This window comes from Cibotium barometz, chromosome 56, assembly GCF_041138505.1.
Source record: "Cibotium barometz isolate CiBa-2024 chromosome 56, ASM4113850v1, whole genome shotgun sequence".
Classification (NCBI taxonomy): Eukaryota; Viridiplantae; Streptophyta; class Polypodiopsida; order Cyatheales; family Cibotiaceae; genus Cibotium; species Cibotium barometz.
Window position 1 is genome coordinate 37,461,527 of NC_141101.1, and position 60,948 is coordinate 37,522,474.

Genomic DNA, 60,948 nt, shown 5'->3' on the forward strand with positions numbered 1-60,948 from the left:
GGTCGGTAGCTTATCAAGCTTGCTGCACCTTATCAATTGATTGTGGGAGAACTATATAAGCTAGGAAAAGATAATGTGCTCAGAAGATGCGTTAGAGAAGATAAGCTCATCACCATATTGGAAGAAGCTCATTCAGGGATAGCAAGCGGCCATTTTACTGGAGAAATCATAGCTTGAAAAGTGCTTCAAGCAAGACTATGGTGGCCTATTGTATTCGGAGACACCATAGAATTTGTCAAAAGATGCGAAGAATGTCAGGGTTTCGCTATTCCACAACAAAAGAACAAGATGCCGCTAACCCCTATTATTGTAAGACAACCATTTGAAAAATGGGGGATAGATTTTGTGGGACCTATTAGTCCAACGGCACATCCATCCTAAGCTCGATACGTGATCGTGGCCATGGAATATTTCACAAAATGGGCAGAAGCCAGAGCCTCAAAGAGTGCTAATGCACAAACAGCTGTAAAATTTTTATATGAGCAAATCATCTCGAGGTTCGGCTGCCCATTAGAATTAGTTAGTGATCGCGGCTCACATTTTATCAATGAGGTGATTAATCATTTACTGGATTCTTAGTGATCCATCAAAATCATCACCTTATTATCCACATGCCAATGGTCAAGTAGAGAGTACAAACAAGATTTTATATGTACTATCTTGACAAAAACCTTGGAAGCAAGTCGAACAGACTGGGAACATAAGCTGACAGCAGCCCTACGGGCCTATTAAATATCATATAAGGTAGCGACAGGTTACACTCCCTTTCGTCTAGCTTATGGTGTGGAAGCAGTTATGCCCATATACCTAGTCCCAAGATTGAGGATTGCCATACAAGAGCATCTAATGGAGAATGCATTAGTTGAAAGGCTAATTGACTTAGAGAAGCTTGATGAGACCAGACTGATAGCATCACATGGACTCATGGTTGAAAAACTACGTAGGAAACATTGGTTCGACAAAAACCTTAAGCAAAAAGAATTGGAAACGGGGGATCTTGTCCTCATGTATGGTGTCAGAAGCGCCAGGAAAAAGAAACTCAAATACTGAGGCCTAGGACCATTTTGAGTATCGGACATCACACCTCAAGGGTCTATTCGAATTGAGACAATTGACGGCATCCAGATGGAGGGTTATGTCAATGGAAGTAAATTAAAAAAATACTTTGGACCACTGACCCAAGAGATTCTCTTACAAGAACGTCTCTTAAAATAGCAAAAACAGCTTGCAAAAGAAAAAATCCAACAGACTCAAGAAGAGGCTAAAGCTAGGGAGGCCAAAGCCCAACAATTACGACACAAAAGACTAATACATGTCAACATGGCTTCTGTGACTCTTTTGGACGAAGGGGAACTAAACATTGAGCCAGCACAACTCAAGGTGGGACTTACTACAGCTAAAGGCCATGCAACAAGCATTGCATTAATACATACGGGGTCAAGTCATAACCTGATCTCATATGACACCTGGGTAGCATTAGATAGACCACACCTTGAACCCACTGATGCACAAGTTCGTAGTGTTCACTTGATAACCACAAAAGCTGAAGGATTTTTAAATGTAAACATTTCTATCAAAAATAATTCCTTGGTCGGGAAGGTGTTTGTCATGCCTGCAGGTTCCATGGAAGAAGAAATGATTCTAGGACGATCCTAGATCTGTGTGCAAGTGTATGCAATATCCAATGGGAGGAAAGAACAACATTGTTAAGCACGGGCGAAGAGGTCATATCCATACCCTTATGGGGCCTAGAAAACAAAGGGAAGCATATCATACTTGATACACAAACATTGAGTGCAGTGGCAACACCTCAGAAAACAGAACCATCATCCCTTCTGCGAAGCTTGCCCACACAATACCCAACTTCTAAAGTTACACAGAAGTGGGTGCCTAAGAACCAAAATAAAGAGTAACCAAAGGACACCATAAATGATATAAAGACAACAAGAAGAACCTCCAAACAATTCAAAACTCAAACCAATTGGCAGGACTCCAAGCATCCGAAGAGACCTCGAGGATTCTGTAAGCAATGGGTTCAAAGGGACTTACTGTGAGCACAAGGATACTATCAAGGCAATACGGCAATATGGGTACCCAAACCCCACTTAGACCAATACCACAAACACTTCCAATCATCAAAAAGAGGATGGTAAGAGCGTGCAACATCAACTCCTAACTCAAGCAAGAACCACGCCAACCCTTGTGTGGAGGAAAAAGAAAACTCAACCAAATGGGTTGGGAATTTCCAAAGCAACGAAAGTACCCACTCTGGCTACAAGACTGAACAAGGAACCTAAAGGTAAAAACAAGGAAGTTCAATAAGGAGATGCAGATAGAAGCCCTCCACCCAAGCATAGTGACAACATTGTTCAATAAGGAGATGCAGATAGAAGCCCTCCACAACCAGGCATAGTGACAACATTATTCAATAAGGCGATGCAGATAGAAGCCCTCCACAACCAGGCATAGTGACAACATTGTTCAATTGGGTGGAAGGCACAATAAAAACTCCCACATGGAACTAAAACGACTACATCAACAAATGCCCAAAAGTGCCCAGGTGACCCCTTAGTTCTCATGGCAATAAAACAAAAGGTATCCAATGATTGCACAAATGGGTACGAGGTAAGCAAAGTATCATTCACTCATCATGTGCATGTTTGACTGCTTGAGCATATAGGAAAAAATGAGAAGTATTCGATCTTATGCATTCCACGTGAAAATGCAGAAAAACGTTCACGCTGTGAACAAAATCCAAAACCATTCACGTTGTGAACAAAATTACAAAGGTTCACGTCGTGAAACGGTAATTTTTCATTGGCCAATCACGCGGTGCCATGTGGAATTCTTTATTAAGATAGCCGCTATCCGACGGCTGCGTTATAAATTCAATTTTCTTTCCTCTTTTCGTCATTTTGCATCGTGTGCGTTGTTTGATTGTGTTCAAATCGCTTCAACATGTATCTCCTGAGCTCGCCTTCTCCTTACAACCTTCTAAACTATCCCCTTCGAGGTAGGAGCTTGATCCTCTTCTTTTCTTTTCTTTTTTGTTTTTGTTTTTGTTTTGTTTTATGTTCTTTCAAAGAATCATGACATCTTGAGAATATACACATTAAAAAACAAATGACTTGTAGCCCTTCACATATGCATCATTCAATAAAGTTAACCAAAATAATAATAATCCTCATACACCAAACAATCATAATCAAAAAATTAAAAATACGACCTGCAGTTTCACGAAAGCTGTGTTTTCACGAAACTCCGTTTTCACGCTGCCTGACCTTTTCACGGCCATACACTGTCACGCCTGACCTTTTTACGATCGCACCTTTTCACGGCCACACCTTTTCATGGCCATACACTTTCACGCCTGACCTTTTCACGGCCATACACTTTCATGCCCAACCTTTTCACGGCCACACCTTTTCACAGCCATACACTTTCATGCCTAACCATTTCACGGCCACACCTTTCACGAAACCTTACCTTTTCACGCCCGACCTTTTCATGACCACACCTTTTCACGGCCATACACTTTCATACCCAACCTTTTCATGACTGCACCTATGGCCACACCTTTTCACGGCCATACACCTTTCACGGGAGACTGACCTTTTCACGGCCACACCTTTTCACACCCGACCTTTTCATCACGGGCCACACCTTTTCATAGCCATACACTTTCACGCCTAACCTTTCCATGGCCTATGTTTTCACGCCTGACCTTTTCATCACAACCTGCACATTCACGTACTCACTCCTACCTTGCTCCTCTATGCCATGAGCTAACTATTAACACACCAAAGGATTATTCCTACACTAATGAACTCTTCAATTAAACTAACCTATTTATAATTATTTATTTATTTTAAAGAAAGAAAAAAGAAAAAAGATGATATCAACCCCACCAGTCGTTAGATTGATCCTATGTGCCTAATACAGATGTCAGCCTTGGAGTCCGAAGCCCACAAGACCCCAGCTACAACTCAAGCCAGCAGTGCTACTGGATCCCCAGCTAGTCAGAGAGAAGAAGGACAACACAGCGATCGAAGATGAACTTCTTGGGTCCTTATGCCCAAACCTTCATGGGACCATCATCAAAGGAAGCACACACAGCCCATGGAAAGGTACCACAGCCCAGAATGTCTACAAATACTGGAAGAGGCTGAAGTTAAAGCAAAACTGGACAAAGTCGGTCTAGGTAAGATGGCACGCAGGTACTCCCACGAAGTATCAACATAGAACTCTACGCGGAGTACCTAAAGACCTACGACAAGGGGACCAAAAGAGGACAAATCACCAAAGCAGACAGCACTACGGAGCAACTCCTCATCACAGAGGAACTCGTTAGAGAGGCTCTACAACTTTCAACCGCAATCAGGGTCCACCAACACATCATTGACAAGATGCGTCTGGAGGCCATGCTCAAGAAGAATTCATACAATTCAAATGGTGCCGAGTACAAGAATATCCAAGATGAGACTACAGAGAAAGCTTGCAGGGCCATGTCTTTGATGATGTAAGTAAAGCCAATGGTCAAATACAACAGAGTCATTCTCAACCGGATTGCAAAAGTACATGAGGAGAAAGAGGACAATTGGGCATACTATCTACAGAAGGAGATGGAGAATTACTTGAAAGCCCACCAATCAAAGATATGTAACCCATACCTTCTCACACGGGTTCTCAATCACGTAGCAAAAAGGCCTCTCAAGGAGCCCGAACCAAAGGAGCAAATGCAGTTGGCACTATTACCAGACCAGCCCAAATTAACAACTAAAGCTGTGCAAGAAGGGCAAGCTATCTTGATGGAGACCACAGAGATCATAAAGCAGATCAAGAAAGAGCGCAAGAAGAAAACAAATAAGAAGATGAGGGGAGTGCTTACAGATGTTGCTACTAAGTTCACAAAGACTAGAGGAGGAAGTGGCCACAGAAATCCGCACTTACAAAGATGCACTTTAATAGAATATTCTCAGCCATACCACATAAGAACCCTGACAACAAATCACTCCTCCAACAAGCCCAACACAACTCATATTTATAGACCTATCTCCTCTCAAAGAATCAAGTCTAGCAGACACGCCAACAGAGACAGCTCCAGAACAAGCAACGCTAATACAAGCTGAGGAAAGACAAGATGTGAAAGAGGCCATAGCCCCACTATAGGAACCAGAGACCCCCATGTAAGCAAGTAAAAGACAAAGAACTCTAGAGCCATCAAGTCCAAGCAAGAGGATAAGATTGGAAGATGAAGAAAGACTGCCCCAGCTAGCCTCCCTGGCAGAACATCAAATATCAACAATTCTTACAGGAGACCATGGAAGGACTTGACGAGCTGCTCAACCAACCACAGATTGGGTTGGAGACAGAATCAAGTACAAATGCAATGTGGGAACAAGAACAAAAGGTTTGGCGGTGCCACCTCCTGACAACACATATGCTCCACGACCATAATGCCGCCCTCTGGAAGCACGTAAAAGATGCATCCACACAAGTACAAAGGTTAAAAGCAAACTTGGAAGCAGCTGAGGCTACCCACAAAGATGTCATCATGAAGAGTTTGGATCAAGGCATGGCGCAGAATTCCAGACCTCGCTATTATAGCTAGCGTCAGATTTTTGAAATTGGTGGTGGTGCTGATAGACCAACCAAAGGAGCCCTATGATGGTGGCTATGAAGTAGAACACCTGAAGTTTGACATGAACCAAGGGCCATTGGATAGAAGAATCATGCTTTGCTACCACCGACTCCGATGTCTTCCAGGCTACATGCATATCACTTTCAAAGACATGGTGGATACAGGATTCTGGAGATCACATTCAGCATTCCGACGCACACTCAAGAAGCTCCAATCTAAGAGGAACTTCTACCGACATGAGTTCGGTGACCAGGTCTTAAGACTTCAGTAGTAACAAGTTCTACGGACAAAACCTACATTAGAAAGGGGGAGATGTTAATCCCATTTTAGATTAACAAACATGATCCTCCAATTGAGGACATTAATAAGTGTCATGAAACGGCACTATAAAAGTTGTACATTATGAGATATTGGCCACCCAAGGCCTAGTATTAAGTTTTGGGTGCCCAAGTGTGAATAAGGGCCAGCATTTTCTCATAATGAAAAGACACAATCCCCTTTGTGCTATAGAGAGCTCTCCCTTGTGTCTTGAGAGAGATTGAAGGAGAGAGAGAGAGCATTCTAGCATTGTTCCTCTTTTATGCTTGTGTGATTCATGCTTGTGTAAGAGAGTGTGAGAGAGAGTGATTGCCTTGTGCAATGGCGCGAGTGACTCTACGATGACAGCATGGAGGTGGAGCTTGGAGGTTGGAGCTTAACAAGCGAGCTTGAAGGCCTATGTCAATTCTAAAAAGAGCAAATTTTTTCAAGAAGAAATTGAATATCTAGGACACATTGTTTCTGTTAATGGTATTTAAGTAGACCCCAAAAAGATCAAAAGCATTGCTAATTGGCCTAGACCACGTGATATTCAACGAACTCCGATATTTCCTTGGATTATATAGTTACTATAGGAAGTTCGTTAGAAATTTTGCATACATTGCACATCCTTTGACTGAACTTCTTAAGAAAGCTAAATATTTTGATTGGACTAGTAGAAAGGATCATTTCTTCTCTAAACTTAAGAAAGCGTTGACCCATGCACCAGTTCTTACACTATCAGATTTTCAGCGACCATTCTTTGTTGTAGTTATTGATGCAAGTGGACAAGGCTTTGGTGTCGTTCTTATGCAAGATGGACATCCCATTGCTTATGAAAGTCGTTAACTCAAACCAGAAAGATATTTAACACATTTGACAAAGAATTAGTTGCTGTTGTTCATGCTTTAAGACTTTGGAAACGTTATTTAATGGGATCTGAATTCTTAATCAAGATAGACCAACAAAGCATTCGTCATTTGTTGACCCAGCCATTGATCTCTGTGATAGACATATCAAATGGGCTTCATTTATCCAAAGTTTTCAACCCATGATTCAAAATCAACCAAGCAAAGAAAATGTTGTGGCAGATGCTTTAAGTAGACATCCTACATTGAGTCCTATGAGAGAATCCTATGATAAGGACCCAAATTCTGCTAACGTTTGGAATAAAGTTAGAGACAATAATTGGAACCCTTTTGGTGATTATTCATGCCATGATGGTTATCTTTTCTTCTAAAAGAGATTATGTATTACGCAACCTTTCAGAAAATTCATATTGGAGGAAATGCATCAACCACCATATATGGGTCATCAAGGTGTTTCAGCTACTCTACAATTAGTATCTAGACAATTGTTTTGGCCTTATCTTAAACAAGATGTAGCAAAATTTATGGCTAAATGTTTTGTTTGTCAAAAAATTAAAAGCTACAAAGGCACCCAAGGGCTTCTTACTCCTCTACCAATCCCTAATGATACTTGGGAACAAATATCTATGGACTTGATTACAGGTTTACCTACTACATCGAGTCATAATGATATGATTTGGACTATAGTTGATTGTTTAAGTAAGAAAGCATATTTCTTACCTTTGTAAGAAAACTTTGACTTCTTAGCAAGCCGCGATTATATTTATCAAACAAATCTTTGTACATCACGGATTGCCAAAAGTCATTGTTTCTGACAGAGACTCAAGATTTTGTAGTAACTTTTGGATCACTCTTTTCTCTAACTCAGGCACTAAAGTAGATTTTTCCATAGCTTTCCATTCGGAAATGAATGGACAAATTGAGGTTACTAATAGTACTATCTTGGAACTACTCAAAGCCTATGTTGCCCAACAACCTAATTCATGGGATGAGTACATTCATCTTCTCCAGTTTGCTTACAATAATACTCCTCATTGGACTATTGGTCAAGCACCTTTCAAAATTGTGTATGGAAAACCTTTGCCTATTCCGACAACTAGACTTTCTCATAAAATTAAGCTGCTAATAAATTCACTATTGATTTTAGTAGCATTTCAAATGATGTAAAACATTATATTGCTCATGCCAATAACAATATGTTAAGAAAGCAAACCGTAAATGTAAAGCAATATCTTTTGAAATTGGAGATTATGTCTTTTTAAGAATTGAAAAGTGTCCACTTAAGAGTATTGAAAAATTTCCAACTGTTAAGCTTGCCCCAAGATTTCCAAGATTTATGGACCTTTTAAGGTGATTCACAAAATTAATGATGTTGCATATAAACTTGAATTACCTTCTCATTGGCAGATTCATGACTCATTTCATGTTAGTTTGTTAAAACCTTTCAAGGGAGCACTTCCCACTCATCCTATGTATGAGGAACCACCTCTTATTAAGGGTGAGGAAGAAGTTTTGCTTCCAAATCAGATTACATCAACTCATACTGGAAATCAATATATCAAATATTTAGTGACTTTCCAAAATCATCCTCTCGTGAAGATACAAGATAGATGCCTGAGAAATATTTTCGTGCTTTCCTTGAGATCCTCTGTTCTTTTCAACAAACTTGCAATTAAGGGCACAAACTCAAGCAAGAGGGAATGTTATGGGAATATATTTTAAGCCCTCTTAGATAATTCGGGGACGTTTGGATTATCTTTGCATCAAGCCAATCATATTAATATCATGGGTGATGCCATTATAAATATTAATACGTTTCGTGGATATTGACGTATGTTTGGGGCTTCCAATGTTTGTTTTAGTTAGTTTATATGGAAGGGTGATTCTTAGGTTACTTACCCCTAGCAAACATGTGTGTGGTTATGGTTTGTATACTTATGGAATATTTGTTTACCAATTTATTATTGGTTATTTTTAGGCGAAGAGGATTCCGAAGATTGAGGAGAATTCACACATATTTATTACTTGACACACCATTTTTGTAAACAAGCTTTATATATACATGTGCTAGCTTGTGCACATTTTGATTTATTTGGAAAGTCTTAGTTTATCAAGCATAGATTTGAACTTTAATATTTTATAAAGTGTGATATAATTTAAACCCTAGCCTTAATTTATGGGCACTCTATTTTGAGCATAAGAGAGTGTCGTGCAAGAAAAGTACTTTTTTGTATTTTTTGAGGCTATTTTTTAATTTGGAATAAAGTATCTCGTAAATACTCATGTGTGGTGGGGAAAGGCCACACACATGAGGGGGGATGATTGCACCCAATCTTGGAGTCGTGCTTTGTGAGCTAAGTATTATTTGTTTTTCACTCAAATATTGAATATATTGAACATGTGGTATTTGATGAGTTACTTGATTTGATTTAATCAAATTCTTGCAAGTTTCTTTTAACTCTATTTTCCTAGAAATTAGATCCGTGTCAGAGGGGGACAAAGTCCAGGATCTATGTGAGATATTAAAAAAGAGAGAGGGCCAGCGGGAGGCGGGGTAGTTCTTTCTTACTATTAGGGGGAGAGAGAGAGAGAGAGAGAGAGAGAGAGAGAGAGAGAGAGAGAGAGAGAGAGAGAGAGGGAGGGAGGGAGAGTAGTGTTGATTTATATATATATATATATCTAGAACTGACTATGCCATAAGAATTAAGAGCATGGAATTATGTACGGAGAGAGAGAGAATGTAGGGATGTTAATTTTTGAATATATATATATCACATAACTTGATTTTTTTAAAATAATAATTGCTTTAAAATGGTTGAATTAAAAATAGCCAACTTATTTAAGGGTGTTAATCACCATTCATTTCTTGTGTACTTGGTACATGTTGTGTCATTCTTTTTTGTTTTAATAATTGCTTTAAAACAGTCGAATTAAAAACAACCAACTTATTTAAGGGTGTTAATCACCATTCATTTCTTGTATACTTGGTATATGTTGTGTCATTCTTTATTGTTCTTGTGTACTTCTTTTTTGTTCCTCTTTATAATGAGCTGTACAATCGCATTCCCATCTTCTAAGAAGAATCTAAGTTTCATAAATGGACAAGTTCTCGTGAGTGCAAAGTGTTTACAAGAACAAGTAGCTCCCCCACTCATTCTATGGATTGCAAGCCATAATAAATATTGGGTCCTAAGAGTTGCATGTCCCTCTAGAGAGGCAACCTCTAATTATATGGGGGAGGAGTTCTATATACTTCAGCCAATTACTCCGCAATAGTTGATGCTTCGTTGAACTCAAACCCACAACCAATAGCCATCTTAGACAGCTTGCCCAGAGGACTTTCAACTCAAACAATGTGATAGATTTATGTAACCCCTTTTAAGGTAACAATAAAACCGATGCATTAGGCTCATCCACTATTGTAAGAGGAGATGGTAAGAGCATTTTGGAATACCTTTGGAGCATGAAGAAGGGAAACACATTAACAAAGATTTTGTTGAATGTCAAAGAGGTTATTAAGGCCGTGGCAATATAATAGTGATATTGCATTTGAGTTCCCACCAACCATGGGAACATGTTTAGGAATGGACTCCATGAAGCATAAGTATCATCCCCACTGGTGGTCAAAGTCACAAACCTCTAACATTGCCTTCCCTGGAGTATGTAAGAGAAGCCATTACCTAGGTAGTTTGAAGTGTGTGAATGAACTTTGCCTGCGTTTAATGAACTTTGCCTGCGTTTAATGAACTTTGCCTGCGTTTACAGAACCATAGGGTGTCAAATACATCACATTTTATTGGAAGTGTGTGAATGAACTTTGCCTGCGTTTAATGTTTAATGAACTTTGCCTGCGTTTACAGAACCATAGGGTGTCAAATACATCACATTTTATTGGAAGCATGCTAAAGGCACTGACCACCACTGGAGAGGAGTGCAACAATGCATCTGGAAAGCTCCTTTGCCATTATTGCTCAGTGTCGGTGATGTGCATTGCTACATGCAATTGCTACATCTATTATGTGATGCCCTCCAATGAGATGATGAGTCGATTAATGATACACATCGGTTTCCATCAACACAATGTATGAGCAGGCACATCAAAGGCACTAACGGATAGGACAAGGAAAATGGTGTCCAGAGTCCTAGGGGTAGATCGCAATGTTGGGCCAAGGAAGGTACAAATGTGTGTGGCCAAAGAAATCGTAATGGCAGTGCTAGTGCAAGAAGGTGGTTCCTCGCATTTCATTGGGAACAAGATTTCATCAACATTGCAGAGAAGATGGGACCACTGGTGTGGAAGACTGGTAGGCTAATTTGGTTGGGTAATTATGTTTCTGTAAAAGAGTTATTAAAATCTAGATAAGTAAAGTGTGAAATTTGAACAGTTTAATTTTCAGGTTTCAGAGGTCAGTCACACTGCAGCCTCGCAAGGGCCATCTCAAAGGAGAGCTTTGGCTTAGATGCACTTCTGAAGCTGAAGTGAGAGTGCACTTACAACTTCTTCCATGGAACAAGGTTCTTGGGTCAAGGGTTCTCAAGTGAGAAGTGCTATGTTTTCAAGATTTCCACCATTGGTTCCACTTTAGGGTTGGATTTGGTGAATTGAATGCAACGTACCTGCTCTAGCGACCTGCAACATGCATGGATACAATTCGACCACACCCGACAAACATCAGATTGGGTGACCATAGCTTGTCATGTGTATGATTCAAGGTAGCATATTACCAATATAGAGTATTAAGGTAGTTAGAGATGGTCAATTGTGTTACCTTATAAATGACTAGAGTTTTCACGCAGCATGCAAGATCTTCTAACGATTGTGACATGTGAAATCAAAGAGGAGGCTATGGAGGCCCAATGTCTATTATGGGAATGCATTAATGAAGTGATGGGCAAACCATGGTTGTGAAAGGGTGGATTTCTTTGGTTTCATGTGGCAAACGAGGCTCAGGCTAACTGGAACGCATTTCGACATGTATTCAATGGTGGGAAAAATAACATCCTAACAGATAGGGAAAGGTCTTACCTATTTCATTGGGAGCAGAGCATGGTTGTCCACACAACAAAGTATGTGTGCGTTACGTCTCAAGGAGAGCATAAAGAAATGTGCAAGAAGTGGGTCATGGCTCCTACTAGTGAAATTGCATCAATGAAGGCTCGATTGATACATCAATGGTGGTGCAATGGTCATGTGATGGATATGAATATGTCAACACTTGGTCGAGCTAGTGGGAGGTGCACATAGCACATTATTGGGGTTCAGTCATGACAATAATAGAGAGAAGTAATGATGATCTAAATACCCCAAGAACAAACCTAACAGAAAACAAGCATGGAAGTTGGCTGGTAGGCGAAGTTGGTAGGGGGAGGATATAGACACAATATTTCTCTTTTGTGATGCATGGATTATCAGCAAATGTAATTTTGTAAAGCACAAAAGCAGTCTCTTACTCTCAAGGTAAGCACATAGGGAGAGGACCAAGCTTGGAGAAACTAAAAGAATGGTGCTCTACGAATCCAACCCAAGTGGTCCAATAGTTAATCAGGCAACTAAAGGAACGCCGGTGTAAAAGGGGCGTACCGCTCTCACCGGTGACAAAGAAAGTGCACGTCACAAGAGACCGCCCACTATGGTCATTGATATTGATGATGAGGCAAAACATCAACTAGAGTATAACACACATGTAAGAGAGTGCAAGTATGCTAGGAGGCCATGGAATATCATTTTTAAGGAGCATGATACAAGTAGTACTCCAGAAAGAACAGCAGAAGTCACAAAGTATAGTGTCATTAGCGCAAGGTGAATGAAGCAATGTGGGCAATCCGAAGGACATACATTGGCAGTAAGGTCACATGCAACGGAATGCCTCATGGGGGTAAGAGGTGTGGGCAACACATAGCCGGATCTATGAATGGTCTCATTAGATAATGGATGTTGTTCTGCCCTGACGACATGCTTCATTGCTATATTGTGGACGCCAGCATAGACCCAAAGCCCAATCCACCACCCAAGATATGGTCAGTTGCTATAGGAACTAGCCTCACAGATGAGGAGGTATATTCATTATGGGAAGGTGGATACTAGGTGGAGAGCAAGAATGCAGAAGGCGTTATGCCCACCCCACCGCGTAGCAGTGGGGCTTCAAGGCTCTTTACAACTACAACTTCAAAAGAACCGCCATATGGGTCCACTACTAACATAGAGGCTGGTGGCTCAGCCATGCAAAATGGTATGAGTCAAGTACCACACGTCGATATCAACGGAAGTGGCCAAAAAAATAAAGGCCGTTTTTGAAAATGAAAGCTATGGTGGTAGAACAAGTGCAGAGAGTGGAGCATGAGTATGAAGTTTTCAATATCAAATCGCACGGGGATGATGCACACGTGGGAAAATATGATGTGTATGTGAAAGACAAACCGTGTTGTACATGTCCAAATTTTGTAGATAGAGAAATCCAAGAAAAAGCCATATCTTACATAAGCACTTGTACTTCATTTATTTGCGTGTGCTAGGCTTAAGCCAGAGCGAGAATATGTTTATCCACCAACCTATCCTATCGAACCTCGAACTTTACAATGCCTTGTCTCGTAGGAGAACCTACCCTAATTTAGACAATTGAAAACATGGATAATCAATTAACGTGTAGTATTTTGGGACCTATGTAACCTCTGTGTGGAAGCAACCTCGTTGTAGAGGGCTCGATTGGGCAATATCTTTCTCCCCCCCTCCCTCTCCCCCCTCTTGCTATACGGGTTTTTAAGCAAGTCTGGTATTGTAGAACGTTGTCATGTATTGATGAATGGTATTCACGTTACGAGCATTCATAGGTTTGAAATCCTACAAAAATGACAGGGGAACGGCGAGAACAAGAGAGAAGAGAGAGTGTGAAGGTGCTCCAATACATACTCGCTCTTTTCCAAAAAAAGTTTAAAATATGCCTTTATTATTGTGGTTTAGAAATTCAAAGAAATATGCCTTTATTATTAACATTAAAAAGGATAAAAAATTTGTTTATTGTAAAAGTAGAGTGCACCTCTCCTACTACTATAAATATAGAGGTAAGTAAGCTCCGTTAATCACCATTGCCACCAAGCCTTAGTAGAGTACAGCACCCTAAACCCTCCTTTGTTTTGTTTGTGATGGCCTCATCAAACATTAGCATTGAAGTTGTTGGCTGCATGTATCCAGAGGGAGGCCACCAATGTGGAGGTCAAGCATAAGACCATAGATGGTGCATAAGCGTGGAAAGGTCTCACATCCTTTCCACTTCTTGGTAATGATGATGCCATTTCTCAAGTGAAGGCCAAAGTGGTGGGCTTAATTGCAATATGGCGAGCCCATGGTTTTATTGTTGATGAATCGTCTGAGCGTGTCTTGCTAGAGGAAGTGACACCCCAGATGGTTTTCACATTTCTATATTTGGAAGTTATATGTGAATAAACTTGGTTTTATTTTCAGTTTGAAGCAATAATATCGATGTAGAGGATGCGATGTTATCATAATTTCACTCCCTCTAGCTCTTATTGCCCTCTCCATCTCAAATAATTATGTCATGAAACTCTCTCCAACTATCTTCGCCCCTCTCTCTCTTCATGGAGGGGGGAGGGTATCTTTTTGGAATCCACTCGTTTGATTCCCAAAAAGCGTTTGCTAGAAAATGCTCGCCCCAAAAATTCCCCAGTTACCTTCACGCAACTGAAATCCATACCTCATTTGCTAAATAGTGGGAAATTGACATAAGCTAGGTATCCATTCCAGCCAATTTAGTGGCACCGCAAGAAGATAATGTATCAAATAACTCCACCAAAACAAAGCTCTTGAGATCTGCAACACAGCGTAAAAATAAAGCAAAAGAAGAAGATGATGCTTAAATACTTGCTAAATTGAAAGAGCTTAAAAACACAAAGAAGACGAAGATCTTCGACTTGTTTCTGAATACTTCAAATCCTACATTATAGGAGGTCGCACGGTCCATGAGAAAGCCCAGTGTATTGCGGCTCAAGGACTAAATGCATCATATGACAGCCTTACCGAGGTTAAGGAAATAAACGTAGCTGGTCCAGGTGAAGAACCAAGACCAATATTCATCACCAAAGACCTCACCCCTCAAGAAGAAAAGGATTTACTTACTCTTATACGAGAGTTTGAGGATATATTTGCATGGAAATACACTGACATGAAATGTATTCCCATGGAATTTGTTAAACATACAATTCCTATTGTTGAGAACATAAGACCGGTTCGTCAATGTCCCTACTCGATGAATCCAAAATATGCTCAATTGGTCAAGGAAGAAATTGAAAAATGTATCAAAGCTGGATTCATCTATGAAATTGAGCAGTGGGTATCGCCGCCATTGTTATTGTCCCAAAAAAGAATGAAAAATTGAGGGTTTGTGTAGACCTCAAAAAGGTCAATGCTACTACTATCAAAGATGGATACCCATTACTATACACAGAACATGTGTTGGAAAGGGTTGCAAGAAAAGAACCTTAGCACCAACAAAATCTTGTGTGCTATATTGGCTAAGATAGTAAATGCCAAAAGGAATGATTGGGAACAAAAATTACCATCCACACTTTGGGCTTATAGAACAACATACAAAGTGGCCACTAAAACAACACACCTTTCTGGCTCACTTATGGTCTTGCGGCAGTCATGCCAATGGAATACCTTGTTCCAAGCCTTAAAATCATAGTAAGACATGTATTGCTTGGCCACCCTCTAGTTAATTTACCAGAGTGACATATTGACCTCAAAAGACTGGAGAAACAATGACTCAATGTAGTTTATGGCATGATGGTAGAAAAACTACGACGCAAGCAGTGGTTTGACAACAATCTTTGCGATAAAGAGATATCCGTAGGATATTTGGTCCTCTTTTATAGTGTAAAAAATAGGAAAAGAAAATTGAAATACAGAGGACCGGGACCATTTAGAGTTGTTGATATCACACCATAGGGATTGGTAAGGCTTGCCACCCTTGACTGACTTGAATGAATGGTAGCAAAGTCAAACGCTACTATGGACCCCTAATGCACAATGCATTAATGCAATTGCACAAACAACAAAAAGATAAAAAAGCAACCACACTTGAGAAACAAAAAGCTAGGGTAGAGGCCTTAGCAAACGAAAAAAAAACATAAAAAATCAAAACCCCTAAAAAGAACGGAGATTTTTGTTCACACAGTCAATCTTACAAGTGAGATGGAAACGGAACTTGTTCTCAAACCAGCTCGAATTCCATAGAAGGATAACCTTGCTATGTGGCCCACTCTTATTGATACAGGGTCTAGTCACAACTTGATGTCATGGGAAACATGGGTATAACTTGGTCATCCACAATTAACACAAGAAAATGCCTACATTAAAGGAGTGAATAACAAGAAAATGATTTCCATTGGAAGTCTAAAAGCAAACATAATTGCTGGTTCTAAACCTTTGGTATCTAAATTTTTCATCACACCAACAGGCACTCTGCAAGACTCTCTAATCCTCGGATGGGGATGGATGGCTACTCATGAATGCCAAATCAACTAGCATCCAAACCAAGTGACCTTAGAGTTACCCATGGGAAAAGTCACCCTACCATAAATTATAAATAGAGTAGATATGAGGTTCAAGTGCTATATTGATGTTTTTTTCAAGTGGTATTTAATTAGTTTCCCGCTTTCAGCGGGCACCAAATTATTGACCATGAACATTACTGAAAAAGAAGATAAAGTAGCCACGCTGCCCCTTACCTCCACTCCCCATGCACGTCCTGTCCCCAACCACCACCAGCTCCCTCCCTCCCTTCCTGAGAGTCCGAGCAAGAAAAATCCACCCATGCCCTCCTCCTGCACAAGCGAACCATCTCGTCCTCCTCCACCCACCTTTATCAGCCTCTCCTGCAAGTGACAAAGGTGCACGGCTCATATCCAAGACATGAGCGGTGGATTAGAGGGAAAGTTACAATGCATATCAAGAAAGCAAGAGGGAGACTCAATTCTGCTATGAACAGAGATAGGAAATGTTGGAATTAGTTTTGTTATGAGCAGAAAGAAGAAACCAATATTTTTGTGCATACGAGAGAGAGAGAGAGAGAGAGAGAGAGAGAGAGAGAGAGAGGGGGTTTACATGCAAGTTGAAGTGTGTTCCAAAAATGGGCAGCAAATCTAAGTTTACCATTTATAGAAGATCGAGATATACTTTCACGGAAAAAAACAAAACGGCTAAAACCTTAGAGATGAGGTAAGATTGTAAATATTTTTCACCAAACTAATTAATTAATTGCACCCACCAAAACGTTGTGGGTGCATATATTATGAGGTTCAAATAATTAGGCCGTCTAATATATCATCAATGATGATCGGGATACCATAGAATGTTATGTTTAAATAGTTCAGTATCTTTCTTTGCCCTAGAAGCATTCTCGCGCTTCTGTGTTTCGTTGCATCCATGGCTTCCCTGCAGCTGTTGGGCGCCTCAGCCTATCTGGACATGGGCGCGAAGTCTACGTCTTACGTGGGACTGAAGCTCAGTACCTCTGCAGCTGCCTCCACCAGAAGGGCAGTGGGTGCGTCCGTCAGGCTCCTCTCCGCCCGGGCAGCCACCACCATCGCTCCCAAGGTAGGCCCAATCAACTGACTTCTTCTTTAATTTCGGCGTCCTCACCGGCCGTGTGTTGTGCACAGTTCACCACATTGAAGCCCATGGGCGACCGCGTCCTCGTCAAAAGCCAGTCGACGGAGGAGAAGACGTCAGGAGGCATTTTGTTGCCCACAGCTGCCCAGAGCAAGCCGCAGTGCGGTGAAGTGGTTGCGGTGGGAGATGGAAAAACCTTTGGCGACAAGAAAGTAGAGCCGAGTGTGCAGGTATGCAATTCTGGTCTATCACCATTCCCAAGTAATGGGAAGCTTGGCTTTGGGATGGTTGATACATGAGGAATTCTGGTACCATGTCATGAAGGTGACAGTGCACTGTTATTTGCCTTCTACCATTTGTCCTTGACAACCTGCAGAAAGGGACAAACGTAGTTTATTCCAAGTATGCTGGGACGGAACTTGAGTTCAATGGTGTAAATCACCTTCTGTTGAAGGAGGACGATATCATCGGCTTCCTGGAAACTGATGACATCAAAGATTTGCAACCCCTGAATGATAGAGTACTGATTGAGGTATGTCTCCTGTTGTGATAATACCAATTTAAGCAGTAATGCATGGTGTCTGAAAGTGTAGACATTGGCACTTTTCTAGAGATTGCAATGGCCGTTTACAAGGCCTATGTTGCATGTATGAAGGGAGCGGCTATTTTCAAGTCCCATGGTATCAGCAATAATAGATGTCTGATGTTCTTTGACTCCTGGAGTCGATTCTATGGTCACAAGCACACTATCAAAATATCTATAAGAGAAGTGTGAGATATGATTTTATGTTTGACCAATGATCTACAAGGTGAAGTATTTTGGTTGTTTCCTCACTGATGAAAGTAAAAAATGGATCTTTTAAAACATATACATAGCAGGCTGTTTGCGTGGCACCAGCTGCTGAAGACACAACGTATAGGTTATATTTGTGTCTTGACATGATACGATTATGGGCGTGCTTGTGTGTTAAGGTCCACTTGCATCAAAGGCAAAGAACAGGAAGAGAGCCTATGTGTGGATACGTGTGCTCTTTTGCTTGCTTAATTCAGCTTGGAGGTTAGTTGTTAGAACAGTCTGCAGAGTCTTCTATGTTGGATAATGTGCATCAGCTTATGCTACTTCTACATGATGGTAATGTGGTCATGCTTTTATGTCTTGTGTCCTACAAGAGGCTTTGTGACAGGTATGATTTTTGATACTTTTTGCAGGTTGCTGAAGCAGAAGACAAGACGGCAGGGGGTGTTCTCCTGACTGATACTGCCAAGGAAAAGCCCGTAATTGGAACGGTATTAAAGCAGATCTGCTTCTCATCGCTTTTAGCCTATGTGGCTTATGCTTGTAGCTTGTCAGCTGAATTTCTTTGTGTGTCTGTTGTGGGCAGATCAAAGCGGTAGGGCCAGGATCATATGGTGAGGATGGAACCCAAAAGTCTTTGGAGCTATCCAATGGAAATACAGTAATGTATTCTAAATATGCTGGAAATGAGTTGAAGTCTAAAGATGGAAAACAGTTTGTTGTATTGAAAGCCACTGACATATTAGCAGTGCTACCTTAAGCTAAAGAACAAATCCCAACAGTTACCTGTGTGAGGCTTAAGTGTAGCATGTGCACTCTGTCACTCGGTTTGCTTGGAAAATTCCAGGCACCTGATACTCTAAACCTAAAGTTTGAGAGTTAGATCTTGCACCTTTACATTTTGGTCCCATTTGAGGCTTGGTATTTAGGTGTTCACAATGATGATGGTTTCTGTTGAGCTGATTAGGCAAGAAAAACTCAATCTTACTCACCTTAGATGATGGGTCTATATCTTGCGCCTCGATCTTCCTCCTGTTTAGCCATTGGCGTGTAAGTGTACGCACTGGACTGGGCTGGTCGGGCTCTAAAGGTCTAGTCACAATCTGCTACCCTAAGGGGTGTAGTGTTGTGGGCTCAAAACATGGTTCCGGGACACCGGGCTGCACGAAGGTGGCCCAGCTCCCAAACTCACCATACAACTCGGCTCCATCAGCCTCTCAAGCGTGTTGTCGTGCGCTTTGCCTGGTTGGGTTGCACCAGTCTCACGTTTCCCTGGCTCGGCTCCATGGCCAAGGCAGGCTCGGGTCATTCCATCCAACTCGGTTCCATGATCCCACCGGCCTGGCCACCTCGTCAGGGTGCAAATCTGAACCTGTACCTATACTTGTGATCCCATGCCCCAATTTGCCAGCATTGAACATCAAGTGAGCTCAGAAGCATGTAGTTCAAGCAGAGGTTTTCTTGATTCATGTTGTATTCTCGTCAAGATCTAATGTGCGACGTAAGTTTAAGCTTTACCACAAGACAGGAAGACATGTAAACTGGCATGGCAGTGAGCTTATCATCGATCAGGATGGTTGTGCTAAGCCATTTGCCCTCTTATATGTGCTTTCTCTAGGCATGATCAACCCTAAAGTGGGAAGGGATTATTTGCTAGGACCAGCACCTGCAGTGTGTCCTATGGTGTCTTCCTTTATTCGGAAATTGTGGTCCAGCCTTCAGAGGAGTCCTTTTTAGTTATTGGCTGCTGAGGTGTGATCCAGTAGTCTTACTTGTTCAGTGAAGCTGGCTGGCCCTCATCATGTCAATCACCGCGAAGTGTGGCATATCTGAGGAGGTGTCAAGTTTTGGGAATGGTGAAGGCCTGAAATCATATGAAGAGGTCTTTCAACGTTCAGCACGTCTAGTATTTCCGTGCGTGTTGTCATATTTACGTGCTGGTCTTGGTGAGGTTTTTGTTAGCATTTAATCTCTTCTAACATCCTTGCCTTCAGTCTCGTTGGTTCTTTTTATTTATCAGTAAGATTGATTCAGCTGATTTGTCCAATATTAAATGTGGTTTCATGGAGAGTGAGTGAACAAAGAGAAGACCCTCTAAGAAAGGGGCTTTGGCTGTCAGAGAGCCTTTGGATGAGAGAGAGAGAGAGTGAGGAGCGATAGAAATTTTAAATGTTGTTTCTTGCTTGGAGAGTGAACAAATAAGACTTTCTGTGTAACTTTGGATGTGTGTGTGTGTGTGTGTGTGAGAGCGCGATGGATATTTAGAGAGAGAGGAGCTTTGAAAACTTTGATGACTAGGGAATAACAAGGTACTACTTCAGCAGTTCCAAGTAGGAAGAAGACAAGGGTCGTACTGGAAAGCCTAAAAAAAAACTCCTTTAGCTGACTATATTTCTACATCACACACAATGAAGGATTGTGAATCTCAAAAAAACATTTAATGAGTTAGTACAACCCTTGATGAATCTTATTGATGTAGCTAGATTATTATCCTCTCTATTTAGCCCTACGCACTCGGTACAACCCTTGATGAATCTTATTGATGTAGCTAGATTATTATCCTCTCTATTTAGCCCTACGCACTCATTCATAGCTATGTATTTTGTAAATATCAAGGAGGACCTTTCTTAAAGAGACACAATTGATGTTCGCAATTAGTGTAATCGCTTACTTATGATCGCTTGTTTAAGGTTATCACCTAAGATTGAATTGATAGTAAACGAATTAAATACTTAAGGATAATTCGTTGTCTAGATGTGTAATCAATGCAGTGATTGTGACAAAAAAACATTGATTCCCACAACAAATATTTGATGATGGTGATTCTATTGAAGACACTACTATTGTCTGTTTCATTTTGTCGTTGGAGACCAATTTCTTGAATTTCATGTTAATACTATGTACCAAGCTTATCAATTTGGTTCATGCCAGAGATTATATCTTTGATCAATCTATCATTGATCTTGTGACATGGTCTTGAATTCTCTCACGATCTCCATGAAGAAAAACATAGATAGGCCTAGGCTTTGATTGCATGCAAGACTCCTAATATGCGAACTAACGCATGGATCTATATCCAGATTTTATTCAACCTCCTATGTAAAATCACACATTTTGTTGCTGGTTACTTGGTGTGATATTGACATAGGTGGTGATGGATAGACATGGTGACGAAAGAGATGCATCTACATTTGTAGAATTATTCTCCAACAATTTTCTTTTCTATAAAACAATGTGACATGTGCAAATCATAGTGGATGATATGAAACATGTGATTGGTAGAATTGAAGGCTCTGTTTCTAGAATCCCAGGACTACTCACCCTATCCTCTGTGTGTGTGTGTGTTTGTATGTGTTTTTCTGTTTGGTAGTATTGAAGGCTTTTTTTCTAGAATCTTGGGACTACTCACCCTTCCCTATCCTCTATGTGTGTCTCCCAATGCTTACAAACTCTGTATGTATATGTGTGTCTCCCAATGCTTACAAACTCTTTTCTAGTGTCAAAAGGACGAAAGAGAGTTGGACTTTTGTTTGAGTTTGACTTAGGACTTAGCATACATTAGGGTTTGAGCATGCAAGGATCATGTTTTTCTTACAAGTGTCCCCATGAGGAAATGCTGACTTTTCTAATGGAGCACGAAAAGGTAATTGTGGACACTATAATAGAGACCAAAGGAGGATGTTGTTAGCAGACAAACTCTCTTCTAGGCCAAATAATTGCAAGAGGAGTTTGATACTATATGCCATTGTATTGTCTTCGCTTCATTTTTGTAGTGATGAGTGCATGGTTTATTGCATTGCTGCTATGTGGTTGGTCTTTGCATTGTGCAAGCAAGTAGGCTCTTGCTATCTAAGTGTATGCTCCTATTTGACATGACGAATACGATGGACTGATCCTTCACCCTCTACACCTCCTCTATTTGTGGTGTGCCATTTTGGTCATCTAGACTCTTTAATGTTCATTGCTCCATGGTCAGAAGGTTGTGGAAGGTTAGTATCCTCTATTCTCTTTCTCTACATGTTTGTATATTTGTCTAATATTGCTTTGCTAATACAAAAATGTTTGAGGTCTCCATTACTCTTCGAGTTGATAACGGAGACATTGATCTTTCCTTTTGGGAGCCCCCTGAGAGTTTGTATGCATGGAATGCATGTAAGGGTGGAAGGTCACATCACTTGTATTTTCAAATGATAGGTAGAGTTTGATGGTTGTGGCTAAGCTTGTCAAATGATGAAGGATTTTTGTAAGCCTCTAGGGAGGTTAGTATAGTGTAGGGGCTTAATGTAGCAAGGGTTGTAGGAAAATTATATGAAGGCCTACACAAACTGCATTTTGGGTTTTTTTTGTATAATGAATTGCTTAAAGAAATCAAAAGGGGTCGCCAGCTTTGAAATAAAGTGTGCTCATCACTTGTCAATTTCAAAGTGTGCTCATCACTCGTCAATCTATTTGAGCGTGGCTATGTTTTATAGATACCTGTATCCATGGGTGGTACTACTTTGTTTTGAATGATCCATATGGGGAAGTACTACTCCACAGTCTCTTGAATCATTTCCAAAGAAAAGGAATCTCCATGTAAGACAAGGAATGACATGAACAAGAGAAGAGCTTTAGTAGTTTAGAAGGTAAGACAGGGAATGACATGAACAAGAGAAGAGCTTTAGTAGTTTCGAAGGCCATCAAAGTTTTGCACATTAGTGAGTTTGTGGATATTGATCAAATGGATACCCTATCTTTCACGTATTCTAGAGACCATAATGTTGAGCTATTGTAGAACAACAAAATGAAGTGGATGACAAGGAAGATGATGATGGTCGTTTGGGAAGCCGTTGCAATACAATCAGTGTGGATGATTGTCATGAAGAGGCCTCTTAGTATGAAGATTACTCTCGAAAACATCTCTCTATTTAGGAGAGGAGTGTTGATTTAAAAAGAGCTATTTTGAAGGGTTACAATTCTCACAAACTTGCTAGCACCAAAATTGGTGGATGTGGAAGTGTCCCTTCTAGTAGACGAAGACACCAAAGTGATGCAAAGGTAAGGCAACTCAGAAGAAGCTTTCTTCAACAAAGGAGGCTATAAAAAGTTTATAAAGCATGTAAAAGATTTTCCTAAGAAGTCCTACAACTTGTGTGGGAAACCCGCCCATAAAGCATTGTAGTGATTTTGTTTTCCTAGTCTTTTGGCAATGTTATGCACCTAATGCTTCTACCAGTGTTATAGTGATTTGGAAACTTTGGAGTCTAATTCTCCTGTAATTCTTCCGCTAGTGTTGTAGTGATTTGGAAACTTGCTAAATCACACTACAACGTGATAGGGGTTGTTATGTCCAATTGCTGGATCCTTATCGTGTTGTAGTGATTTGCCAAATCACTACAATGCCGATAGGGGTTGTCGTGTGTCGCATTGTAGTGATTTGGAAACTTTGCTAAATCACTACAACACGATAGGAGTCGTCATGTCCATTCGTTGGACCCTTCTCACGTTGTAGTGATTTTGTTTTCCTAGGGCTCTCCTCCTATTGGTCCAAACTCTCTGATAAGAGAATTTTAATGCTTAGCTATAGATCACAAAACAATTAGCTATTGAACACAAAAAAAAAAGATTACTTTTACTGAATCCTACTGTTTGCCTTCTTAGATCTTATATCATCATTTGTAATGTAGCATTATGTCCTTGTGCATATAAACATGCTGCACAAGAACCTCTATTACACCATTTTGACCTCCTTATAGAGCTCCATGATCCTACCTTTCCAATGCTTGTTAGGATCACCAATGTTTTTTTGTTTGACCTATGCTCCTTGATTACTAGGTCTCTTAAGATCCAATATAACTTCTTGAGCCACTGAGGGATATAGCTACCATCAGAATCCTTCCTATGGAAAAGCTCCACACTTTCAATGTTGCAGATGTGTTTTCTCCTAGAGCTCATCTACAAAGGGAGAACATAAAATTATTACCATTTCAATGGGCTTAACAATCTAAATAACTAAAATAAAACTTTAAAAAAATGTTGTGAACCATACCTTGCACTCAGTTTTCTTTGTAGTTAAGTTGACAAATAACCCTCTAAGTTTTCACAAATGACATCATGGTCAATATGGTTCCATAACAAACAAAATAAAATTACAAAGAAATTATGATTAGCAAACATAGCTTAAAGAAGTTTACCAGACTATTAAGATGGAAGAAAAAAGAGGCTGAGAGAAAGAAACATAATGTATATTTTTGTAAGAGAAGAGGAAGAGAGTAAGAGAAGAGGAAGAGATGACGTAGATATGGCAAAAAAATGAGTAACGCACAAGAGAGGTAGATATTTTTGTAAGAGAAGAGGAAGAGATGACGTAGATATTTTTGTAAGAGAAGAGGAAGAGATGACGTAGATATGGCAAAAAAATGAGTAACGCACAAGAGAGGTAGGAAAATGAAAAGAACAATGTTTAAACTGTGGAGAAAGTGAAAATATTTTTTATTTTTCTTAAACACAACTAAAACTCAAATTTCTTCTAGTCTCTAGACTAGTTTTCAAAATCAGTTTGGCTTCTTTTCCAGAGATTCCTTCTGATATATGTTGTTTTTAAAGTTTGGTAGGTGGTATTCATGCCTGACATTCTTCTATTTTTTGAGTTTTACGCTAATATACTTTATTCCTCTTTTTTGAGCTCAAATTTGTGGGGCCTGCTCTAACAAAAAAGATCCATGTTACATGGATCTAGAATCCAAGTGCTCTCATCGGCTATTATATTTTTTTAATGGGCTCCAAAAGGGCCCATTTGGAGTCCGAATTTCTCCTAATGTGTGGTTTGAGATTTTTCTGGGCAAGCCTAAGGTTGTGTAGGCTATGTGATTACATTTTGCAAGGTAGAAAGGTATGTAGCATGGCCAACCATCATTTTCAACTATACAAAGGGCCCCTTGCTCATGAGAAATCCAATAAATTTTTCTCTTAGAGGAGAGTACTTTTTGCATAGTTTTGAGTGCTGCACTTGCCATTGGTCATATTTTGGCATTACCTAGTTTGTAAGTACTCATTTAGGCTTAAATAAATAATAATTGGGGATTGTACAAGCACCTTGGGATCCTTAAAAAAAACTTGTGGAATTTTATGGAGGAGGAAGCTTCATTTGTCTACACACAAAGTACACCATCTCTCTTAACAAGCTAAATTTCAAGATATAAATAGACACTTTACTCAAAATTTACATTTTCACTTACTCTCTTATATTTTAATGTTATATTCTATGATAAGTTTAAATTATATTATATTAATAGATTCTTAATCTCTACACAACCCCTAAGAACATAAATTTATAAGGTCTAAAATCGACCCTACACCCTTAGGCTAATTTAATTTTACACATAGCCTTATGAAGACCTTAATAAATTGAAGAAACCTTCTTGTTGAATAGACCTATAGAAAAATCAAGGATTAGGATATGTCAACTCAAGACCTAAGAGAAATTAGTATTTAAATAAATTATGAGTAACCTTAGGTTAAATAATTGCTAGAGAGAGAAAATTAAACCAGGAGCTCTAGTTGAGGTGTATCCAAGTTTAGGTTGAAATTTGGATTAGTATATGGATGGTAGAGTTTAACTATAAAAATTAGATTCAAAGTATGAATTAGAAATACTCTCTTTTGCATAGAGAGACAAGATAGAGTTAAAGGCGAAGAGAGAGAAAGGTAATCAAGAGATGAGCATCCAAGTTTATTGGAGGAAGTTAAGGATTGCTAGAATTTAAAAATTAGATTTTCAAGGTGAAAGGGTAAGTTATAATTTTAGAGAGATAATTCTAGAGAGAGAATGAGTACTTGCTTACATGCATTTAATGAGATTGGGTAAAAATTAAAGGTAAGGATGAACAAAGACCCTATGTTTAATTTAAAAAATCCAAATTGTGGAAAGTAAGATAGATTTACATAGATCTCTTCAAGGTTAATAGAGAGAGAAAATCTTGATTAACCCCTAAATCAAGGATATTAGGAGAATCTTATTTATCTAATCAAGTACAAAGCCATACCTTAAGGTTTTGGAAGAGAGATTATTAAAGAAAAATCTTATGTGCATAGATTAAACGATCCTTAGTAAATATATTAAAGTCTTAAGGATAAGAACAAAACTAGGGGAAAGCAAGGACTTAAAGTGCCTAGATTAAAGTGGCAAGGTCCTTAAGCTTATTTACCCGATCAAGTGTAAAACCATATCTTTAAGTTGTGGAAGAGAAATTGTTTAAGAAAAATCTTATGTGCATTAATGATCCTTAATAAGAAAAATCTTATGTGCATTAATGTGTATAAATTAAGTGATCCTTAGTAAATATATTAAGTCTTAATTGAAAAGATAAGACCAAAGCTAGGGGAAAGTAAGAGCTAGAAGTGCCTAAAGATCCTTAAGCTTATGCAAGAATTATCATCCTGTTGATTTGCAACAAAGGAATAAATTCGATCTCAAGAGAAGAAACCAAGGTTGGAATTGATGGAGATACTTTAAGATCTCTAAGAGAAGGAAGAGGACCCTATCTCTATGTGCATAAGGAAGAAGACCCTATCTCTATGTGCATAAGTGTGCACTAAAGAATGAATAACAGATTCTTAGAGATTTTTAACATGAAGGTGAGACCCAGATAAGAGAAATATATTAGATGGCCTTTGAAAAACCCTCCTTGTATGTGAAGGACTTTATTTTTAAAGCTGGAATGAATGATCCTTTTGACTAAGGAATCGGGTGGCCTAATGAGGTCCACGTCTCCCAATAAGGCAATACGTTGTGGCTAGGCCCGGTGTCAACCAAGGTGGGCCATGCAGCTAAGTAGTCTTTTAGGGGAAGCTCTACAAGTGGGTTCCACCACTAGTTCTATTTTGAACGCATCGAATATAATAGGGATGTGATTTTGACACTGTCCAATCATGCAAATATTGTCCCAAGCTTTTGTGGAAGAGTGTCCATGGTTGCTAGAATGTGAATCCAATCCTTAGAGTTGATAGGCTCCAAGAGGGGCTCATATTCTCATCTTCACCATCTAACATCTTGTTTACAAACTCTAGGTATATTAATCAATGTGGTGTGATCTTCTACGTTGCATGCTCGACTGATGGAGTCCATGCATTTATGTCAAACTCATTGGCAAGAATGCCTCGATGAGTCGTCCCTATTTTTAAGTTTATTTTCAAGGAATGTTTACCCTTGCATATAGATATGATTGGTTTCCGAAACGTGAACTATCTGTGTGTCTCTCATGTAAGGCTTTCCGAGGATCATGGTGTATGACTCTCTTCTCTGAAAAACCATCAACATGAAGGTGTGGTGGAAGCTTAGCCCGAAGGTCTTAATCTTTACATTGTGAAGGACTCCCAAAGGTCTAGTGGTGTTCCCGGTCATAGCGGGGCCAAGCTTGACCACAAGTCTTGTGTCTATGAATGGTGGGCTTCCCTAAGCCTCCCAAAAATCCTTCATGATTATGCTGACACACCAACACCACCATCGAAGATTGTGGAGACTCTTGTTCCTTAGGTAACACGACATTCATTTCACCACTTTCAAAGTAGTGCCCTAGCTTGTTCATGGGCATTTTTGGCTATCTTTTTGTCTTCAGTATGGAAGAAGAGAGCTCAATGTGGCATAGCTCATCCTCCTCCTCTTCAAGTTCAGGTTTAGTTATGTGGGCTCTAACATGGGGTTGGGTCACTCATTTTCTTTAGAAGATTTGTGTAGTCAATAGGTGTCTTCGCTTTGGGAAGAGTTGGTTTGAATGGGAGATCACATGTTGTCTCTATGTGAGGGAGGTAGCTTTTTAGAGTTATCATATGAACCACTTTCAATGGTCATGGTGTCATTGCCCTTGACAACAACTGATCGTGCATTGTGTTTTGGCGTGCTCTTTGAGGTCTTTTTCTTTTGAACCTCTAATTCCAGTCCTTTTGCCTTTTTAGGGACTAATGCAGCCTTTTGGCCTTTTAGGCCTGCACCACAGGATCTTGGTGAGCTCCTAGCTTGAGGTCAAAGCTTGAACTTTTTGCTTCTTTGTTGCCTTAGATGTTTCCTTGGGAATTTCCCCTGACTTGGTTTGGAGCCTTGTGATGGAATCAAGGAGAAATGTATGAATAGGTTCACCTTGTACATTTAACAAGTTAAGGCTTGATGCTTTGGCCCCACTGGGCTGATTTTTCACTCTATTGGGACAATCCTTGAAGGCATGTTCAAATCCACACTCGTAACATGTACCTCTGTATGGAATGACATTGGGGTTTGGCATCTGATTCGGGGATATAGTTGGGGTACTTGGTGCAATGATGGCTGTATGAGAACACTCAATAACACATTGTGGGAACTCATAATAGAAACATTGAAGAGGTGACCTACATGCCATATTGTTGAGGTCTCTTACTCTTTGTTGCACCATGGCTTTGGACAGAGAGGTATAGTCTATAGCTAGAGGTTACTTTGGATATCCATATGAATCATATTGCTCATATGACTCATAGCTCTCCTGTCTGGATTCTTGGAGTCGGCTTGCAATCGGGTAATATTATATTGGCATTATGTTCCAAGAGGAACCAGTTGGGGTGATAAGTTTATAGGCAAGGGACACCCTCCCATGTACGTGAATCTATATTCTAATATTTCTTATGGACTGTAAATGGGTGGGAAGTGTGAACCTAAACTCTTTGTTTATTTGTACAAGAGTTATTGCTCATTTTTTGCAAACCAGGTCACTTTGCAATATAATGTTGTAAGAAGTAGAGTGACATAAAAAGTGGCAAGTTATAGTAAAACAATTATGCATCTTCAAGCAAGCAGGCTAAAGATAGATGTGAGCATTTGTTTGTCATACAATACATGTTGAATTTAGTGAGATTTCAAGTGTATCCACCAACAGTGTGGTGATGATGTATGGTATGTGCATTCGGGAGCTTCTAATCACACATGGTGAGAGTGGTTTAGAGATATCAAAAATCTAGAAAAACTAGGTTATGTAGAGATGAGGGATGACACAACTCATCCTATTGCTCACATTAAGAATGTGCCATTGGTTATGCAGGATGGTAAGATGAGGCACTTGGCTGATGTACTTCATGTGCCTAACATTAAAATATTTGGTTTTTGTTGGGTAGATGATTAGTGGAGTTTATAGGTACCTTTTAACCCCGAGGGCTGCTATGTTGAGAACATCAGCAACAAATGTCATTTGGTTGTAAACGTTTGGTTGCAAAGGGTAAAAGAGTGGGTAGAATGCTTACTTTGGATGTAAGCATGCTTGAGGCGAAAAGATGCTATGTTTACACAAGGTACATGTGTTATAGCCGATATAGATATCTGGCACAAACATATTGGTCATGTGAATGAGCAGTAATTGAATTTTGTGTAGAATTCAAAAATTATTTATAGGTTTGCCAAAGTTTAAGGTGGATGGAATGCATAAAGTATGTGAAGCATGTCATTTTAGAAAGCAAACAAAGAATGTATTTCCACATGATAAGAATGTAACTAAGAGAGCACTTGACATGGTGCATTTAAATGTATGAGGGCCAATAAAGATGGCATCAATGGGGCGATGTCATTACTATGTATCTTTCATTGATGATGAAAGACCAGAGGTGAGGGTATATTTCATGAAAGAGAAAAGTAAAGTATTTACTCACTTTTAGAATTTCAGAATGTTGGCTTAAATGCAAACAGGTTCGCAGGTTAAGTGTCTAAGGTTAGATGGAGGGGGGGCGAGTACTTCTCCAATGCGTTTTTCTCCAATGAGTTCAGTGAATGAGTACTTGAGAAAGCATAGAATTCAGAGGAAATTCACATGTAGGTACACTCTGCAACAAAATGGTGTTACTGAGAGGAAGAATAGACACATTGCAGAGGTTGCTCGTGTATTGGTTGAGAAGTGCATGCCTTACTATTATTGAACCGAAGCAATTTGTGACTATAGTTTACATTATGAATAGCAACCCCACAATATAGTGCATGGTGTGACTCCAAAGGAGAAGTATACTAGCAAAAACCAGATTTGTCACACTTGAAAGTGTTTGGATGCATGCATATGTACAAACTCCTGATACACTACGCAGTACGTTAGATCCAAAGGTTGAAAAATGTGAATTCATTAGTTACTCCCTTGAGCAAAAGGGGTACAGATATTATAATCCTATCACATGTGATGAGGGTGAGCAAGGATGTTGTCTTTGATGAGATGAGTAGTTTGGTATGATGTAAAAGACTCAATTGGGGCTGATGCATAGGAGCAAGTGGTTGTGTAGAATATAGGTCGGCAATCACAGTCATTGAGTGGATCGAGAGAGTCCTCTCGTAGTGGTGGGTATGTTGATAGACCATGGAGTGGCAAGCTGCATCAAAAAATCAGTCTTGCATCACATAAAGGCAAAGAGAAGATTGATGAGTCTCTTGGTATGCCTAACATTTCAGCAAGGCATTCATGTGCTAGTGGCTAAGAGCAGAGTCTTGATGAGGAATTTAGGATTCCAGGGATCCATGCAAGGATACAAAGGACATATCCAAGACCACATAGGTCGAGTGGGATTAAAACCCTCTTCAAAGATTAATGTATGATGGTTATATAACTCACCATATGCACACATGGCAAAGGTTGTGCAAGAGGTTGAACCCACATGTTTTGAGGATGTTGTTGGGGCATGTATAATGGGAGAAAGCCACAAATATAAATAAATAGTTGCATTGGATGCAAATAAGACATGGGAATTGGTGCATGTGCATGAGAGTAAAAAGGCTATTGGATGTAAGTGGGTCTACAAAGTGAAGCACAACTCAGATGGAAGCATTAGCATGTACAATGTGAGATTGGTTTTGCCAAAGGTTATGCTCCCAGACTATGATGTGATTTCTCGATCTTTGAGGTACCCGGTCACATCCACTTAGTGGGATTTTGATGATCTTAGCTCCCTACTCTTGGAGGAAGAGTGTGCCCTTGTTTCTCAGGGTAAGATAAAGGTGTCTCTTAACAGTTTTGATTAGGCACTTACGTCAGTTCAAAAGAAAGGTCGGAGTTGTTGCTTCTCTTGTGGGAAGAGCGGATATTCGTCCAAGGATTGTTTGTCCAAGAAGAAGGATGAGACGAAGGGCAAGCCTTCATCTCAGAAAAAGGGCAAAGACACAACACACGACAATGATACAAATTCTTCTAGTACCACTTCTAGGGCTCCCACGGTGCTTCCGGCTCAGGAGGACCCAGATGGTGTACTTCTCTAGTATACATGCAGTTCCCTCCATGTGTTTTCAGCTAGAGGAGGCTTGTGGGTGGAAGGGGGTTGATTGCAATGCCACTTACTAGTGCATGGGAACCATGATTCGGAGTTCCAAGCATTAGGCATCTAGCAAGACATGGTTATCTTTTGTGTAGCAGAGATTATGAACTAGATCTCTTTCGAGTTCATTGTTCGAGGCTTTTGCGACATGATGCGTTTTTCGTTCATTGTTGGGGATTATGGGTGCGGTGTGTCCAACAGCTTATCATCTATTCTTAGAGTTCACTGCACATTTGTGTGGGAATTCGTAGCCAAGCAAAGTTCCTTGCTGTTCGTGGTGGCTTTTTTTTTTGAGGAGGACAAAGGTTGGCGGGTGCTCTCTCCGAGGTGATTCCAGTATTCACGGTGCTAGAGGGTCCATGGTTGCATCTTCATCAACTTATCTTCTTTAGAATCTTGCACACTATGAGCTATAGAGGGGGTGTTAGAATTACTGCATCTCAGTGTATTGTGTATTTATGGGCTCTACTTATTTTTGGGTATTTTGTTCATTTTCTCCTATTTTAGGAGTCGTGGTGGGGAGCAGTTGGCCAGCTTCCACAATGCACTATAAAAGAAGGCCTCCCATTGTACACTTCATGATCCATTCCCTTGCACATTGTTCAACATCTCTTGTTGGCTATTGCCATTGTAAAGCCTATGTGAGGGCAAAAGGATGAAAGTACCAAATGTATGATAGATAAGAGCAAATCAACATAGCATGAAACGAGTCAGTGTATATATGATGAAATCCAGTACAAGAGCTCAGTGTGAGACTTCTGAAAGGAGCAGAGAGGGCTGTTGTCCTATGCTGATGTTGAGGGTGGAGAAGGCCACAATCCAAGGCAGATGGTAGGCTACTATCCCAAAGAAATGAGCAAAGAGGGCTGCCATCCCGATGTTGAGATAAAGGAGTAGAGAGGGCTGTTGTCCTGGTGATGGTGGATGAGGGCGGAGAGGGCCGTGATCCTGAGAGGTAGTAGAAGCTGAGGTAAAAAAACGCTGGAAAACTCTAGGGCTGTTGTCCCACTGATGTGATGTAGATATAAATGCTGATTGTAGACGAAGACTACTGCTACTACAGAGGTGAAGTACAGCTCCTGAGAACAAACGATGCTGATCTAGAGAGGAAGGCTGACAGTAGATGTAGGTATGGAGTAAAACGCAGCCTATAGGATGGAGCACCAGTAGCAGCAGAAGGTAAGAGGTGATGTGCAGCATGTAGATGAAGAAACACCAATAGCAGGAGCATAAAGTAATGATGCGTTGCCTATAGATGAAGAAGCATCGGCTGCAACAAATTTGGAGCTATGATATTCTTGTGTTGTTGCTGAATTATGTTGAGTTTCTTATATATATGTTGAAGGGTTGCTGGTCGGTCAGGGGTGAGCTGTCGGCCAGAAGCAAACACAAATAAATGCTAAAAGACCCTTTTGGCTTGGATAAAATAGCAATTTTGGGCATATTTTCACACACCCCCTCTTGGGCCAAGAGGGGACCATGAGAGAAGATGAAAAAAAAAGGGGTTGAAGAGGAACATGAACAAGAATGTGGCTTTGGTTCGTCGACAGTGTAGATCATGTGCTCTTCGACATGTGTAGAATCTTTTGAGTTTGGGCGGTACTGGATCAATGCCACTATGCAAGAGGTTTTTACATGCATGAATGCCCATTTTTGGGTTTTCATTCATATGCACCCCAAACACAAAAAAAAAAAAGAATGCTATGCAAAGGGAATGTAAGATGGTAAATGCAATGCAGTGGGTTTTCACATGAGCTATGCCCTCATGGGGTTTTCACTGACTCGTGCGCCCGATACAACAATGATAAAAATCTGAAAGGAGAGAAAGGTCCCCCTCTCAATATGTGAAGGGTGATGGTGGAGGACCGATGCCGATCCATTCGCGAGCGAGACGCTCGAGAATGGGCCAGTTGACAGACTTTGTAAGGATATCGGCATGATTGTCCGCTGTAGGAATATACTGGAGCCTGATGGTACCAAGCTCAACCTATTCCCTGGTAAAATGAAAATGGACACCCACATGATTGGTACGGTTAGAAAAAATAGGATTGCTAGCAAGGGAAATCGCACTTTGACTGTCGACGAAGATGGTAGAAGTGGTGTCAATGATAACACACATCTCCGCAAGAAGTTGACGAAGATACATAGCCTCAGTGGTGGCATCATAGAGGGCTCGGTACTCCGCCTCAGTAGAAGAACTTGCAACGTTATCCTGCTGCTTGTTAGACTAAGTGAAAGGGGCAAATCTAAGGGATTACAAATAACCACCATGAGAACGCCGGGAGTCGCCCAATCGGAGTCCGTGTAACCACGTAGGGTGATCCAACGACTACAATGAAGTCCAAACATATAGGTATCTACTAGATAGCGAAAAACCATCATCGCTAAACTCTCCAATGTGGCCCCTTTAGGAGCATTGAAATACTGACTTAAAATTGATATGCAGTAGGAAATGTCAGGTCAAGAATCCATATGAGTTTTCCAATCGCTTGGTGGTAGGCTCGCTCTTCATGTGGAGGTGAGTCCTCTTCCTTTGATAGTTTGATGGTTGGATCCAATGGGGTAGCCACAGGAATAGCACCATCAGGAAAGTAGGAAGCAATCAATTGAAGACAATACTTTTGTGTTGTGACACAAAAATACCATCAGGATGTTGGACCACCTCCATGCGAAGGAAATATGAGAGAAGACCAAGATCAATCATCTCAAAAGTTCATTTCAGCTATGCCATGATATCAGCCACTTTGGCTTGATTTGAACCAGAAATGATGAGATCATCGACATACAGCACTAGGTAGCAAACCATCCCTTGATCTGTGTGGATATAGATATTGGGATCACAGTGAGATGGTTGAAAACCTTGGCTATGTAAAAATTTGTTGATGCGATGATACGATGCTTGGGAGGCTTGCTTAAGCCCATAAAGAGCTTTATGCAAGCAGAAGACTTTGTCCTCATACCCATGGAGCGGGAAACCCAGAGGTTGGTCAACATAGACCTCTTCCCTCTCGAGAATGCCATTTAGGAAGGCACTCTTGATATCCATTTGATAGACTCGCCATGTGTGGTGTGCGGCCAGTTTGAGTAAGAGACGGATTATCGTCATTCAAGCGATAGGTGTGAAGGTCTCGTCAAGTCAATGCCTTCTTTTTGGCGACAACCTTGCACCACAAGCTAGGCTTTGTATTTGTCCAAGGTACCATTGCCTTTAACTTTGGTGTGAAAGATCCATTTAGTTCCAATGACCTTCTTATGACGAGGGCAATCCACAAGGGACCACATGCCATTACAATCAATGCTTTCGAGTTCTTGTTCCATAGCCTATTTTCATGTTGGCTGTGGGATGGCATCTTTCCACGATGTTGGCTCATCATGCGCCGTGTAGTTTGCAGAGAAAACAGAGGCAAATGAGGCACGAGGAGTGAGCCTTGTGGACTGACGAGGACCATCCAAGGGGGTATCATGGGACAGCATACCAGAATCACGCATGGTCTGTTAGTACCAACGGGGTGAAGGGTCCTTGGGTGGCTGTTCGGGAGGAGGAAGGCTCCTCAAGAGGCGGAGTAATAGTTGACTGATTGGGTTCATGTGGCAAGGCCAAAGATTCTTGTTTGGATGGTATGGGTAGCGGAAGGCGAAGTAAATCCTGCTCATCAAAGACAATGTCTCGAGACGAACGAAGATTTTGTTCGATATTTGATCAAAAACTTTGTAAGCCTTTGATTTAGAAGAGTAACCCACAAAAATGAGCAACTCACTCCTTGGCTCAAGCTTGCCCCTCGTGTCATTCAGAGTGTGAGTGTACGCACAACACCCAAAGACATGGAAACGGGAAACAATCGGTTTTTCGCCATAAAATGCCTCAAATGGAGTCTTGTGAGGAACAGTGATCGTGGGGCAACAGTTCAAAAGGTACACCACAGTGTTGACCGATTCTGATGACCAAAGGCGTTCAAGCAGCTCATCTGTGTGCAAAGAGCGTAGAGCATGCCATATCCGTCACAGTTCGGTTCTTGTGCTCGACCACTCCATTTTGTGAGGGGAAGTTGGTGAAAAGATTAGTGATATAATCCCGAGAAGGGGAGAATGTAACTGTCTCCTAAATTTTCGGGAGTATATCACTAATCTTTTTACATGCATGGACATGGGTGTACGGCACCGCAAGCAACCATGGCATGTCTTGGCCATGCTTCCCTAGAGAGTGTCAGTTGCCTCTTGGAGACTCTTGGTGAACACGGCCACTTGAGGGAGTACTAGTTGCATCTTGGAGACCCCAGCCACAAAGGTGCATATGAAAGTGGCTATGGGCATTTGATGGATCTTCGAGAGCCAAATGCCATAGTCTACATGTGAATAGATGGGGTTTTGTTCCGTCTTGTGACACAAGCTTGTCCACAAGCAAGTAGCTCACCAAATTAAACTGCTAACGTTGAGTTGTTGATGGCTTTGCTCTCAAAAAGTTTGGGTTCCCAAAGGAAATCAGCTAGTCTCCATTCAAGGGCCATCTGACCGCAATATCCCTCGATTGGTGGCCATTAATCAACTGGCTGTGTCAATTTAATCAAAGTCCAGCCTCGTGTCAATTTAATCAAAGTCCAGCACGAGGCTGCAAATATTGAACCATGGGGGAGACATATATGGCCATCACTCGAATTGCACTAGATAATGAAATTGACCATAATCAAGTTGTCTTTGCCAATGACTCCAATGTTCTGGTTATATGAATTCATAGTCCAACTTGGAGCTTATATGAATTCTCTTTCAGTCGCATACCTGCAAGCCAGAGGCTGCTCACGTTGAGTTCACACATTTTGAACTTTTTACTCTTTTATCCTTCAACCTCAAACCTGCGGGGCAAAGGCTGTAGAGATTTATACCTCTTGTGGAATAAACCAAAGTTAGAAGAGCGTAACTGTTTCATCTTGCACCACCGTAGTAGGTGTACAGGAATCAAGCTAAATAAGGCACATCTAAAATTTCCACTAATAAAACATCGACTCTCTCATGTGCAAGAAGATGACAAAAAAAGAAAACAGCCACTTCAATCATTTGGTTGTTTTGAATCGATTGGCAAGATATACAACAAAAGATTGCCCCAACAAAAAAAAAAAACCTAACCCTAGAGTCTTTAAAAAAAAGACAAATTAAAGAAACCCAAGACACATTTACCATCCAGCATGGGATGGTCTGTACCTATCGATAGATTTTTGCTCAAGCTCTACATCAAGCTTCTTCCAATCCAACCCCTTCTGCTCCAATATAACTTCTCGCGGCTTTGCTTCACCAAACGGATTGAGCTTGTGGGGCTTTAAGGAAGCCATGAGCTCTGAGGAGGCATTGCCAAAGGGGGGCTCTTCCTTCATGCGCGAGCGGGGCTGTAGAACAAGGCGCTGCCTTTCAGGGGCTCGTGGTGCATCTTTTCGTGTCCACGTTTCTCCATCTGCACCATCCCTTCCATTTGGAATCCCAAAATCCTTGTCCCTCATGTGCAACAATGATGAATCGTAGCCTCCATTGGATGCCAGCTTCTTCCAGGTTCCCCAGTTATCAGCTTTAGAAACATTCCTTGAAGAAGAAAAATCGCGCTTCGATGTCCCATCGGAAAGCGGAGCGCCAGGCACAAACTTCTTAGAAGAGCCCCAATGGTCGTCCGCGTCAGCCTTTGATGGGAAATCTCGGTCATTGAATCTGCTACCTCTCCCAATATCGTCTTCATATCGGCCCCTTGCAGAGGAAGGCAGAAACTTCTTAGTGGCCGCCCAGTCATCGTTGCTATCAGCACGCGATGGCTCGTCTGCACCATCCGCTGCAAACCCGCCCCTGCTGTAGCCGCCCTCTCTGTCAGATTTGCGGCTTCCGTGCATCCCTCCATCTCGATCCCTGCCCTCCCCTCTGTAACCTCCATGATAGTCTTTGAAAGCTCCACCAACGCCATCCTCACCAGACCTGTCGCGAGGCCCCGTGGGCAACATCATCATGTCTTCAGTTGTGAGGCCTTTAGACTCGCTGATTAAGGAGGCAGCACCCCCAGAGATAAACTTAGACAGGGGGACAGCCTGCTTCTTTTTCTTAGGGGTCTTGGCGTGGACGGCTTCGCACAGGGAAGGAAAAGCCGCATCGTGGGCGAAGGGGGACTCCTGTTGCTGCTGCTCCGGCTCATGTTGAGAATCTGCAAGCTCCGAGTCGGCGGCCCAAGCGCCTGCACCACCCCAAGGCTTCTTCGTCATAGTTGCTGCTGCTGCTGTTGACAACATGTTGTGTACAAGCGAGAGAAAATAGCACAAGATGTAGGTTTGTTGTTCTTTATATACCGTAACAATCAGTGCTTTTTGCTTTCGTCGGAAAAGCACGACACTCCGGTCTTTTGGGTCGCGTAAGAAGGCCGCCAAAAAAAGCCTGGAAGCTAGTGGAGCCACGTGGGAGCGCGTGGAAAATATGCGTTTTGCTTTTTGGCCGAATCTTAGCTTCTAATTCGCGCGAAAAAAGGAACATTTTCTTCTTCTTTCTTGAGATTTATATATATATATATATATATATATATGAGAAACATATGACTTTTACAAATGTTCAGCTATGAATCAACTCAAAAAGCAACCTTTTGGCACCATATGTACAGCTATCTGATATGGTTCAGGGCTTCCCGATTCACTCCATCCTTGTTAGCTGGTCCTCTAATATAATATCTTTGACCATCCACCATTATGCACCAATAAGCTTTTGATATGGTTCTATTACTCCTCTGACTACGTGCAGGGCTTCCGAGGCATCATCTAGTGTAAGTCCACATATGTGGCATCTCTGATGGTACGTGTGTAGAGATGGATGTCATACAAAGAAATGAATCTGAAACTAGCGTTGAGGTTGAGGCCTTGGGTGGAAAGAGTTGCTAGCTTGCCGAGACCCAATCTCTTCATGTGTTCCATAACTTTGTGCCTCTTTGCTACCTGGTAACACTCTTGAGACAAGACAGCTTGCTGAGACCCAGTCTCTCCATGTGCTCCATAACTTCATGCCTCTTTTTGCTACATGGTAGCACTCCTAGGTGTGGTAAGTAAGCTTATGCTCATTATAAGGAATCATATCAAGAAGTGCTTCTAAGCATGTCAAAGGTTTAATTAGATAAATCTTATCTTAGGATTTCATGCATCTCACAAGGTGAGATAGAGATAAAAGTGTAATGTAAGGGAGTGTTCCATTATCAAAGGGAATGCAAAACTAGAACATAATGAAATCGTATTTTAACACATTCCTATGACAACTATGTCCGCACACTTATGTAATGGGCACCCGTACTATATTGTAAATCCCGTCATTTGATGAGGGAAAAGCCCTAAAGCATTGAGCTTCAAAGGACAGACAAGAGGATCTTGGTCAGTTGGCCAAACCATAGAGAAAAGCCTTGTAACTATGTTTGGGGTGCCCTAGGTCACTTACTCCTGGGCGGCCTAGTGGGAAAAGGCTTGGAACTATAAAAGCCAATTTCTCTTGTTTGTAACTCGTTCTCCCATTTGTACAATAGAAGTGGAGTGTTCTCTCTCTCCCTCTCTCTTGCAACTCTAATCTAGCATGTGTGGTGTGCTTAGGGTTAGGGTTAGTGCCAATCACTTGTTTCCCTCTTGCTTCCTCTCTCTCTCTCTCTCTCTCTCTCTCTCTCTCTCTCTCTCTTGATTAGGCTAACCAACGCGATCCTCTTTCGCAGAGATCCCACACGATCTTTGCAAGAGAGCTTGCATCACGTGTTGGATTAGAGAAATCGCCTTTATGTGACAACAAGTGCGGGGGGACGGCGGTGCGAGCGGCTACGGTGGAGCTCCATGCTCGAGTCGGTGGATAGCCACAACACATTAGGGTAGGGTTTCCTTCACATTTTTGGCGCCACTGCTGGGGAGTGCCATCTACTACTTGTCTATGCTATCTTTGATTCGAATTTGACGGAGCCCCCATAGCCCGGTGCCAGGTAAGCTCTTTGGCATGCGGTTTTTTGATTTTTTGTTGTATTTTGATGTTTTTTTTATTTGGGTGATTAGAGAGACTGATCAAGAGGATTTCTGCTTAAACCTAGACTCTTTTTGTTAATTTTTAGCTTAATCTTATTTTTTTGCTTAATTCCTTTACTTAGGTAGGTTAGCATTAATAGATAGAACACTAATCAAACAAAAAATAAAAAAACATAATCTATCTCTTAATTTTTACTAATTATCACTAACCTACTAGTTAGTGTGATTAGTGGACTTAAAAAGAGCAAAAAACTAAAAAATTGAGCCTAATTGCTTGTAATTAGACTAATTGGAGTGGCATTAGTGTTCTAAACACATGCCTTGACTCAAATCTATGTTTAGTTTACTCCAATTAGACCTTAATTAGCAAGAATCAGTACTAATTTGGTCTCTTTTGTCTAATTTTCTCTTTTGAGTGGATTAATTAGTGACCTAATTAGTGAAATTATTTTGGAGTAATCAAATCTTTGGATTAGCATAAACATTGCTAATCCACCTATCAAATCCCCATGCTTAAACTCCTCACCAATTAGGAGTAATTTGAGGGCAAAGAAGAGGGTTAAGGACTGACTAACAGTGGGATTAAGAGAATAATCTTTAGTTAAGCTAGAGTGCCTCTAAATTAGTCAAAATCCACTAATTTAGAGATAGCCTCTAACTTTAGCCCTTTTTCACCTACCTAGCATTAATGACGGGATCTTAGTTGTCTCCCACTCACTTCCCTCCAATTTGAAATTCGAATTCAAATTCCAAATTCTAAATTGAAATTCAAAATCTAATTTGACACGGCCGTACCAACCTAAAGCCATGGGCATACGCTTGTAGGTGTATAGTTGTACCCCAAAAAAACCTTTTTTTCCAATATTTTTTTAAAAAATCCGTAAGACCATTCCACACTAAAGCCGTGGGCGTACGCTTACAAGCGTACACCCGTACCAAAAAAACTTTTATTTTAAAATTTTGAACGGTCGTTCCACACTTCTCGCGAGACGACAACCGTTCCATACTAAAGCCACGGGCGTATGCTTGTAAGCATACGGCCGTACCAAACCCGAGAAAAAAAAACTTTTTAAAAAAAAACAAATCAAAATTCTGAACGGTCGTTCCACACTTGCCTGCGGCGGCCATTCCATACTAAAGCCACAACCGTACGCTGTAAGCATACGGCCATACCAAAAAAAAATTAAAAATATCAAAATTCCAAACAACCGTTCCACACTTGTCACGCGACCATTCTATACTAAAGCCACGGGCGTACACTTATAAGTGTACGGTCGTACCAAACCCCCAAAAAACTTTTTTTTAAATTTTAAAAAAAATTAATGGCCGTTCCACACTTGGTGCAGCCATTCCATACTAAAGCCAAGGGCGTACGCTTGTAAGCATACAGCCATACCAAACCCCTAAAAAAAAAATCAAACTTTTTAAAAATTCCAAATCTTTAGAGGTGCTTTTGGTCTACCTCCCTGACTCACTAGGGTTGTTTTTACATGCATAAAACGCCCTAAAAGACCACTTTTAACCTTAAGGGTGCATTCATGCACAAGGCAAAAGTGAGCTTAAAGTCCTATTTCGAGCCTACACATGCACCATTGAAGCTTCCTCATCTAGTGGGGCCCCTCCATACATGCACCCCAATGTGGATAGATGCCCCAAGCACACTCACGTACCTTCTTCTCTATCCACTCTATGTATCTATTCCCACCCCACCCCCCCACCCTTGCACCGCCTCCCCTTGCGCCACAACTTGCCATTCCGAGTGTAGCATAAGCTCTAGGAAGGGGAGTGTCACAACACTTGCACCCACAAACATCACATACAAAACCTATGTGGGTAAAAATTTTCAAACTTCTGCCAAAATATCATGAAGTTAGAGACCCCGTATACCACATTGAGGTCTTTAACCAAATCTGTCAAGCATTTGAAATTTTCGACGATGCAACCAAAGTCCATCTCCTTGAACTCAGCCTTGAAGGCAAGGCCATGCAATGGTTCCAATCCTTGGACCCTCGGCACAAAAGCGCTTTCAAAGCAGTTAGGGAGGCCTTCATTCTCGGATTTGCACCCTACGGACCCAAATGAAGCGCTGTCATCCAACCGTTTCCAATTGGAACAAAAACCCGAGGAAACATTACGTGACTACATTGGTCACATCAGTACCTTGATTTGCGTTGCAAAGAGAGGGAAAAATTGAGAGATAGGCAAGTAATGGACCGTTTCTTCTTGGGCTTACACAATCCAGGGCTCCATGAGACCACCTGTTGGTCAAGGACCCCTCCACCTTTGATCAGACCTGCAAATGGACGATCTTTCTCGATAACAACATGCGAGAAATCTATTCCACACAATTGGCCACAGCGCGCCAATAACAACCCAAAGCTCATTTGTAACGTTACCTTCTTCTCCTCCCAAGCCCCAAGCCTTATTGGTGGCACTGCCCCAAACCAACTACTCAAATAATGCCCCACCACGCCCCTCTCCACTGCCAATCTTTCCATCCCAACCGTTGCCTCTCCAGGCACACCCTATTGCTCATGGAAAGATTCCAACCATGTCCATTGCTAAACCTGTGGAGCCCATGCGCTCTGCCATCCTCAAGGCACCCCCTTAACACCTCATCTCCCTTTGCCGGTGCCTCACATGGACCCTAAACCACTTGTGCACACTATAGGTGCAACCGGGAAACCACCTCTTTTGTGTTTCTTCTGCCATGAACCCCATAGAGTGGTGGAATGCCCTCAAAAGAAACATCTACCAGTGCAACCACAATGTCATGGCTATGGAATTGACCGTTACTATAAGGATTTCCCTTTGCAATCAGTTTCTCATTCCACAGTCGAAGGCATGCCATCCCTCAACATGTTGACCGTTCAACATGGGAAGATATCCATTGTCCCATTGAATGTCGTCACACGGCTGCAAGCCAAGCTAAAGAAGGGCACATCCCAAAACAAACAATGCTCTAAGCACGTTGGCCACAGAGACGATCGGGTTAGCATCCACACGAGCTCAACAAAGACCACATCAGCCTCCTCCGGGAGCGATGATCTGGCCGAACTGCCACTTCCCATGCAGCCCACCAAAAACTCACCAAGTGGGAAAATTGGCTAGCCACTTATCCAAGTGCCATCCTTGAGAAGAAATGTCTTCAGGAGGCCTAAGCACTAGTAGAACAATACCAGGATTAACTTGAACTGCCACCCATTTTCGTAACCTTTGACCCCGTACCTAAGTGCACGCTGTCCCCCCCCCCATTGAACTTGAACATTAGCCCCAGGTAAAGCAAGATCCCATGCAAATGCTCAAGGACGAGGATGATCCGTTCGCCAACATGATGTTGACAAAGGACGATTTTGCCCCACATGTGCCCTCAAATCTTCCAATGCCTATTCCACAAACGGCCAAGCCCAAATCCCACATTCACATCAAACCACTTGATATAAAAATTAACACAGAGTCCAACACCAAATTTGCTAGGGTATTTTATCCTCATGCAACCACCTCTCGACCTCCACACGTGTCAAATAAGGAACTAATTGAACTTTCATATACTAGATAGTTGGTCCACCCTATAATCAAGGCCCTGCCCCTCAAGAAGCCCCTACACATCAACACGACCTGGCTGGCCTCTGTGCCTTCCTTTCCTCCCAAATCCAAATGCCCATTGGAACCTTGTTAAAAGGTAGTCCAAATTTATGGAATGATCTGTGGGATTGGATGGAACACAAATTGCAGGCTTCCGTGGAGGAGGAAGCTCCCTTAGATTCCTCGGACCAATCTGAGCCGCCCCATCATTCAGACTTACTCCATCCCCACCACCCACAATCCAAAGGTGCACCAACAATTCACATCAATGCGCTGGGAGACAATACTTTTTGAAGGTGATGACACAAACGCAACATTGCCCATTTCCTATAATGGACATGTGGTCAAAGGCATCCTGGATGGAGGTGCTGGTGTAAGTATCCTCACACAAACATGTTGAGAAAATTGGGGCAAACCATGCCTTGATCCCACCAAATTGGTGATAAAGCTTGTGGACAGGAACTCTACAAAACCCCTGGGCCTAGTGCATGACCTCAAGGTCAAAGTCTGTGACATGACATTCCACCTCACAGTGGTGGTCTTTGCGAGCTTGCCAACTTACCAACATGCCAAATTTCCAGTTTGTGGACTTGTAGGCTTTCCAGTTTACCAGCTTGCATGTCTATGGAATCTATGGTTTATCAGCTTATGGGCTTATGAACTTGTCGGCTTGTAAGGTCATGGAATTATGGGCTTTGTAGTTTACCAACTTGCAGGCTTATGGACTTACAGGCTTGTGGACTTGCAGGGTTTCTTGTTTATCAACATGTGAGCATCTGGACTTGTTGGCTTGTGGACTTGCAGGCTTCTCAATTTATTAGCTTGCAGGCTTATAGACTTGTGGATGTAACAAAGTAGATTTGGTGTCACATCATGCACATGGGGGATGGTGCCTAGGCACTTGGGCTTAGGGTCATTTACATGTGTGCCTTTGGCGGCCTTTGGGCTATATGATATATAGGGCTCATGGGCATTGTACACACATTATTGATCATTTGACTATTATCTTTCTTGAAGCTCTCATGCCCAAGTTTTCATGGTGAACTTCTCCCATATGAGATGTGAGGATGGTGACCCACACCCATGTTGTCACTCCATGCCTTTTGAGTGGCCAACCCTAGTTTCTTGCAGTGGACTTATGGGTTTGCCGACTTACCAGCTTATAAGGTTGTGGACTTATGGGTTTGCCAATGTTAGGGACTTATGGACTTGCCAGCTTGTGGACTTGCATGCCTTTTGGTTTATTGGCTTGTGGGATTATAGATTATGGACTTGTCGGATTATTGGCTTATAGGCTTACCTTGGTTGGCTTGTGGACTTATGAGCTTATGGATGTATGACTTGCCAACATGCATATGTAGACTTGTGGGCATGCACACATAGACTTAATGTGGACTTATAGACTTGTGACTTTTTCAGTTTATTGGCCCTTTTGCATAGACTCTTTGTATGCATACATAAAGCCTCTTATGCATGCATATAAGATCTTATGTATGCATGTTTATGGCATGTATACATGGAGACTCTTACATGCAAAGATGTATGCATATACTATTTATACATGCTCGACAAGTATACATAGAGTTTCTTATGCATAAGTGCTTTATACATTGAACTATCTATACACTATTTATGCATCCATAGAGCATAATTGCTTTATACATAAAGAGGATAGTTAGTTCTATGTATGTATACATTGAAATATCTATACTCTATGTATGCATACTCTATGTATGCATACATAGAGCTATGCATGCATAAATAAAGCATACATACCTCTATGTAATAGAGCTATGTATGCTTTATATATGCATAGAGCATAGATAAATAGAGGTATGTAATAAAGCATACATACCTCTATTATGTAATAGAGATATGTAAACTCTATTTATGCATAGAGCATAGAGAAATAGAGAAATAGATAGGAAAAAACAGAGCACATTTAGTTACACCAAGAAAAGTACTTCCATAAATGATTAGGAGGGGGGAATGGGTGTATTGCTTTTATGTTAAGCCAAAGTCATTTTTAGCAATGTAGCAAAGCACGAAGCTCCACAGGCTACAGCAAACAACAACACCAGCTCTAATTCCAATGACTAGTTCCTTGAGTGTAACCTCACACAAGTTGGGAGAAGAGAGAGAGAGAGAGATGATCAACAAGATAATCAACACAAGATTAAAGGGATTGTGGGAGTACAAGATGTAGTGGAAAGCATGAATTCATTATACAAGTAGGTCCTTTTTATAGGAGAGACCTCATTACATATCTAAAGCATATGCTAGATGTGATGCCGCCACATATTCTAAATATGATTCCATAGTATGATGCCACCACCTATTCCAAATATGATGCCACCACATATGCCTTTTAAGACACTATTCCCACACAAGAGACTTATACATACTAGCGGTTGTTCACACACATTGGAACTGCTTTATTTAAGGTCTACATTCAGTGCTAGTTCACTCAACCACCTAGCACTTGTTTATTCCCACATTAATCACTATTATTTAACAAAACAAAGATGGGCCTGGGACCTATTCGAGTAAGAGCTAGAGAATAACCTTAAGGTTGTAGTTCGATTTCCCCCCACCTTGACCACCCCTCCTTCTATATGAAGAAGGGATGCTTTGGATAATGCATAAGTTCATCCACGACTATGATGAAGTGCCTGACCCTAACATGGTCATTATTATTTACTTTTTTTGGCTCATCATAGTCCTCTTGGTGGAATTTTTCGAATGGCATACATTTGATGAAGGTCTCCAGGGCATAGTCCTCTTGGTGGAATTTCTGGAATGGCATGCATTTAATGAAGGTCTCTAGGGCATAGTCCTCTTGGTGATGGCATGCATTTGATGAAGGTCTCCAAGGCATGGCCTTTGACATCAACAAGGACCCAACTCTTTGCCAGATAGTTGTCTACTGCAAGCGAGTACAATGGATGCAAGGTTGGCGAATGCTCACATTTAAAAGATATGTTCGAAACAACCTGCTCGACATCCTACAAGGCCTTCCCAGTGAAACCACCTGTTACATAAAGTCCCGTTTTAACTTCTATGGGAACTTCACAACTTCTACCACTAGTCTCCCACCCGATTTTGAGGACAGAACTGTGATTAGGGAGGGGGTATGTTAACCACATGGACTAACATTACTCCAAATGCATTTGCAACACTTTCGAGCCATATTTATTGTTCCACGAAAAATGCGCTTCATGTGAAATGATTATGGGAAATCTCTAAGCTTACAACTTGTGTAATGCCAGAGTCAAAACGGAAAGTTCTTCGATCTTACATGTTTTACCAGAAGATAGTCAAAATCTCCAAGCTTACAAATTGTGTAATTCTAGAAGATAGTCAAAATTGAGCTTATGACAGTATTGTATACTTAGACTAGCTTATTAGGCCCTCAGACATTACTTTGGCAGCCGAGCATTGTACATATGAGTCTTATATATAACACAATTTGACTAATGAGAAAAAACATAATCCCATTCTCATAATTGAGTTTGAGTTTCTTGCTCTTGTGATTGAAGTTTCTTATATGCTTTCTCTTCTTCTTCTTGTATATATGCTGAAGGATTGTGTGGGTGAGTGTTGATGTTAATGCATGTTCTCTTCTCCCTCTCCCCTTTTCTCTTTTCTTCTCCCACATGCTCTCAGTCACCATGGCATTGAAGAAGATATTGAGATTTCCATCTCTCTCTCTCTCTCTCTCTCTCTCTCTCTCTCTCTCTCTCTCTCTCTCTCTCTCTCTCTCTCTCTCTCTGTGTGTGTGTGTGCTACCCACCCGAATGCAAAGCTCCTTTGTATTGACAACAAAGGAAGCAAATTTGAGGACCCTAGCTCTCCCACAAGAGAGGGATACTCTACAGTGGTGGCTAGAGGTGACAACAAAGGAGGCAAAGTTGAGGACCCTAGCTCTCCCACAAGAGAGGGATACTCTACCAAGAGTGGCTAGAGGAGCAAAATTGGCAAGGCCCTTACATTTTTCCTCTCCTTCTCCCTATCTTTCAAGGCTCAAGTGTTCTCAAATTAGTAAACATCTTTATTTTCAAAATTACATTTAGGCTATTGAAATTAAAGTTCAACCTCGATCGAGACTGTTACAATAGCAAATAGTTAACAATAAGATAATTCTTATTTCATTCTCACATCGAGCTTTTTTTTTGTAATTTTAAAGATGCTTATTGATTTGAGAACACTTGAGCTTGCAAGATAGGGAGAAGGAGAGGACGAATGCAAGGGTTTTTCTAGTTTTGCATCTCTAGCCACTCTTGGTATAGTAACCCTCTCTTGTGGGAGAGCTAGGGTCCTCAACCTTTCCTCATTTGTTATCACTACAAAGGAGATTTGCAATTGGGTAGGGATCAGAGAGAGAGAGAGAGAGAGAGAGAGAGAGAGAGAGAGAGAGAGAGAGAACCTCTACTTCAATGCCATGGTAAGTGAGATCATGAGGGAGAGGGGAAGAGAAGGGGAGAGGGAGAACATCAGCACTCATCCACACAATCCTTAAGCATGCATGCAACAAGAATAAGAGAAAGCATATAAGAAACTTCAATCACAAGAGCAAGAAACACAAACTCAATTGTGAGAATGGGATTATGTGTTTTCTCATTGGTTGAATTGTCTTATGTACAAGACTCATATGTACAATGCCAAGCCAGCCAAGTAATGTCTAGGGGCCCAATACGCTAGTCTAGGCTAATTCCCTAGTCTAAGTATACATTACTTATATTACACAAGTTATAAACTTGATTTTGATTATCTTTCAGCATTACAGAAGTCATAAGCTCAAATATTTCTTATAATCAATTTACATGAAGCACATTGCATGGTATAAAAAATATGGCTCTAAGTTGGTGCCGTCGTGCATTCAGAGTAATGTTAGCCCATGTGGTTAACAACTTCTTACAACACAAGCCTATATAGAGGTGGGTATATGTAATAACAAAACAAGCCCAACCATCTCCACTCTAGTCATAATGCTATAGCTCTCAGCGCCTTAGAACTAATAGACATGCAAGCATAGATTAAGCAAAAGCTTCCCTAAAGAAAGACAATACTAAATATTGTAACAAGGCCCATGTGGAGATCAACATGCCAGACAAGCATCATAGCCAAATCTTGGTGATACTTCATTATAGCACACCAAGAAAGCATCGTAGCCAAATCTTGGTGACACTTCATTATAAGCAAACACCCTCTCCATCTCCTTTCCTGAGTCTCGCATCCAGCTACACTGTTGCCTGTGCTAAGAATAGGCCCACCCTAACTTTATATCTAAAGAAGTAATCTTTTACCAATACAAAGCCTGTGGCCGTTTATATAACAAGGTTAGACGTCTTAAGTAGGCCAAGAAGAAGAGGATCTCCACTTGCCTTGGCCTTCAACCTAGTGACAACTTCTTAAATGCCCAATCTTTCCATTTTGCCTTCATGTGCTGAGAGGCCTTTGAATCATGGAATGTAATCTGGCTATGCTCTGCACCCCTTTCTTCATCCTCAAGGGAAAAGCTAAAGAAAACATTCTAAATGTCATGAAAGATGTGGTAGAGTTGGCCAAAGCTTTGTTGGTGATGAGATGAAGAAGCTATATTGCTCATTATTTACGCACAATTTGCAAGGTCACGGTAGTCAACAAAGGTGACACAAGGTAGGGTAACAACATCTAATAGAGATTTTATGAGCTATTATAAGTTGTGAAATGTGGAAAGATGCATGTAAAATTGGAGCTCGATTGTACACTTGACCATAAACTTGAGAAACCTATATAGATAGGTCTATGGGCATTGTTTATTGTGGGTTGTGAATTCCATCCTTGTTGGGAAATTTTGTATATGCCTAAAGCTTCCTACAATTGCATGTATGGGCAACAAGGTGCAAAGGCAATCTCCAACAACTGCAAGAGATTACCTAGGTGCAAAAAATGGTTGAATTTGTTGTTCTTTATGGAAGATTGAGGGCTATGTTATCACACTTAGGGCCTTGGACCTAGACACATCAACCATAGTGCTATTTGCATATTCCTGGAGTGTGCAGGTCTACATAGCATTTAATGTCATTGATAGGGAAGTCTTAGTTGATAACAGAAAATTGGTCACCACCATTCTTAACTCCTTACCTAAGTCCTATCAAAGTTTCCATACTTCTTCTCGAATCTCTCTATGAGAAGAGGAGGCAATCCTATATCCTTCAAGGAGTTGGTTGGATTACTTCTCCAAGAGGAGTAGACAAGGAAGAACAGATCCAACGATGATGCGAGAAAAGGAGACCAAGACTACTTCTCCAGGTACAAAGGCAAAGTGGACTTGTCACAAGGTGACACCCAATGTGCATCAAGAATCAATTGAAAATGGTATAAGGGAAATTTTTGGATTATGGTCCGATTAAGGTTCCAATGGGCCAATTGGATTAATCCAAGTGTTGGGATGAGATAAATCTAAAAGAATAAAAGAAAATACCCAAAAATGAGTAAATTCTCACATAAGATGAAGAGTTGACTGAGTACAAGGTTTATTAGTTTAATGATATGAGATATTACTTAAAAAATGAGATATTTTAGAATAATGATGCATTTTTGACACCTTGGTAAGGAAAGGGGGACTCTTGAGGTAGGTGCCTTTTTCACATGTGTGGAAGGGTTTTTAATTCAAAAAAATTGTGATATTTTTATCTCTCCTCTCTCGTAGATCAAACCAAATCAAAAAGGGAGCCAAACTGGTCCAAATCTTATCCAAATTGAGTCAAACTAAACCTGAAAAATTCTAGAACCTAGTTGGACTTGGTTAGTGGCCTCCCTCACCTATAAATAGACCCTCAGTCATTTGTAATGGGATATTGGAGCTATACCATGCCAGCATTATGTTAAAATAATCATATTTTCTATTATCCCTTAAATTTTCCTCTCTTGGGAGCTTGGAGCTCTCTCTCTCTCTACAACAACTCTTGGAGTTGCTCTTCTCCTCTTGGTGGACCAATTGATTGGTCAGGGGCTTCACTGCAATTAAAGAATCAAGCCAAACTTGGAGGTAAAATTAATTTTCATGGTTTTTTCCAATTTTCTCAATAACTTTCTTCTTCTCAACCCCTCTCAAGCTTGAGAAGCTTTCTAAATGATTGTTTTAATTCAAATCAAACTTTTCCTTAAAGTCTTAATGTTTAATTAAGAGAAAGTTAATCTTTATGCTTATTTGTAATGCTTTCTTTAAGTAAATCTCTCTCTCTAAAAGAATAGCCATCTTTATGGCTAAATCCCTTGGAAAAGGATGCTTCTCAATGATAGTCTCTTAATTCAAAGCTAAACTCTAGGCCTGATAAGCTAGATAGTAAGAAAATGATATTTTCATGATTTTGTGCTATTAAAATAATGGTAAAGTCTTTTAGATTGTGTATGAGTAGTCAAAAACTACTTTATTTCATTCTAAATGAGAAATGGATTATCCTAACAATTTGGGAAAAGAGGAATGTTGAAATTAGCTTAATCTAGTGGGATAATCGTTATGCTTAATTTTATGGTTAAAATTATGATTTAAATTCATAGTTTGATTTTAAGCATAAAAGAGGAACTACTATCATATTTTCATTACAAGCTTTTATTCTTTTAGAAAAAAATTAAGAATTATCAGTAATAGCACCGAAGCTATGGTAAAATTTTCAAAAAATAATACATATCTTATTTTTATGCATAATGCTAAAAGAGGACTTCCTACCATATTCTAGGATTGGACATCCTATGCAAAAAGAATGATTTTTATCATATTCATGAGAAATATTTTTTTTATAATTATGCATAATTAATTGATTATGAGAAAAGAGTAATTTTTAGTACATTTATTTTTTTACAAAAAGAGGAATTCCCATGATATTTGAGATCCAAGTAATTAAATGGTAAATTTATTTTTTTACAAAAAGAGAAATTTCCATGATATTTGAGATCCAAGTAATTAAATGGTAAAAGAAGAATTTTTGGTAAATTTATTTTTATGCAAAAAGAGAAATTTCCATGATATTTAAGATCCAAGTAATTAAATGGTAAAAGAGAAATTTTTGGCATAATTCAAATTATGAGTAATTATCAAAAGTGAAATTTTCAGTATTATTAATTTTATTGGAAAATATTTGTAGAATTGATTTTTGTAAATCCCATGAATCTTTTAACTAGGCCAAGTAATTGGCAGAAACTTAGAAAAGTCCTATCGGTATATCGAAAGTAGAAAACAGTACTAAAAGTGGATGTGATAAGAGGAGATGTGAATGCGATGTGATAAGATGCGAATGCGATGTGATAAGATGCGAATGTGATGTGATAAGATGCGAATGTGATGTGATGTGATAAGATGTGAATGTGATGTGAGGAGATGTGAGTGGATGTGATGAGATATGATGTGATGTAAATAGATGTCGATGTGAAAGTGATGAGATGTGATGTGATATGATGTGATGATATGTGAATGGGTGTGATGTGATATAAATGGATGAGAATGAGTTGTGAAGTGATAGTTGTGCATGTGAATGAATGGATGGATGTGGATGGGTGTGATAGATGTGAATGTGATGTGATGTGATATGGATAGATGTGGAGGGAATGTATGTGATGTGATGTGGATGCAATTAATGTAATGGATGTGAATGGGTGTGATGGATGTGAGTGGGTGTGGTGTGATGTGAATGGGTGTGATGAGATATGAATGGATGTGATGAGATGTGATGAGATATGAATGGATGTGATGAGATGAGATGTGAATGGATGAGATGAGATGTGAGTGGATGAGATGAGATGTGAGCGGATGTGATGAGATGTGAATGGATATGATGTGATGTGAATGGATGTGATGTGGATCTGGGTAGATGTGAATGGATGTGATGTGAATGTGAATGTGATATGATGAGATGTAAATGGATGTGAATGTGATGTGATGAGGTGTGAATGGATGAGATGTGATGTGGATGGATGTGATGTGATGAGATATGGATCTGAATGAATATAAATGGATGTGATGTAATGTGAATGGATGGATGAGATGTAAGGTGGATGAATGTGATGAGATGTGGACCTGGATAGATGTGAATGGATGAGATGTGATGTGGATAGATGTGATGTGATGTGATGTGATGTGATGTGGATCTAGGTAGATGTGAATGGATGAGATGTGATGTAATGTGATGTGGATTGGGGTAGAGGTGAATGGATGAGATGTGATGTGAATGGACGTGATGTGATGTAATGTGGATATGGGTAGATGTGAATGGATGAGATGTGATGAGGATGGAGGTGACGTGATGTGATGAGGATCTGAATAGATGTAAATGGATGTGATGAGATGTGATGTGGATGAATGTGATGTGATGTGGATAGATGTGATGTGATGTGGATAGATGTGATGAGATGTAATATGAATGTGATGTGATGTGGATAGATGTGATGAGATGTAATATGATGTGATTGGATAAGAATGGATGAAGGATGATGGGAATAGATATGACTGGATGTGGAATAAGCAAAGTGAATTGATTTAGAAGAATGTGGGAATAGATATGGAAATAGATATAACTGGATGAAGGATGATGGGAATAGATATGACTGGATGAAGGATGATGGGAATAAGCAAAGTGAATTGATTTAGAAGAATGTGGGAATAGATATGACTGGATGAAGGATGATGGGAATAGATATGACTGGATGTGGAATAAGCAAATTCAATTGATTTAGAAGAATGTGGAATAACGAGAAATGATGTGGAACAATGTGGAAAGATGAGAGTTCGTTAGAAACTGTATTTATGACCTGTTTTTAAATGATTGTTTAATGTCAAGAATGTCAGGGATGCATTTTGACCATCTTGTCAATGAGGTCGCAGAGACCTATGTGATAAAGTCGCAATAGCTTATGTAGAGTCAATGGAGGACGTCTCGCATAGCAAGGTCGGTCGCGGTCTTGACCATTTAAATGGTGAGCTTCCGGTACGGTAGATGAGGAACCAAGGAAGCGGCCTATGAGTGAAGCGCTAGGTGACCTGCGAAGGAGACTAGAGAGTGCTGACCATACAGTGCTTGGGCTCTGGGTCGCCGAAGATGCCCACATGTGCATCGGGGAAGAAAATGGAACAAGGAGTTAGAGTTGTTTTCTTCTGAACTCGAACATAGATCTGGTTGATTGGCCTTGCTGGTCCTCAACGGATGAGTCCATAGCTCTTTTATATGGATCTGTTGGTTGATCTTGCTGATCTTCAATGGAGAGTCCATCTGGATTTTTTTATGTGATTATATTTCCGGGTACTATGAGCTAAGAACTATTGAAAAGGCCCCTGAGTGAACAGGTGGTGAGCGTTCTGGTTGCCAATGATGCCATAGGTACACCGATAAAGGAATGATTGGAAATTAGAATTCAAGCTAGATATTTTGGAGGATTATGATCAGTGATACTATGGTTTCATTAAAAGATTGTTTAAAGACAGCTGAATCTGTGAACCGGGCAATTTCATATTGGGTGTGTAAGTGGTGTGACTATCTTGAAGTTTGCTTGAAGCGCCGGTGGCTAGGGGGCCTGGGAACTCTTTTCCCTAGTACCTGGGGCAAAACATAACCAAATTCCTCAATGGATCCTATCACTACAGTGGTTGGGCTGTTGGCTAACCCATGGGATTAGATGGGGTTAGGCTGGACTGATGGATCCCAAAAATTAGACTCACTTCTATTAACTTACGATAGTTGAAGTAAATCCCGGATAACCCTTGTTCTATAGAAAAGAATCAACAGTTGTGCCTCTTGATGAGGGAAAAAGCATTGGACTCTATGATCCAAGGGCAAGTCTCTTCCTTGATCTAACCACCATGAGACTTACGGGTTCGATCGGATCAGTTTGGTTAGTGAATGGCCTTGACTACGTTAGAATAAAATATCTTAGAGGAATCGCCTATGTCTGCTGGGCGAGAGAAGTTTTTTCGGGTTCGGTTTTTGAAGAACGATTATGGGTGTGATTGGGGTAGCTCTAGTTTTTAGTCTCTTGTAATCCCATTCATCCTTCTTGCAACAATGAGCTCTCGACCATCGGTTGAACTTCTGTTCTAGATAAAGTTTGATGAGGCAAATGTTGAGGCGATCAGGAATCATATGTATATATGGGGTAGGACCTACTTGTGGTTCCTTTGTTCCACAATGTTAATGGCTCTGTCAATGTTAATTTTATCGAGAGGGTCACAACAGTTGAATGGGCAATCAGGGGGGTTCATCTGCTACTACTCTCCCCAATGGGTAGTCAGGGTCTCATATATTTTGCTACTCTCCAAAGGGTGATCTTGCCTCTTCTAAGACACCTGGAGGCAAGGCTTTAGTATATAATGTGAGAGGGCGAGGTGAAGGTAATAAGAGGGGAAGCTGATGTTGAGGGGGGAGTCTATGTCGAGGCTTGATATTACTATGCCTTTGGAAGCATCTAAAGCTTGTGCACCTGATTGAGGGGCCTATTGGAGAAGGGTCCTAGGGAGCATTGCATGGGGCGACGTTGATCCTGCTATACATGGTCCTCCTCTGACATGTCCTTGCTGCGCCAGACACATTGTCACCATCCTTATCCTTGGCAGTGTCAATCATGTCTTCTTTCTCTGTTTTGTACATCGATCATTGGTTTATGGATCGATAAAACTTATGGACCTCCCTGTATTCATCATCAAAGATGTCTTGGCGCGGTAAGCTGCATGCACAATGTCGGCATTTTCTAGTGCTCATGAGTTATAGCTGCTTCCAGGTCCTATGATACAAAACTAGGATGCCAATGGATTTTATAGATAGGGCTAACCTCTGCACGGTAAGATGGTTGTAGGCTTTATCCACATGCTTCCAGATCCTATGATATAAAACTAGGATGCTAATGGGTTTGTAGCCTCTGCAAGGTGAGATGGTTTTAGGCTTCATCCTTTGCATGTGCCAGCCATGTGTATCCATTAGATGGATGATGATGTCTATGGAGGCTGGGTATGAGCATACCTCATCAAGAATAAAAGGAACAATGTCCCCCTCATCTAGGGTATTAAGGACATAGCACATGGTGAGTGAAACAAAAGATGGTAATGTGTAACCAATTATATGGTAGTGATGTGTGGATGTAGGGGCTAATAATGGGATGGGGCACTACATTTTGGAAGAAGAGCATGGAGATTGTGGTGTAGGAAGCGTAAGGCGTTTGAGAGAGGATTATGTGAAAGGTGGAGGTAGTGATCTCTTCGTCGATGTAGATGTGTTGGAGTCCATTGTTATAGCTCAAGGAGGCTAGAGGGTGGGGGGGAGGGATGGCAAGGTTTGGCAAGGCTAGGGTGGTTGGAGCTGCATCCCCATCACGATGTCAACCTTCTTGTCCTTTTTAGGGGAAACCTATTCTTCTTGTGGCCATGCTATCATTTCTATAATATGTTATTTGCTGATGAGCAATGGTCTGATCCTTCACTTCAATAGCCCTTTAAAAATCCTTGTTCTACTCGAACATCCTATTTTGTTGACTTTGTCCACGAGTTGTTTCCTATTTCATGTGCTATTGTTTTAGCCCGGTGTAGTGTAGCATTAGCGTGGGTGAGTTCCTCCTATGTTTGCTCCCTCACTATTATGGCTCCCTCAACTTCCATTTGCATCATCTCCAGCTCTCTTTGTAGGTGGTTGACTTCAAAAGCCTACACTTGCAGTAGCCTAGGTGAGTTCCTCCTATGTTTGGTCCCTCACTGTTGTGGTTCCCTCAACTTTCATTTGGATCATCATCTCCAGCTCTCTTTGAAGGTGGTTGACTTCAAAAGCCTACACTTGCAGTAGCCTAGGTGAGTTCCTCCTATGTTTGGTCCCTCACTGTTGTGGTTCCCTCAACTTTCATTTGCATCATCATCTCCAGCTCTCTTTGAAGGTGGTTGATCCTAGAGTTGGCTTCAACTGCCTACACTTGCAGCAACAGTAGGCGGTTGATCCTGGAGTCGGCTTCAAGAGCTTACAATTATAGGCAATTTGATCCCGGAATCATCTTCAAGAGATTGCACTTACGACCTGTCCTTGAGTGCAATTGTGGCATTCTTTTGACTTTCCAGTTGGGCGATGTTGGCATGTGCTAGGAGGAGTGCTTGCTAGGCCGCATCCACTTACTCCTTTTGTCTAGCCATGAATTATATCATGTGCCCAGCAAGGTTGTGAATCATAGAGGTAAAGATTGCAGGGAAGTTTGGGAGATGACCCTAGAGAAGCTTGGGAGATGGCCTTTGAAGTTGAAGATGGCCCTAGAGAAGTTTGGGAGATGGCCTTTGAAGTTGAAGATGGCCCTAGAGAAGCTTTTGGCCCAAGTTGAAGATGGCCCTACAAAAGCTTTCGACTGAGGTAAAGGTTGCGGGAAAGTCTGGGAGTTGGCCTTGGGCGTTGAGGATGGACCTAGAGAAGCTTTTGTCTAAGGTGAGACGGCCTTCTTAGATCCACCTGTGTTTTACTAATTTTTTGCATGGCCTCTTGTGAAGTGGAGAATCTGTTGTCCTAAAAATGGAATGTACACTTTTCCCTATACTTTCTTAGCCATAGGAAATGATTAACCTACCAAGAGCGGCGGGCAAAGTGGAAGACCACCTATACACCAAAAAGAACATCAAATAGTCATGGGGAAGAAGTGAGGGAGAAATTCCAAACTTAGAATCCATTAATGAAGAGCGCAGACCCTAGAAGAAGAGGATAACCTACCAAGAGCAGTGGGCGAAGTGGAAGACTGGATGTACACCAAAAAGAACATCGAGCAGATGATCAATCATCTTACATTCCTACAAGACATGGAACTCTTAATTCTGCAAAGGCGTACAGAGGGCGGCTAATGATGAGTCATTCCACAGTGAACTGGCAGGACCATCCCATAAATTGGAAATGCCTAGAGGAGCCAACATAGGAAGAGGAAGAGATCTAGGTAAGGGGGGAGCAATTCCTCAAAAACCAAGGGTGGATCCAACCATCGATCTTAATGTAGCCACAAGGACGGATCTGTTGTTGAATATGGCCGCGAAAATGGGCTGAGGAATAGTCAAGAAACTAGGCATTGCTCTAGAATCCCGACCCTGCCGAATGAAGCCACACATCATTTCCAAGGTCGTTCAAAAATTCTTTGGGAATGGGGATCCTATTCAACATGTAGAGATTTTTGAATCCACATGCAAAACCTACGGGTGTTAGTGATGTAACAACGATTCATGCTTTCTCACTAACCCCAGAAGGGAAAGCGCATCAATGGTTTCGAATCCTCAAACCTGAGGTTAAGGTTAACTTCAAAAACGACTCAAGAATGTGTTTGTGCCCAGCTTTTCCAGACGTGGCAACAGATGGAGTCCTGTGGCACAGCTGCACAATATCAAACAAAAGGAAATGGAGTCGATGAGAGACTATGTGTCTCAACTAAAGCAATTAAATTCAAGGTGCAAACTACAAGAAAGGCTAACTGACGCGATTAGTTATTGTCTTGCTTCCGGAGAGGAGTTAGAGACCACAAGATGTATGATAATCTGGTATTAGCCTGATCGGCTACTCTAGATACATGTTGCAAACTGGCAATTGAATATGAAGATAATATGTTGGAATTGCCACAACCGGAAGATGTCAGACTATCTTCGACAACAACGACTTGGCATGTTTTGAGTCACCAAGAGATTGGAACTCAGAGTAAGCAAGTCAGAAACATGACTGTGAAAGAGCTCAGTAATGCAATACTAGAGAAATTGAAGGTAAAGGAGGGAAGAGAAACATCTGGGCATGGGCATACCCATCTTTACTCCCGTAGGGAATTGGTGTGGTGCTCTATGTGTAAATTGAATCACACTACCACCGAATGTCCACAATTAAGAGCAAGGCCACTACTCTATTGTGCACACTGTGTCAAATTTAGGGAATCATGACACTTCCATGTGTAGATATCCAAGGTTCCAAACAGCTGCACAGCTGCCGGCACCTAGAGCTCCATTGGCCTTACCAGCACCACATGTGCAAATCACTGCAGTTGTAAAATAGCCCAACTCTTCCCATTTACCTAGGGGGATGTTTCGAGTACATGACACTTCACCTCTACCACCACAACAACCACAGGCTAAAATCAACTAAGTATTGCAGATTAATCAGAAGATATTGATATGGTGCGTGAAGTAGAAATTAGTGGAGAATACTATGACGAAGCTGCGGAGATGGCACCAGAATTCTGTCCTACAGAATAACACGCTAGTACCTGTATTTCAAACCACAGTACAATGGAAGGGTAAGGACATAAACTCAAACATGAGGAGAGGACTGCTATGATGTTTTGGGTATGGTGGGCCGCATTGAATCACTGAGTGTCCAAACAAGAATGTGGTCCATACACACCAACCCCAACAATTGACTGCTCTGCCCAATGACATGCCAGTACTTACTTGTACTAAACGCGGCATTGATCATTTGATCAAGGATTGTCCATACCGTGCAAGTGGTTCGACTTCCACTTCTAATCAGGCCAGCGTCCGGACCATTACTATGCAACCTAGAAATATCATGCCACTCAATGTCCTGACATGAGCCTAGGCCCAATCGGGGGACAAGGGGAAGAACCGAGCAGATGCGATCACTTCTAAAACTGGTCGGAGAAGAAGAGTGAAAAAAATGGGTAAGGGTGACACCAGGGTCACAATCCAAGATGGATCCAAAGAAGATACGATTGACACTGGATCCACCCAATCGAGAGAAGAAGGGGATCAAGTGATCAACCAAAAAGAGCCTGACCTAGAGGTGCGAGGGGAAAGACCATCAACCCTTCAAGGAGTCGGGAAATACCCAAATGTAGAAGAGGAGATATAATGAAGCTCAAAGACGCTAGGGCCTTAGTAGAAGAATATCAACGGCTTCATGAAGCCAAGCTAAGGGCTAACCAGTTCAGGGATACAATGTATCCAAGAAACGAGCCAACAAGGGAAAGAGATTTGGACGTACCTACTCCAATTCTAGAAGAGACGGAAGAGGGATCTCAAGGGAACATAATGTCAAGAATGTTTGAGGCACGGTGAGTCCATCCATTCATTCCCTAGGGAGATGGATACGAGACACACACATGGAAGGAACCCTCAATTGCCAGAGAACCAAGAGACATAGGAAGCCTCGCGGCTGTACTGTCCACTTATGTACAAATGCCATTGGGATAACTGCTATGCAGTTCACCAACATTAGGGGCATACATAAAGGAATGGGTAGAAGGCGGACTAAGGCTAGCCGACACTATAGAGGAATGCTAGGAAGCATATGATCGATTAAAGTAGGCATTGGCTAGCGCGCCAATTCTAAGACCCCCCATTTGGGACCTCATATTTCATGTGCATATCGATACATCAAACTTTGCTATTGGATGCGTACTAGCACAACCTGACGAGTTCAAATTGGACTATCCAGTGTGCTTCGCTAGTCGTCAATTAAATGATGCAGAGGTGAATTACACCACCACAGAGCGAGAAGGGTTGGCCATGGTTTATGCAGTCAAGAAGTATCGACATTACCTATTGGCCAACAAATTCGTATTCTTTGTGGACCATCAGGCCTTATTATATTTGGTGAACAAACCTTGCACCACGGGAAGAATCACACGCTGGGTTCCTATTACTATTGGAATTTGACTTTACAATTACGGTAAAAGGAAGGGGACACAACATGTGCTGGCCGATCCTATGTCAAGAATTCCAAATGAGGAACCAGCCACCACTGGTGTTGATGATGACCTCCCTGATGCTATTTGTTCAAATTGGACATGGTGCCCGAATGGAGCGAAGAGATATCAGATTATCTAGCTTATGGTTTTCCACAAGAAACACCCTTGAACAAAGATAAAATGCAACGGCTTATCAAGCTTGCTACACCTTATCAATTAATTGTGGGAGAACTATATAAGCTAGGTAAGTACAATGTCCTAAGAAGATGTGTGAGAGAAGATGAGTTCATCACGATATTGGATGAAGCTTATTCAGGGATAGTCAGAGGGCATTTTGCTGGAGAGATTACGTCTTGCAAGGTACTTCAAGTAGGACTATGGTGGCTTATGTTATTTGGGGATGCTATAGAGTTTGTCAAAAGGTGTGAGGAATGTCAGCGATTTACTATCCCACAACAAAGGGACCAGATGCCGCTCACCCCTGTTATTGTAAGACAACCTTTCAAGAAATGGGGGATTGATTTTGTTGGACCCATTAGTCTAGCAACACATCCATCACACAAGCCTGATATGTAATCGTGGCCACGAACTATTTCACTAAATGGGCAAAAGCCAAAGCCTTGAAGAGAGCTAATGCACGAACAACATCAAAATTCTTATATGAGCAAATTATCTCGAGATTCGGCTACCCATTAGAATTAGTTAGTGATTGTGGCTCACATTTCATTAATGAGATGATTGATCATTTACTTGCCGGATTCTTAGTAGTCCACTAGAAATCATCGCCTTATTATCCACAGGCTAATGGTCAAGCAAAGAGTACAAACAAAATTTTATGTACTATCTTGATGAAAACCTTGGAAGCAAGTCGAACGGACTCGGATCAGCTGACAACAACCTTATGGGCATACCGAACATCATATAAGGTAGCGACGGGATACACTCCCTTCCGTCTAGCTTATGTTGTTGAGGCAGAAATGCCTATGGAATACCTAGTTCATGGGTGCCCAAACCCCACCCACCACTGGCCACCGTTGCAAACATCTCCTACAAAAAAAAGGAAAGTAAAGGCATTCAGAACCAACTCCCAACTAAAACCAATGCTAAGAGTGCACAAACCCTAGTGTGGAGGAAGAAGCCAACCCAACAAGGTGGGTTAAATATAGCCAAGCCAATACTTGTAACCACTTTGA

General features: G+C 41.1%; 2 protein-coding genes across 3 annotated transcripts; one reads left to right on the forward strand and one right to left on the reverse strand.

Moving 5' to 3' along the window:
* The first annotated feature begins 17,159 nt into the window (after positions 1-17,159).
* Positions 17,160-19,138, forward strand: LOC147607187 (20 kDa chaperonin, chloroplastic-like). Its single transcript, XM_086791145.1, has 5 exons — positions 17,160-17,419; positions 17,485-17,664; positions 17,811-17,966; positions 18,644-18,721; positions 18,817-19,138. Exons 1-5 carry the CDS (start codon positions 17,249-17,251, stop codon positions 18,988-18,990), a joined length of 759 nt encoding a protein of 252 aa, XP_086647271.1. The 5' UTR covers positions 17,160-17,248; the 3' UTR covers positions 18,991-19,138.
* A 17,402-nt stretch (positions 19,139-36,540) lies between these two features.
* Positions 36,541-37,795, reverse strand: LOC147607188 (eukaryotic translation initiation factor 4B1-like). 2 transcript variants are annotated; one of them, XM_086791191.1, is made up of 2 exons: positions 37,537-37,795; positions 36,541-37,506 (listed from the first exon to the last, which is right to left on the reverse strand). In XM_086791191.1, the coding sequence occupies exons 1-2, from the start codon at positions 37,763-37,765 to the stop codon at positions 36,677-36,679; spliced, it is 1,059 nt and encodes a 352-aa protein (XP_086647317.1). In that variant the 5' UTR covers positions 37,766-37,795; the 3' UTR covers positions 36,541-36,676. The 2 variants fall into 2 exon arrangements, with proteins under 2 accessions (XP_086647317.1, XP_086647316.1); XM_086791190.1 differs by having other exon boundaries at positions 36,541-37,795.
* Between the last annotated feature and the right edge of the window lie 23,153 nt (positions 37,796-60,948).

Excerpts from the sequence above, each read along its gene's own strand:
- LOC147607187 (XM_086791145.1), top strand. The coding sequence starts at position 17,249 with ATGGCTTCCCTGCAGCTGTTGGGCGCCTCAGCCTATCTGGACATGGGC. Across the intron at positions 17,665-17,810 it reads AAGTAGAGCCGAGTGTGCAG|AAAGGGACAAACGTAGTTTA; the intron begins GTATGCAATTCT and ends GACAACCTGCAG. Across the intron at positions 18,722-18,816 it reads AAAAGCCCGTAATTGGAACG|ATCAAAGCGGTAGGGCCAGG; the intron begins GTATTAAAGCAG and ends TGTTGTGGGCAG.
- LOC147607188 (XM_086791190.1), bottom strand. The coding sequence starts at position 37,765 with ATGTTGTCAACAGCAGCAGCAGCAACTATGACGAAGAAGCCTTGGGGT.